The sequence below is a fragment of the Magnolia sinica genome, chromosome 9 (genome assembly GCF_029962835.1).
Source record: "Magnolia sinica isolate HGM2019 chromosome 9, MsV1, whole genome shotgun sequence".
Lineage (NCBI taxonomy): Eukaryota > Viridiplantae > Streptophyta > Magnoliopsida > Magnoliales > Magnoliaceae > Magnolia > Magnolia sinica.
The window spans coordinates 14699069-14771157 of NC_080581.1; the positions used below are offsets into that span (position 1 = coordinate 14699069).

A 72089-nucleotide genomic window follows, 5' to 3' on the forward strand; every position below is an offset into this window, starting at 1 on the left:
TTGATTTCGGATCGAGTCAAATTATTGGGTAACTCGGTCTCAACTAGTTTGAGTTCAGATTGGGCGAAGTCTACTCAGTTCATATCGACTCACCCACTCGGTTCGGGTTGAGTCAGACGAGTCAAGTCAGCCAAGCCGAGTTGTCCCGTGCCTAGCTCTAGGTTTAGATGCCCCGTGGTTTTCATGGTGCGCATCGCATTTATCTGACAATGCTTATGAGCTAACCAGCCTTTCTTTATTATTTTCTATATTGAAGAAACTGATTACCACCACTCCGACCAAAAGGTTTTTCGTTGCACATTTGTAAATGGTAGGTTGTAATGGCTGGCAACAATAGAATCCGGAGTCTCACCCAATCAGCTCTCCTGTTATAATAGGATTCTTATTTCGTACTAGGGTTTGTAAAAAGTTTGGTTTAGATGTCCCGTGATTTCACGGTGGCCCATGAAGAGGACAATTGATCCAAGGAACGGTTCAGGTGGATAGATGGATTGTCTGTCTACGTGTGAAAAAGCACTGGGGGTACTCTTTTCATTGTTACTTAAAAGAGGAACGCTAACATGGAGGCCAGTGCAGATCTATATTCATGTTCCCTCTTCATGGCACCTGTGGCAAGCATGTTTTGGTGATTAGGACTGCTGTTTTAGCCGGCCATCATTTGTATAGGCCATATACCTAAATGCAAGGACATAGGAGTGCCATTGGATCAGTGGCCCACCAAAGGAAGCTTAGAGCAGTGGTCTATGTTTAACCAAGAGAAGCGTTGGATGTTAGGGTTGTTCACTCACTATTGTTTCTGGCCTATGCGCATCCACAGGTGGCCCACCTGATCAACAATCAAGATTAAAGTATACCATGAAGGAACTGCATGTAGGGTATGATAGGGCAGAGGTAGAAGAACCTGAATGGTATGGCCATCTCTCCTCAGCACACATGGATGGATGGTTTATCATTTGTTTCCGGCCACCGACTCCTACAGTGGTTTTAAAATGATTCACCTGATCATCCTAGTCTTCCATCAGCGCCCTTCAATAGTGAAGGCATTATGCATCAACGGTATCCAATGGCTTAGATGAAGGAACTTCGATTTACCCTTAGGATGCCCGGTGGAGTGGCCCATCTTACCATCATAACTCCCATCAAAATTCACCTTCCAACATCCGACAGGTAGATCATGTGACATGTACTTTAGATTTCATGATCCAAGCATCATCAGTTCAAGAGCTATGGAGGAATCGAACTTCCTATGAGGATGATTATTGGGTTAGATATACTCAGGCTGTGTATGATGCTGGATACGCAGGCATACATTAACTCAAGTAGAACCAACTAGATTGTGCAGTTCACTGTGTACAAGTTACAATCCCAACCTCTGAGTTGTGGACACTAGCTTGTGGAAATAGGACCATTGGATATTTTTCATTTCTAACGTTTCAATAAATGTCCACCAATCCAATATTCAAAATTGAATAAGCTTAATATTTGGTTCATGACACATCTACACTGGGTACCACAATTTGGAAGGTCTAATTTGAATACTTGTATGACAAGTCTGAATAATTTCTAGGTGCCCGTGTATCATCCATCAAACTATCAGAGTAACAAAGTTTTCCTTGGATCATATTCATATGGTTTCTTGAATAACTGCCTCAGTTTTCATTATCTGGTTGAATATAGTAGGAAGAGCAGATTCAATTGCATGATACAATCAGCAACAGTAGTAGATTTATGCTAGTCATGTAACCCAATTGTATGGTGCAATCTTCATAAATATGGAAAGAAGACAATGAGACAGGAGCTTTGAAATCCTATATTGTGCACACTAGTATTAGCCTCATCTAAAAACATGCTAAAATAATATACAAAAGCAGATAAAAGAAACTGCTTACAATAGTAGAAGTTAAAATAAAAAAGAAAAAAAGGAGAAAGAAAAAGGATACACGTAAAGATACAGTGAAATTCATCAAACCTTTCTATTAGAGAGTTCTTAGACAGAAACTGCTGTATGGTTTTCTTTGAACAAAGGCCCTTGAATGACATTTGGGCTCTTGGCTCCAGCATTCACCTCCGAAGGCTTTGAGTTCAATCCAATGCTCAGAAGGGTTTCAGCCGATTCCAATGCCTTCTCTCCTCCTAGTTCTAGCACCTTTTCACCTGCAAGTTTGCCATCTGCATCTGACGCACACGCACACCGGGTTGAGATTTTTAGGTCTGCTGAACCATCAGGGGACTGTCCATCAGCAGTCACGGCAGCAGCAGCAGCAGCTATAAGAAGGGCGGTGCCTGGTGGATCAGAGCTATTCCTAGATGTTGGCTGGCCATGGTTGTGTTTGCCCTCATATGTTATCACAAGGGATTTTGCGTCGCCGGAAGCCTTCTCAACATGTTTCCGAACAGGACATCCCGTGAAGGTGCATTTGTAGTAGCTCCTGCAAATTACAATGTAGAAGGATCAGGGTGGACGAGGAGAATATCCACAAACGATGAGCCAACCTCCAGAAGAGTTAAAACGTGAACTTTTAGGGTACATCTAGGGGTATGTACCCGAAATTTGTCTTTAAAATATATATATATATAATAATAATTATTATTATTATTAAGAAATGGATGATTGTGGGCCTGTTTGACTACACACCAAATTCACGAATTTGGCAATTAAGGTGCTTAGGTTGGTGTTAATTGATAAATTAACTAATTGCCCAATTAGCAAAAGCAGCATAAATCATGAATTTGGCAATAAATTTTTTTAAAAAAAAACCATAAAATACACCAATTGATGAAGTTGAGAAATTATAGGTTTCCAAAGGTTAAGGTTGAGAATGGTTCCCCACCCTCAACAAAACGTCCATTTTGTAACCATTGGTCTGATGACCACGATCATTTGATCATAGTGATGTTTGAGATAAATAAGCAACCAAAGCAGATCCCACATGATGTAAGACCGATCCATGACCCTTAATAGTATCATCAATATGGACCATCACATTCCCAAGCAATTCAGATGGCTATCATCATCGGATCAATGTATTTTGACAGTGATAGGCAATCAAAGGTGGACCCACATGACAGATAATAATTAGACCTTACATGGACCATTTGTTTCCTAGCCATGGACCAAAAGATGGTTAGGATCATTCTATCAAAAGTGATTGTTGACAACAATGAAAATTGGCAAGACATTCAATAACAGTAACAGTGGCTGTAACAGTCACAGTCGTTACTATTACATACAGGCCGTAACACCCATTAGGACCATTTTCTTTCATTCATTCATTCGTCTTCTTTTTTTTTTTTGAAAAAAGAAAAGAAAAAGTTGTATCAGCTCCGTAATGGCCGTTACAGGCCATTTTTTTCTGTAACAGCCATTGTGGCCCCATAACGTGTAACAATGGCCACCGTTACTCTTTTTTGATACCTTGAAAAGTGGGCCGCCCAACATGATGGAGGATCCGGATCACAAATAGGAGATTTACTAGTATAATAAGTATGGACCATCCATTTATTATCAATTGATTGAATGGTCAAAGATCATTATATCAAATATGATTTTTCAAAAAGATAGGAATCAAGGGTAGGGCCGGTAGGCCCTATGTCATGGATGGTCCAAATCAACAATTGAACATCCTCTATTATAATCAATATAGATCATCCATCTTCCTAGCCATTGAACATGATAAGTATAACCCAAAACAACTGATTGGTAAATGGATGAAGTTACAGTTTCAAGAAGATATCAATTAATGAACTTTCAATATCATAAACTCGCCAATTTCGTGCATCCAAACATGCCCTAATTGTTCTAGTCTTCGGGGTGAAGTGGAAAGCAGGAATCTCATTATCCGAGATTTCAGTTTCCTAGTCCTGCCCCATATAGATATCAGATACATTACAGATCAGACCTGAAACACATCCAATATCAGTTAACAGTGGAATAGTATTTGCTCCTACAGATTGGCCTAATTCAATCAGAGCAGCGTGTGCGACTATGCAAAAGATTTGGTATGGGCCAGACGCAGTGGTCCCACACATAACATGTAACAGGTTGAAAAGAGAACCCACGATTATGCTTTCATAGTTTTGTGGATGTGCCTCAGGTGTACATGCCACACATGACTATCAAGATGTAATGCTAGTGATCTAAAATTGGTACCATAGGATAGTCTATTCAGTTACCTTCCAAAGGGACTAGTATTACGCAATTCAGAGAATGACTGAACAAATTCTTGCAGAATCACCAAAAGGGTACAAGGATGGCGAAAATCAGGGCTTTTTTTAATGATCCACTGGGGTTTGCCGAGAGGCCAAATTGGGCTACGACCTATTATGAGGAAATGTTTCAATGTCAGTTTTGGCTTGGGACTGTAGAAGCTCAATCTGGAAGTTCGAAGACCAGCTTGAGCTAGTTTCTAATTTCATGTTCATTTGTGGACCTTGTGAACGGTTGGAATAGTGGGTCCTTTAAGGCTAGATGGAAGATCTTGTGAAGAAAGCTTTCACAATCATGTGCGAAATATCGGAAGGAACAAGAGAATTTTCAAAGACAGCATTGAGCTTGGCACAAGTTCTGGCCAAAATCAACACCATTTTACCATCAAAGGGACAATGGATCAAGAACTGGTCCACTGGCCCTTAAACACAAAATACACCCACTTACAATTATATGTTGCCTACTCCTTGATGGTCCACAATCAGTATCTCCTGGGCAACCCATGCAAAACCAACCACCCTTCAGGAACTGTTGAACCCCCCAACTGATGGATTCAGTCTACACAGCCTTATCCCTTCTTTCCCATTGGAATGCCAAATCTCTATAATATCCATGAGGGTACCGAGACTGCCAATCTCATTGTCACACACGTGCATGCACACACACAGGTGTACGTTGGGCCCAAAGTGCTTTTAGATGTTTTAGGAATGATTTTACATGGTTTCAGATGATGTAGCCCACCTGAGTTTTAGACACGACTGATTTTTGAGACATCCCATAACCTAGAGGGGAACCAAATACATATTTATACTTTAAGAAAACTTCAACAATGACATGGAATCAAAATCCGAGTAATTATAGGTCGCATGAGGTGAGCAAGCACTTTCGATGACTGATGGGATATGAACCATTGGCACTTCCTATGACTGCCTAACAATCTAGTGGCATTTCTATTGGCTGGGATTTCAGCCATTGCTCTTCTAGTGTATACACACTTTCGGTGGCTAAGATTTTCATTGCCCTTCGGATCCCAAAAAGTGCATGGGGGAATAGGTCCGGTCAAAAAAAACCCGGCAACTTCATTTCATCACAATGAGCACTTAACATGGCTACTTGTAGATCACCAGGTACAAAACAGATAAAAAGCTACAATGCCCCTTGAATCTAAAGGTAAACTTATTATGGTGCACTCACAGAGTGCCAAGACAAAAAATGTAACAAATGGCTTTCTGGCTCCGAAAGAGCTTTTCAAGAGAAGAATTGAGTTCCATCCAGCTAGGAAGGCTTTTTCTCATTGCAATGGTAATGCAGTGATTTTCATTTGGAAACATTGAACCCGACGAGTTCGAATTCTCAGCGGCCCGTATCTGATCTGTTGAGGGAATGCTCAAACTTGAAAGGATAGTGCGGAAGAAGCTCCTCAATGGATGGATCTGATACAATGGTTTGAAATGGTGATGGTGGCAATGGTGACAAGATGCTGATGAAGATGCAGGAAACGGAGAAGACCCTGGTGGTGCTGATTGGAGGGTGCAGATCACGCCAGAGAAGATGGCTTCCAGTAAGAGATTGCATAATGGTTGCAGATGGAGATCCTGATGTCGATGGGCTTTTGAAGGAGCATATGCCGATGGTTGTGTAGATCTAGCTGGCCAACAATGGCGAATCTAAGCAATCGGTGTAGTGGTATGGTAGAGGATGCAAAGGGTGGAGGTTGTGGATTGCATATGAGTTCGATCGACAAGATTCAGGGGACAGGTGGAGGGCTAGACATGAGATGAAGAAGGGTGTGATAATGGGCTAACTGCAGACTCCTCAATGAAATGTAACAAAGGTGGGTGTTGACCGACTCTGATGATGACGTCGGATTTGAGGAATTAGCTGCTGGACGGTAAAGGGATTTTGCAAATAGATTCTTGATAGAGAGGGTTTTGGATTAGTGATGGGATGGGTTTGGGCTGAAGAAAATTTTCGATCAGGCAAAGAGGGTTTCGTTGTATATTGTCGGTGGTGATCGGTTGTGGCAGAAGATAGACGCTTTTGATGAGTGGGACTGATGATTTGAAGATCTGATTAGACGGTGCAGTTCAAGCAAGAACAGCGGGCCCGGTGATCGGAAATGAGAAGGACATCGGATCAATGGCCCAGATCAGAGACTAAACTCTGATACCATGTTATTTTGGGGGCTACATTGAAGTAAATGTTATGTATATTCCAATAACGAGAATGACAAGAATATATAGAAGAGGTGGCTATAGAGTTTCATAAAGATCTTAAGGGATATACACGTATCCATCCATATAGCTATCTATAGTATGTATAGTTGTACATACGTATTCTATACTCTAAAAAAAATTGGATTGAGTCTTACGATTTACAACTTGATTTGACTCCATGAGAGATTTATGATATGATTATGATTTCCAAAAGGATTTGTTGTGTTATAATAAGATTTGTGTTGCACAAAAGGGTAATAAGAGGTTTGGATCTGACATAGGTTGATACCCCAATCTTTTGAAAGAAACAAAGGGGAAAAAAAAAAAAAAAAACCTACAAAGTCATGGGCATAACTTTGCAAGAATTAACCGTGCAGAATAAAGAAATCCCCCAAAGGTCAAGACTTCATTTTGTAAATACAAATGAATGCATGTAGCACACATCAATGGGAATGCATGCTTACCAAATGCAAGTCTTGTATCAATACATTGTTTGGTACATGGTCATGGGTCAAAATTCCAGAATGAAACTACATTTGTGGACACTGATATTCTATTTTATTATCTTACATGGATATCAAAGAATGAAGTCTAAGGAGAGGAAACGGCATGCAAATATAAAAAATGAGTGTAAAGGTAAACATAAAGAAAATAACAATACACACACATGCATGAACATATATGATGCTGCTTTAAATGGCATTTATCATATATTAAACTCTTTAATAAATCAACCACTCTATTTAAGCATAGTGCCTAAAATAATTATCCAAAATTAAGTAATCATTGATCATTTGGAATCCATTGATTCTGATCATTTCAATGAATGCAGATCCTATGTATGCTCTAAAACCAAAAATAAAAAATAAAAAAATCTCAAACTAATTCGAAGAAAAACTGAAGTCCATGATCAGTATGTAAGCTTCTTCGGTTAAACTACTAAGTATTACAATCACACTTGGCTCTGGTCATGTTAGAAACTCGGATGGGAAACAGTAAAGAACTGGGACACAGCTACCACTGGCAATAGAAAACACCATCATTGGCTCCTCAAAGCAAGTTAACTGTATGAAGAAAGTAACCAATAATCCTGCTATCACATTTTACTTGTGATTCTTAAAATGACAGAAAGAGTTCAATTGGCTATTCTCAGATAGATTTGTTCATGTAAACCACCTAGTAGAAGGAAGCAGTTCTTCTGACATAAATTCTGATGTGCGACTATATGGCAGCTGCTTCACTGAATATCACTAAAGAAAGGAAGAGATAAGTGGTCCATTTAAAGTTGTTATGATTTTTCTGGGTTCATTAAGCTGAAGTGTGTTGGGTTTTGTTTCTTGCAGTGGGAAAGATGAATTGGTTGGACTTTTTGTTTAGAAAGACAGTTCGGTTATGTTATCATAATTAGTGTTGTCACTGTAAATACACTATCCTGCGGGGGCAAGTCTGAAATGCATTTAACAGAGGCTGAAAATGAATCCTGCAGTAGAAAGAGAAAGTCTTGAAATTTCTTTTCCTTGAAAATAAAAAAGTCTTTACAATTTCTTCATGGTGTCAGGCTATCATAGCTATAAACCCAATACCATGCTCCCATCACTCTCTCTTTTTTTTGAAAAGAAATCATCATCGCTATAGCTCTGTCCCAGTTATTTGGGATGTCTTGGGCTTGAAGACAAATCCAAAAGCTAAATCAAGGGTTTGAATCTGAGCTATTCGTGGTTGAAAAAAGATTGGAATAGCTGTACAAATGAATTCAGGAAAGGTGTAAGCTCTTGATTTATCCATACTGTTCACGAATATCAAGTTTTTAGTGGTTTAGTGTATGGTTTGAGATGCAATCTAAAAGAGGAAAAGGAATGAGAAAAACATCAGAGGCTATTATCTCCATGATAATGGCCTTGATCAAGGGTGATTTCATGTTTCACTTGGATCCATTGATTTTCCTTTTATAGATGTGTCCATCTGACTTTGAAATATCACCAACTAGAGCAGGTTTCCCATTAGATGCCAACCTTGTATCAAGTGAAGTAGTAGATTATCTAAGAATACTAACTTTTAACACAGTTCTCACTATCAATCATCTTAGAAACTGGAAGTTGATAATCACTAACAGACGCATAATAAAATTGAGCAATGCAGAATCCATGAACCTCATGTTAAGAAATTGCAGGTACATGACAGAGAAGTAGAAAAGGTTTCTGGCATTACTGGAGACAAAATGAGTATTGCCTTGCAGCATTGTTCCAAGCTTGGGACAGGGGATGTGAGGGTAAGAGAAATATGGTCATGTGGAGGTAAGCTTTATTTGCGGGAACAGTCTACAAGGAATGCAACAACTGGATTTTCAACAACAGATCAGAGCTACCAATAGTAATTTCAATGGGAGCACAGGATAATCCGATCGAATGGGCGTTGGCATCCAAATGTTTCGTAGGATGCACTAATGAGGATCTTGTTACCTACTAGGTTGCTGCCTAGGGCAATTTTGGGGCTGGATGACTTCTTATCATCCTTGCCTTCTTTGTTGGCTTTGGCTTTTTTCTGACTGAATAAAATTCATCATTACCATTCAAATAATAACAATAATAATAAAGGTTAACTTGGCGAAATGTGAAATGCTTGGAGTCCATGTGGAGAAAGACGAAATGGAGCTTCTAGAGGGGTCTTTTGGGTGCAGAGTGGGGTTTTTTCCATCGTCTTATCTGGGCCTTCCCCTTTGTATTGGCAAGCCGGCAAAGCACCTTTGGGACAATGTGGTAGAAAGGTTTGAGAGGAAAATGTCGGGTTGGAAGGAGCGGTACCTGTCTCTTGCTGGGAGACCTAGCCTCATCAAATCAGTTTTATACAATTTTCCTCTTTACTTCATGTTGCTTTTCAGATGCCCAAAAGAGGTTCTAGGGCATTTGGAGAAACTCATAAAGGACTTTTTGTGAGGTGACACTAATGATAAGAAAAAATTCCACCTACTTGAGTGGGACGAGATTTGTAAGCCGTATGATGAAGGTGGTGCTAACATCAGAAACTTGGAAACTATGAATCTCGCCCTCTTGTGGAAATGGTGGTGGCAGTTTGGGGAGGATGACAGAGCTCCTCTTTATAAAAGGTGTCAACAGCTTGGAAAGGCATGTATAGTGTGAGGGCAGCTTTCAAAGAAGGCGTGGTTTTCTCTTTAGGCAATGGGGCAAGATTCGTTTAAGAGAAGATGTGTCAAGAGGTGATGTGCCTCTCCATATCAGATTTCCGATGATTGCCCACCTTGCTCTGGATCGCAGCGTCGTGATCAAGAAGTTCTTCAAGCGATGTTGTGGGCCGGTGGTGTGGACCCCTCATCGCCGGTATCTTTGGGACGAAAAGGTTGAGAGGTACACTTCTCTTAGGATTTCCTACATCTATGTTGCCCCTTGGAAGACAGGATTGATAGCTTGGTGTGGTGTAAAGATAAGTCAGGTCGATTCTCAGTTAAATCCTTTTTCCTTAACCTGGCTCTCGAGTGGTGGGGAGTCGTCAGAGAATTCGGGTCATGCCTGGCATTATGGTGCTCCCCCCAAAGATTGGGGCTTTTGGTTGGCTTGTTCGTAGGAGTAGAGTCTTGAAGATTAACAACCTCCACAAGCATTCAATGGTTATTCCTAACATATGCTCTTTGTGCAAGTCCAAAGCTGAGTTGGTTAACCATCTATTCATCCACTGTCCTTTTGTTAGTTATGTGTGGGCTTCTATCTTGGTTAGATTCAATATGAAGTGGTCTATGCCTCTTGAGGTAGGAGGTAGGAGATCTTTTCTCAGCTTGGCATGAGGTGACCTTGGGAGGAAAGCTCGAATCTTTTGGAAACTCTGCCTCCTTGCTGGTTTATGGTCGATTTGGGGGAGAAAGGAATGGTAGGTGCTTCAAAAATGAAAGCAAAGCATTGCTTTGGGGGCTACAAGTGTGTGGCTTTCCGCCAGTGAATGGGTTGGCTGTAATTTTCTTTCGTTCCATGTGCCTTCTTGGCTTTTGGCTTGTTTTTCTTTGGCACTACCTCAGTGCCCTTTAATGAAAATTTTCTTGTTACCTTTAAAATAATAATAATAATAAATAAATAAATAAAACTTTCGAGATCAGTACAAATATGTGTGAAATAGAGATAGAGCTGAAAATTCATAAAGCACCTATATCCTACCTGGGATTAGGGTTTCCTTTCACTATTTTCTGCCCATACTTACGCCACCTATAGCCATCGTCCATGCTCCCCGGCTCACTTGCTGCCTGAACAACAACTTTAGGTTCCTTCACTGTTTTGGATGAAGGTGTTGAACATGCTGATAAAGCATTATCCTTAATCCTGCTCCAAAGAAAAAAATAAAAATAAAAATTGATACATCATATGCTATTAAGAAAAAAAAAAAACAAAAAATGCATGCTCTCCAACAACTTGCCTTCGTTTTGGATCTGGTTCATCACCATGATCCTCATCCACCTTAATGCTAGCATCCCCTTCACAATCAGGTGTACAATGTGATGGTTGTTCAGGTGTTGCATAGCCAGAACTCTGTTCTTTCCTAGGAGTTGACGGGTTTGAGCCACTGAGATTTTCACCTAGAAGATCCCCTATTTCACTTCCTCCAGAGGGCCCACCAGAACCAGATTGACCTCCGCTCTCTTTTGGCCATTTAACCTTTTGAGGTGGATCATGGTTGTGCTGACCTTTGTAAATAATCTCGGTTACATGTCCATTAGAACAACGCTCAACTTTCTTCTTCACGGGACAATTGGCATGTGTGCACCTGTAATAGCTTCGAGAACTATCGTTACCCTTGACCTGCTTCTGCCCATACTTCCTCCAGTTGAACCCATCACCTGAGCGTGTATTCAGGTAAGTAGGAGCAGATTGTGGCTTCTGGTCTGTGAGAGTGTGCTGCTCCATTTCTGGCATCGAGACGTTTTCTTCTTTTACTGGCAGGAGTCTTTGTTGTTGTGGTAATCCTGATGAAGGAGATGGATAACCAACCTGAACTAGTTGCATGTGTGCCTGAGCTTGAGCAGCCTGAGCTGTGACGCTTGCCAGGGCTTCTTGATGGGACATCCCAAATTGTCCCTGAAATTAGAATATGTGAATTGCTAGCACTGCTGCATTGAGAAGGCTGCCTAGCCATTACAACATTCTCCTATGTGGCATAACAGTAGCCTTCTACGACAATTCAAGCAATTAAACATTTCATATCATCGATAAAAGTAAACAAAAAAAAAAGGAGATAAAACTGGCAATTTCTTTGACCTTTTACTACAAACACATCATTATCATAGCCTCGTCCCAGCTATTTGAGGTGGGGTTCCTGTTTCGCCAATCAGTGAAGGAATTCTCATGGTTTAGCCGGCAGAGGTTTGATTCTCAGCTCCCACCAGATATCGACCCTCTAACCAGGCTCCATAACAGCTAGAACTTCATTATCAAGCAGAGTTCACTTAGTCAATATTGTTGTCCATATGATGAGTTTTCAAGCTCAAGATTTATGAGGTTCGTAGCATAAAGACAAATGTCTCCAATAAATTGGGAATATATTCTCCTAGTATTTTCAATAAATAATATTTACCCAATAATTTTCCAATATTTTCAAAATGTCTCAAAATTCATGAAAATATCCTTATATTTTCCCAACAATTTGCACAATAATATCTTGATATTTAAAATTTATAGTGTCCTACACTTTATTTTCTACCATCAACTAAGTTTGTTTTTTTTTTTTTCAATTTTAATTTTATTTCCTTGAGATTTTCCCAACTATATATACTGAAGAAACCTCCAAAATGACATTCTCCTGAGAAATTTGTAAGAACCAGATTTGTCACTTTGGTAAGTAGGCTGTATGAGCCTCCGTAAATAGTTTTTATATCCATTTGAATCCCAATTTTGGAACCAAACTGCTTTTGATCTAGCTCCTTAAGAAATGCCTCATATTCTATTAGACCTCTATGCTTAGAATTTTGTGAGATCAAATTAAAACCAAACAAGAGATTTCACATCGGAATGGCATGGAGGCCAAAAGAGAACAATATGAGATAGTAAATTAAATGCAATGGGCATCAGGTGTGAACTTCTCACATGTTCATGTTAATAAGATGCCATCTTGGATTTAGGAAAAAACTTGAGACTCATGAGAAAAGGTAGGATGTGATCATTGCTTTATGGCTAAAAACACGGGCATGCATGTGCATGCAGAAGCTTGATATTTCCATTTATCTTTAGGGCAATAATTTATTCAGTGGATTTTGAAGGAGCACAAAAGATACTACAACACCAGCGAGAGAGATTAAACGAGAACCTCATTAATGAAAGTGTCAAACGCCAATGAGATGAAATGACTAGATTATCATCGTCATAATCATCTAAGCCTTAACCCAACTAATTGGGGCAGCTACATGAACCCTTTTCCACCCATCCACTCTAACAAGGGCCATAACTTCAATTAGACCATAGGTCAAGTCTTTTCTTACTACCTCCACCCACATCCTTTTGGGTCTCCCCCTTGCCCTTTTTAGAGCCTTCAACTTGTACTAACTCACTCCTAATAAGCAGTTGTTGGTCTCCATTGCACATGACAAAACCATCCAAGTCTACTTTCCCTCATTTTATTACCTATCGGTGCTACTCCTAAATTCTCTCTAGTGAATTCATTTCTAATTTTAGCCTTCCATGTCTTGCTACTCATCCATCTGAACATCCAGAGTTACACTCATCGAACATGTTGTTCTTTAACTGCCCAATATTCCGTCTCATAAAGCATGGCTTGTTTTATAGCCATCCTATAAAATTTCCCTTTCAATTTCAGAGGTACATGACAATCACATAAAACTCCAGATGCACAACTCCGTTTCTTCCACCCTGCTTGAATTCTATGGACAACATCATTCTCAAACTCTCCACTTTCATAAATTATCATGACCCAAGATGAAATAATCGGAGTTGTAAGAAAAGGATTGCCCTTATGCATGAAAGGCTCAAGATTGACCATCAGCTCTGAAAGCTCCATGATCCTAGTTCCTAAGGGGATCATGACAAAGTCTCCTGGTGAACATTTACCTCTGGGCTAAACTTAAATCATAAGACCAGCTTGTCGAGTTGAGCTCAGCCAAAATGGTGAGATGACATGGTTACTTCCCAAGTTGGTTGTTTCTAATTAGCCTTGTAAATTAACTTGCTGAGTTTCAACCTTGGGCTACTTGGCTTGTTGACTGTCTGAACCAAGTAACTGAAACTTCGTACTAAGTTACAGGCAGACAATTCTCATGAACTGCTTTGAACTAGAGGAAACAATCTTTTCTCCTCAAACAGACAGTTGTATACTGGCAGAATCTGTCACATACAGTGTTTTTATGAGCAATCACACAACCGATTATAAGATCGCATATGTGAAATGGGACCATGGCATCGCATGGCATATGCAAAAATGTGGCCGCTGGACACTGTAATCACAAAGTGCCCTGTGCAATGATTTATGGATGGCTTATGCGATTATGCCATCACATAATAGTATGCATAATGCCCAACAGTCATATTTGTGATCGGTGGGACCTTTTTTTTTGTTGCAATTTTACACTTTTTTGCTTGTAAATAGGCACTCCTGTCTCCCCCATTTTCCCTACTCTAATGCTCTCTCTCACTCTCACCCTAATCTCTAAGTTTCAACAATCAAGGATTCACAAATTCAAGATTCAAATCAACAATCTCTCTCTCTCTCTCTCTCTCTCTCTCTCTCTCTCTCTCTCTCCTCTCTCTCTCTCCTCTCTCTCTCTCTCTCTCTCTCTCTCTCTCTCTCTCTCTCTCTCTCTCTCTCTCTCTCTCTCTCTCTCTCTCTCTCTCTCTCTCTCTCTCTCTCTCTCTCTCTCTCTCTCTCTCTCTCTCTCTCTCTCTCTCTCTCTCTCTCTCTCTCTCTCTCTCTCTCTCTCTCTCTCTCTCTCTCTCTCTCTCTCTCTCTCTCTCTCTCTCTCTCTCTCTCTCTCTCTCTCTCTCTCTCTCTCCTTATTCTAACTCTTTTGTCTTCATATTTCATGAGCTCATTCTCTATTTCTCTCATAACTTAATAATCTCCTTCAAGTTTGATTGTTTTTGTTTCAACAGTATAAAGTTTCAAATTTCAAGTCTTCAACAGGTCACACTCTTTAAAGTTTGAAGGAATCAACACCATTAAATTGAAAAGCTTCAAAATAATGACTGAAGCAATAAGTCAATCTGGACACACAAAAAAACATAGATTTAAGCCTCATTTGCATCATGAGGTGACGGAAACATGCCTCAAAATAGAGGTTGATTTTACTAAAAGGTTTATTGCTTAATGTAAAGAGGCGTGAAAAAACTACAGATATAATTTAAATTGAAAAACTTCACAATAAGGATTGAAGCAGTAAGTCAATTTGGACTTAGATTTAAGCCCCCTTTTGTATCATGAGGTGACGGAAACATGCCTCAAAATATAGGTTGATTTTACCAGAAGCTTTATTGCTTAGTATAAAGAGGTGTGAAAAATCTACGGATGTAATTTAATGGTCGAAGGATTGACCGATAAATCCAGTCGGACATTGATATTGCCTGTGAATTGTCCAACTAGGACAAGTCGATGGATGCATCAACCCATTCCCTCATGGTTGAATATTTGTTTAAATTATTAGATCATGTAGTTGAATTAAATAGGAGAAGAATATGTTCTCCAAATTATCATGGATAATGCAGCCTCCGATGTAGTAGTCGGTCGCCTTCTTACGGAAAAGAGATGTCATTTATTTTAGACACCATGTGCCACACATTGTATAAATTTAAGGTTAAAAAATGTTAGTTCTATATTAAAATAATTGCTAGGGCTAAAAGAATAGTTGTATTTATGTATAAACATGCCCTTCTACTCCATCACATGAGAAAACACATCGGTTGTAATTTGCTTCGTCCAACCATCACCCGATTCGCAACAACCTTTTTGCTGCAAAGGTTGTACGCAAAAAAAAAAAAAAAAAACTTAGCTTAGAAGCTTTATAGTGTCAGTCAAAAGGAATAATGGGCATTGGTCAAAGATGATCAAGGAAAAATTAATCTAACAAATTATCATTTCCCAATCGTTTTGGACCCAAGTACTAAAGGCATTAAATCATTAAAACCCTTAATAGGTGTGTTGCAATTGGCAGATGGTGATGAGAAACCCGTAATGGGATACATTTACGATGCGATGGAGAGGACTAGATAAAAAATTATGGAACACCTTAATTATAAAAAGAACATGATTATAAGCCTGTATTAGATATAGTAGATAGAAGACGTGGCAACCGAATGTCATATTCTTTATATTTGGCCACCTATATCCTTAATCCTGTTGTATTCTTTGCTTTCATCAACCAGAGTGAGGCATGAGTGATGCATATGGAAGGATTTCTTGATATTTTGGAGAGAATGATTCCAAATAAGGATGAACAAGATATGATATCCAAACTTTTGGACGCGGGGATTTTCTTAAGGGACATAGTCATCCAGCACAGAACTATGAAAGTACCAAGTATAAATGTCTTAGAGAGTTACTTGTGCTCATAACTTGGAATTATTTTTTTTTTTACAAGCTAGTCTCTAACTATTAAAACATAAATGTATCTAATAGCACTAGTCGCTAACTCACTTTAAACTAAAATTTAAAATGTCATAAAGATTCACCAAAAAAAAAAAAGGAATCTTCTTGAATAAAAAAAAAGGAATCTTCTTGAATAAAAGAAGCTAAATGACATGATCTTAGTCCAACACAACCAAAAGTTGCAGGAATGATTCCAAATTAGGCAAAAATGCCTAATTTTTATCATGCCATCTGCTTAGATGACTTGTAGGTAGACAGTGAGTGGCTTGTAGAGACAACGGACTTAACATAGGCTCAAGTAAACGATGTCACATTGGGATTGGCACCTAGAGAAAGTTCTTCAAGTCAAAGGTGGAGAAGAGGGGAGAGCACAAGGCCTAGTAGCAGTCAAGGCCCAAAAGTAGACGAGCTTGAGGAGATGCAAGAATAAGGTGATCAAGATCAACAATTGGATGTGGATGAACAACTAGTGCGAACTGCGAATCAATGACGAAGAAGCAGAAGATGAAGTATACATTGAAGGAGATGACGTCGATGATGACAATGATGGTGGTGATGATTTGCCATAATGGATTAGAGAATAGTGTTTATTCTACACCAAGCCATCAATAAAATTTCTTCTTTTTTTTTTTTTGGTCATAATTTGAGTGTATGTATTATATCATTTGCGTACTTTTTTTTTAATAGAGGTAACGGCAACTTTTATTGAAAAACATGCCAGAAGAGAAGAAAAGAATACAAAGCTAACATGAAAGACCCCCCAAAACAGCTTAGGCCGCTACCACATAGGTTGCCCATCCTGAGGCAAGCATTTGATTCTACAAATGGCTTCCTCAACCAACAAAGATTCATTAAGAAAGCAGCAAGCATTTCTTGCACCCCAAAAAACCAACATGATGGCCATAATATGAAGCCTCCATTTGACTTCTTCAGATTTCCCATTTCCTCCCCATGCCACACCCATAGGAGGTTCTCCATAGATTTCGGCATAGCCCATATAGTACTGAGAATAACCAAAAAGTAGTCCTAGATCTTCCTCACAAACGGACAATTAATAAAGAGATGATCAATCAATTCCACGCCTTTTGTGCACATTAAACAGATGTTTGACATAGTATGGGATCTTCTTTGAAGGATGTCAATGGCAGTGTTTTCATTGTCGACGAAATATCGATAATATTGCCGATATTATCGGTGTCGCTAGACCGGCGATACTGAAACACCAAAAATTCATTACTCTTCCTAATGTCGATGAAATATCGGCGATAATTTTGATTTTATCGGGAAAAAATAGTTACCAGCGACAACTCTCCCTACTATTTCAAAAAAATAATAATAATAAATAAATAAATATAGAAAAAAAAAATCTCTTACCTTTTTTTTTTTCTCAAAATCTGCTTGCGGGAGTGGCTTTCGGATGGATTTGGTGGGCCAATCGCAGTTGATAACGCCGGATTTTCAGAGGTATGAAATCTCCTCCTCTTTTTTTTCTTTGAAAAGGATAGATTTGAAAGGAACCCAATTTCGGCAAGGTTGAAGGGGATTTGAAAAAAGAGAAATTTCAGGAGAGATATTCGGGATTTTATTATTATTATTATTATTATTATTATTATTATTATTTTAAATGGAAAAAACGATTGAAATCATCATTTGAGATTTTACAAGGAAGATAAGCGAAAGGGCAGCGGATTGACTGGTGTACCACATACTAGCGTGGTTGGTGTGGGTACGTGTCATGCGAAGACGAGCGCTAATGCTCCTCGAGCTCCGAGTTGTGTGAACGATTCAAATGAGATTAAAGTTAAATGGGCCCCAAAATGATGTATTTATTACATCCATACCGTTCATCCATTTTTCGAGATCATTTTAGAGCATGAGCCAAAAAATAAATCATATCCAAAGCTCAAATAGACCACACTAGAAATAATAGTGGGGTAATGATTTTCACCGTTAAAACATTCGTAGGGCCCACCGTAACATTTATTTTCAATCCAATATGTTCATAAGGTCAAAAATACTTGGATTAAGAGGAAAAACAAATATCATATTGATCCAAAACTTTTGTGAACCCCAAAAGGGTTTCAATGGTATACGTTCAATCCCCCACTGCTTTTTGTGTGTGGTCCACTTCATCTTTAGATCTGTCTTATTTTTCGGCTCAAGCCTTACTACGAGCTCGTAAAATGAATGGACGGTTTGGATATAACACATAACTCATGATGGGACCCACGGAACTTGCTAACGTCAATACACCAACTATCTGGTTCACTAGCCAATCCGTTTCCAGACGAAAGCTCTTTGTGAGAGAGTGAACTCAGTGCGATTTTGGCTTTAAAAACGATGGTGCGGCCCTCACGATGGGGGCCACCTTGATGTATTTATTTTTTATCCATACCGACCATAGGTTTTTCCGGATCATTATAGGATACTAGCCCAAAAATGAAGCAGATCGAAATCTTAGCTGGACCATATTTTAAGAAAGAGTAGTAGTTGAACCTCCACCATTAAAAATTTCTTTGGGCCCACAGTAATGTTTTTATAATGTTTATTTGTCATCCAACCTGTTGATAAGGGCACGTAAACATTTATGAAGGGAAAAGAACAAAAATCAGGTTAGTCCAAAACTTTTGTAACCCATGAGAAGGTTTCAATGGTCAATATCACTGTTTCTTATGTAATGGTCCACCTAAGATTTGAATCTGATTCATTTTTGAGATTATACCGTAAATTGATTTTTAAAAAATAGATGGACGGAATGGATATATACAATAAATATATCAAGATGAGCCCCACCATAAGTGTCGTACTGTCTTGTGTCAGGCTATGGTTGCACATAATCTACTCTGCTACCCTTACACCACCGCAAGTCAATACGCTGGGGCTATTATTATTATTATTATTTTCAATTCATCCCAGCATGAATGAGCTATTAACACTTGTTTATAATAATACAACCATTAGATTTATTCATTTCAATCGTCCAATAAATGTCCACCAATCTCATACTGAAATAATAAGGTATGATAAAGTTTGGGCCTACTCAAATAACTACACTAAGTGCTATAAATTGGACGGTTTAATTTGATTAATTGTATGCCACGTGCGCAATTTCTCAGTGCATGTGTATTGTCCGTGTCACACAATCACAAACACTTTGCCAGTATTTAACTATTGATAGAACGATGTGTGCCCCTAATCATGGGGCCTACCTTGATGCCATGTATTCTTTTTGCAATTTTTTCATTCCTAAATATATAAATATGTGTATTTAGGTATGTCCTAAAGTCTCACTGAAAAATTCCACCATTTTCTCCATGTTTCCCCCCTTTTCCCTGCATTTCCGGTTATCAGCGATAACAATATTTTATCTTTATCTCTGGCCAGCGAAACTTGTAGTGATACCAACAACTCGAACACTAGTCAATTGTGAGGATCCTCCTATCCACCAACCAAACGAACACCGCAACATGGGGACGGGCACCATAGAACTAATGGTGGAAAGGATGAGGAGGGTTGCGAAAATGGTTGGACACGGTAATCAAATCATATAGCGTTCTCACCGAAAACTTGCCCAAGCGATGAGCACTCCAAACAAGTCTGAATCTTGACTTGAAGGCATAAGAATTTTTAAGCAGTCGAGCAAACCCACCAGATCATCAGTTTTTGCATCCATCAAATTCCTGTAACAAGGAGGATTCCAAACAATGGAGCCGCCGCGCAAATGAGAAGTATCCATAACAGAAACAAACTGGTCAATTGCAATGCGAGCCAATCTAGGGAAAATATTTTGTAATGCTCTATCCCCACATCAAATATCCACCCAAAATCTAATATGACAACCATTCCCAAGGGAGAAAGCAATTCTTTTTTTTGCACAAAATGCTCAGTCACCACAATTGCTTTCCAAATGGATGAAGCTACATATAAAGAAGATCTTCGAAGAAACACTCACCATGCTGCGTACCATACTCACTTGCAATGAACTCCCTCCACAACCTCCCATGTTCGACTTAGTGACATTAATCTTCAAGCAAAAGACTACCTCAAAGCAAACAATAATTTTTTTAAGATTGTCCACTAAGGTTAGTTCAGCATCACAGAAGAGAGTATCATTTGCATATTGAAGATGAGTAAAAGAGGCACTATTGTTAGGAACCTTGAACCCATTAATATGGTCATTATCCTTTCCCTTGTTGAGCATCTTACTAAAAGTTTCCCCAACAACTACGAATAAAGAATCTCCTTGCCTTAAGACCCACGGATGCCTTGAAGTAGCCTTTAGGAGACCCACTAATCAAAATAGAGAAGAAAGCGATGTGCACACAAGCTCGCATCCACCCTCTCCATTTTTTGCCGCATCCCATTCTGTTCAACATATAATCTAAGAACCACCAATCAACATGGTCATACGCCTTTTCAATATCCAATTTGCACACAATATCAAGCTTCCCCTCCCTGTATCTTGAATCAATGCACTCATGGGCAATAAGAGTGCCATCTAAAATCTTTCTCCCCGCAACAAAGCTCCCTAATTCTTGGAAATAACCTTGCCAAGCACATTTCTAAATCTCGAGGGCAAAACTTTGGCCAAAATCTTGTAGGGCCCCCTTATCAAGTTGATACATGTGAAGTCTTTAAGCTATTATGCTCCTTCCGCTTTGGAAATAAGGGCAACAAAGGTCACCCCTATCTCAACAGATAGACGACTACGCTCATAGAATTCCGATATAATGTCCATGACATCATTTCTTAATAAAGGCCAAAATTTCTAAAAGAAAAGCATAAGAAATCCATCGGGACCCAGTGCCTTGTCCCCGGACATCAAATCTAATGCAACATTTGCTTCTTCTGTGATTTCTACTTCAAGCAACGAGGTGTCTTCATTTGAAAAAGTTTGAAAATGGAGATTGTCCAAGCACGGCCTTTTCCACTAATCCCCTGAGAACAGGTTCTTGTCAAATTGAACTATGGCATCACAGATTCTGTTCTTATCCGTCATCCGTTCCCCATTTACAACCAAGTAGGAGATTCTATTAGCACGATCACAAGCCATGATATGGAAGGACCAAGTATTTGTCTGCTTTGAGCCAAACTGCTCTAGAACTCTGATGCCACCTGATTTCCTCCTCTTTTGCCCGCTTTGCGTAATTAAAGTAAGAGTTACCATTTTTTCTCTTTCTGTCATGGATAAGCCACCACCTACCTCAATAACATCTAAGTCATGAATTTCTTCTAGGATTCGGTGGAACTCCGCCTCTCGGTTTCTAAGAACCTCCTTCCAAATATTAATCTTGTTCTTTAGAAGTTTGAGTTTCCAGGCGATCTTGAAACCCACATATCCATCCATTGAAAATTAATTCAACCAATCAGTTATCAAATGCTCGACACCTTCAATTTCAAGCCAAGCAGCCTCAAACTTGAAAGGTCTCAACCCCTAGTTGTTCGCAACCACATCAAGAATTATAGGACAATGATCAAACACGATCCTAGGCATGCCACACTGAGAGACCAACGGAAACTTTTTAATCCAATCCGACGAACCAAAAAATAAGTCCAACCTTGATAAATTTGTTTTTTACTAACCACTAGACCAAGTATATTTTGCGCCTTGCAAAGGGTGATCCACCAGGTCATTTTGGGACACTTGATTTGCAAAATTTGTCATGCTAACACAGGATCAATCCATCTATGTCTAACATCGCCCCACTAGGCCCAAAAACTTTCACGCAAACTGTAAGGGCAAGGGCCGTAGACTATTGTGAAAACCCACTGGAATCTAGAAGAAATCTCTCGAAACTAAACAAAAATGGAAAAATTACCAGGACATGAGTCTATCTTCTTCCAGTGAACAGCATTCCATGCAACAATAATACCCCCAACAGATCCAACAACGTCAACTGAAACCCATTCCTTGTTCCTAACCCCCCAAATAGAGTCTAACAAGCCCCTATCCTTAGTTAACTTGTTAATTTTTATAATAGTCTAATAGTCATTTATATGTAAATGTAATCATGTAAGGTAACAAACTATAATGAAATAACAAATTAAAAATTAAAAAGATCCAAACACTTGTACTAATTTTACATATTTTCCATAATTTTTTTATATTTTCCTATTTAAAATTTTTTTGTGATATTTTTTTGAATTTTTACAAAAGAAAAAAAAGAAAAGAAAATTTGAGTTGGTGGTTGTGCGACCACATATGCGATTATGCAGTCGCATAATCAGTCAGCCCCCCAGGTGCACAAAATCGCTTATGCGATTTGACAACATTGATCACATACCAACTACATCTAGAGATGCCACACAAAAGGTAGATAAAGGGGTCCTCTCCATTAACATATCCTATTAAGCTTGCCAACATTCCAATGCAATGTGATGTCTCTCAAAACATCTAATGCTTGCAAAATCCATCAATCTGGGGAAATTGATCTGATTCCAAATTAATCGAGGGGGCCTCTTCTCCTTCCATATGAGATAGGTTGATCAAGCACACTAAGGAAAACAGTGGAGAAGAGGTTGCAAGTAGGTATAGTCCCCCAACACAAAAACGAACATGTTTTTCCATGTACTATTTCCTTTTCTTTTCCTTTCGAAATTTGATGACCATAGTAGACACGGAGAACACAAACAATCCATCGCAAGAGACCCCCTTGTCATTCAGCAACCAAGGCAGCTAAGAAAAAGAGAACAAATGACCCCAACATCCCAAAGAAAGGATAGCTATAAATCCTCCCAATCCCCCAAAAGGCAGCCTCTAAATTCCTTGCTTTAGAATGCCTACTCTGGAATCATGTGAGAAACCCCTCTTTTCATTGAAGCAACAGAAGCAATCTTGTCCTCAAAGATTCTTTTGTTCCTCTCTTTCCGCAAACCCATAAGATCCCCAAAGTATATCATCTTCCCTAAAATCTTCTACCAACCTTTGAAGGTCCACCATGCCATTCCAAAAGCGTATTACTGACGGAATCATTGGAAGCCCAGGAGACCCCCAGTTGAGATAAGAGGGACAGCAAATCTCCCTTCCCATCAAACAGTGAAACAACAACTAGCCGCTGGCTTCTCCTTCCCTTCTGCACATAACACACATGTTGGGACTTGGGAAGGCATATATTCCGTTTCTTCAGGACATCCATCAGAAAGATCTATCTTATTTACTCTAAGTACACATGCAAAGCTTTTAACTCTTACAGGAACAGCAGCCTTCCACACTTCTACACCCAGAGGACGCTCCCCCTCTCCTGCCATTAGCACCAAGAAAAAAGGATTTTACCAAATACTCACCAATAGGTGACCATCTCCATGCTTTTCTATCCTCAATCGAATTGTAAATATGCACATCACATAACCTACTTAAAAGGTTGGCATATAGAAATGACTCCTCATTAGAAAGATTCCTTCTTAAATCTAGTGCTCCAAGACACTTCTCCCCCCACCAACACATTGAAATTGCTGAACTTTCTTCTTTTTCTATCACAAGTTCAAATAAGGCCCAATAAGATGATTCAAATGCTTCATCATACATCCAAAACTGCACTCCTTTCTTAAATTATAAACTCAATGTCCTTCCCAAATTCTTTACCAATTCTTGTTGAAGTGTTCCCATTTTCACCCAAGGTCTCACTTGATGAATAGCGTTCCACACCATCAACCCTCTAGACCTATGACATAAGCCCAGGAACCACCCTCCTTTTGATGAGACATATTTCCCAATTACCATGATCCTCCAAAATGCTTCAAGTTCTCCAAATGTTGATACCATTTGCTTAGGAATCCCCAAATTTCATTCCCTAATGTTGCCAATTCCAAGGCCCTCTTGCGAAGGATTTTGAAATCCTTCCAATAGATAAGAGATGAAATTAATGACCCCATCATCTCCCTTCCTATATAAATTTCCTTTGAAGCCGCCCAATCTTCAAAGCCACTGCTGCAAAAATCTTAATAAAGGAAGGTAATAGACCAGGAGATTTGAGAAAGCGGACTTGATAAGAATAGTACTATCCCTCAAGGTTAGATACCACCCTTTCCATCTCACTAACATCTCCATTCTTTCTATAATCATGTCCCAAAACGAAGCAATTCGGCTTGCCCCCAAGGGAAGACCCAAATAAGTGCAAGGAAGCTCCCCAAGCTAGAGCCTCATTCTTATTACCAAATAGTTCAGCATATCTTCATTTAAAACTACCCTCACCATGACACTGCTAGGACTGACATGGCAGATTGAACCTGTGTTGAAACATTGAGTATGAAATTTCAAGTTTGAAACCTGACCCTCTAACACATCACACATCAGGAAAGTGTCATCCACAAACTAAAAATGCAAAATCTCCATTCTCGGACTGCTGATTCTGCATCCCTTAATCATGCAGGAGGTAGGTAACCTTAGGATCAAGCTCCAACCTTCATGCGAATAGAAGAGGTGATAACAGGTCTTCCTGACAAAGCTCCAATGAACCGGGAAAGAACCCGGCCAATAAACCATATGCCAAAAGCTGGAACGAAGACGTGGAAATGCACTCCTTAATTCACATCTTGCAAAAAGAGTATACAAGGAAACACCATGGTCAACTGACTTCTGCCTGTCTACCTTTCTTGTAATCCCCACTTTCCTTCTAGATGCCCTTGAATTATTAAGCTTATTCGCATCCAAAATTCCACCCAGAATCTGCCTATCCCCGATGAAAGCTTCCTGAAACATGGAAATCATTGATGGCCTCACAGATTCTGACCAAAAAACCTTGGCTAGGATCTTATAAATACCTCCCATCAAGCTTATAGGCTTAAAATATCCAATCCCCATCGCCTCAATGGCCTTCAGAATAAGAGTGAAGAAAGTTGTGTTAAGGCCTGTGAATCTACGATGAAACACCTCAAAGAGTAACAAGATGTCCACTTTAATAATGTGCCAGCATGCATGATAAAATGCCATAAAGAAGAAGAAGAAGAAGAAAATTCATCCATGCCTAACACTTTGTCCTTATCCAGATAAAAATCCACTTTCCTCACTTCTTCATCAAAGGATCTTTCTAGCCGATCCACCATACCTGATGGAAGGACATTGACAGATAACCCATCCAACTGCGACCTACAAAAGTCTTCTTTGGAATCTTGGAATAGAATTCAAAAATCACATCCTGATTTGATTTATGTCAATAAGCGAGTTATTAATGTATACTTTATGGATGCAATTTGATCTCCTCCTTTTGTTTGCCATTCTGTGAAAGAAACTGTTAAATTTGTCACCTTCCTTCAGCCAGGTTGCTCTAGATTTCTGCCTCCACAAAGCTTCCTCCCCCCTAATGATCATTGTGTAGTCTAATTTAGGGCCCATTTGGATTGCCAATTACATCAGTAATGTACTATAAAAGTGCAATGATTGCAAATTACAATACCTGTCTCCTGAAAACAGGTAATTTGACCCACAATTCCCTTGTAAGGTGGTAAAATTGTAATGATGGTGCTTTTACATCAATGTCAAATTATAGAGAAAAATACATTGATGTGCATGTTTAGAGGGGAGATCTCCACTACAATGCAATGTAAAATTGTAATGCTTATGAATTACAATACCTGTCTCCTAATACATCTACATTTGATCACCGAATTATGTGCTTAAACAATCATGCTAAAACCATAATGATGGCGCTTTTATAGTACATTACTGACATAATTTGCAATCCAAATAGGCCCCTAAGCTTTTCCTTTTGACGACCCATGTGCTTATTGGACCAATTCTCCCCTTCTTCTTGTCAATGGCTTCTTTGACTTGGCATTTCTTCTTTCTTGAACTCATTTTGACCAAATCTGAGAGGGTGCAGTCCTTCAGCTTTGTCTTGAGATATTGCAACTTCTTCAAATATCTGAAACTGACCAAACCCTTCCTCAACCTCACATTCCTCCATCACTTCGAGATTAGTTGGATATGGTGCTCCTCAAGCCACTAATGTTCAAACCTCAACGAAACTATTGTGGGAACTAACGCCCAAAAAATGACTCCTAAACCACAAGATGAGGAACTTGTCAAGCTTGCACACAAGTAGCCTCTCTCAAGAATCACAACACGTTTGTGATCTAGATAACTAGGCCCACAACACAATCTTCACTAAGCAATAAATCCTCCCTACCCTACAATATCATTTTCTTGTCTTCAGCCGTACCGATTTGACGTCTTTATCATAATTAACTAAGAAGTTTAAATTGGCTATGATGCGGGACAACTAACCACTTGCTTTAAAAGCTCGAACCGATAGAGCGTAGCGAATCAATCCCCTTAACTCATAGCCCAAGCCCCACATCCCATGTGTTAGGTCCTCGGCCAAACCCCCCTCATGGGCTCCACATCACATGGGTTCTGCATCACACGAGCTACCCGCCTCACACGGGCCGCCCACCCAAAGTGTACCCCCGCATCCCACGGGCCACCCCACTCAAGCCCGGTGTGAAAATGCCCATGCATTAGGCTAGCTCCCTCTTACCTTTCCTTTCTATCCTTAGAAATTCAGCAAACACGATCCTCTGATTCTATGAGCAGATATCCAAGTCCCGACAATCCCCACCATAAGACACTCCAAGCCTATTCCTAAACTCTGCAATAGGATGATCATCACTGCTCTCATTCATTGCAAATGCATAATTTAGTTTAATTTGGAGTTTTTTTTTTTTTGGCCCACCATAACCACCTCCTTAGAACAACCCCATCCCCCTGCTTCTAAACTCATTCCATATTCGCTTTCCTAGACCGGTATTGCCCAAAAACAAGACTTTTTTTGTGGGAGGAAGTTATAGATGACAATGATGTTGACCTAGAATTGGATATAGATTTATGGCGGGTGTCAGACAGGCTTCTCAAGACTTCAACTAGTTCACCATCAAAATATCACCGCAGATCATTACAGTTGCACCACCCTCCAATTCATTATCATCATGCCACATGAGCTTTCTAATAATATTGTTGTTATCTCTAATATATATATTGTGAAAAGGTACTATGAGGTCAACCTGTGTTGGCCCCAGCGTGATGTGTATTGGTCATCCACCCCATCAGTAGATGCACCCTTCCGTGGTGGACCACAAGCCTAAAAATCAGGCCATTTCATGATTTAGATGGGCCACATTACAGACAACGGTTGAGAGTGCCTACCCGCCCATTGAAACGTTCATGATCATTTATAAGGCCCACTGAGATATGATTCACAAATTTAGCCCATCCATTGTGTGTGTCCCACTTGGATGAGGGGTCACACCAAGTTTCAGCTGTATCCAAAACTCAGGTGGGCCTCACTAGGTGCTTTTAGATGTTTTAGGCATGATTTCGCACAATTTCAAATGGTATTGCCCACTTGAGTTCCGAATCGAGCTGATTTTTGGAATATCCCATAACCTAGAGGGGATCCACTAAATGCACGATGTGGATGTCTGATGCACATCACAGTGGGGTCCACATAGCTCGATCTCATGGAAAGATCCCATGAGGTCGACCTCATAGTACCATTTCACACACACACACACACACACACACACACATATGAGAGAGAGAGAGAGAAATGATCTCCCGCGCACCGGTGCACAAGGATTATTTGTGCACCCTCCTTATCTCACGTGTAGCATCATATTTCCTTTTTAGTACCAGCGAATTTCTCTCCCCGCATGAGAAACCAAAGTTTTGATACATGGAACTTCTGTAGGTCGCACCATAATGTATGTGTCAGATCCCCACCGTCCATCCATTTTGCCTGATCATTTTAGAGAATGGTCCCAAAAACTTGGCAAATCTAAAGCTCAAGCAGACCACAATATAGTAAACAATGGGAATTGAACACCTACCATCGAAAACTTCTTTAGGCCCACCGTGATTTTGTTTTGCCATCTAACATGTTGATAAGGTCACACAGACCTGGATGAAGGGAAAACACAAATATCATATTGATCCAAGCCTTTTATGGCCCCAAGATATTTTTAATGATGGGCATTCAATCATTACTGTTCCTGTGGTGTGGTCCACTCGAGCTTTAGAATTGCTCTTTTTTTTTTGGACTCATGACTCAAAATGATCTTCAAAAAATGATGGACGGCGTAGATCTAACATATGCATTATGTTGCACCTAGAGAAGTGCGACACATGAAGACTATCATGTTTTATGTTCTCTCTATAATGGACTACGTAATGCACAACAGAGCGAGCAACTGAATGTATCAGCATGTGATCTTCCTGCGCCCATCATGACCTATGTGTTTGATCCATACAACCCATCCATTTTCTGAGCTTATTTTAGGGCATGAGCCCAAAAATGAGTCAGATCCAAATCTTAGGTGGATCACACCACAGGTAACACTAGTGATTGAATACCCACCATTAAAACCTTCCTAGGGCCCATTGTAATGTTTATTTGCCATCCAACTTGTTGATTAGGCCACACATACATGGGTGAAGGGAAAGCAAATAACAACTTGATCCAAAACTTCTGTGGCCGTAAAATTTTTTTCCCCAAAAAACGGATGGACAATGTAGATACAATGCATACATTATAGTGGGCCCCAAAGAGTTTACTTTTTACAGAATCCAGCGTCCTTTCTTGGCTACATAATCGGGGACACGGTTTGGCAAGCGGATTAGGGGTGACCTAAGTAACTAAGGTAGGTGTTACCCTTACCATAGGGCCCACCTTGACGATTTGTTGTATATCCACTCCGTCCATCCATTTTTGGAGACCATTTTAGGATGTGTTCCCAAAAATTAAGCAGATCCAAATCTCAGGTGGACCACACCACAGGAAACAATGGTGATTAAATGCCTACCATTAAAAACTCCCAGCACCCACTGTAAGCAGATTCGTAATGTTTATTTGCCATCCAACCAGTTGATAAGGTCTTGGATGTATGTTTTTTTGCCATCCAAACTGTCATAAAGTCATGTAACCCTAAATAAAGGGAAAACACAAACACAAATATCAGCTTGATTGAGAACGTATGTGGTCCAAAGAAATTTTCAACGATAGTGTTTAATCCCCATTGTTTCCTGGGGTTGTGGTCCACTTGAGCTTTGGATCTACCTTGTTTTTGGGCTCATGCCCTGGAATGATCTGGAAAAATGGATGGACTATGTGGATCTAACAAATACATCATGGTGGGCCCAAAGTAGTTCCATACATCAACATTGTTCTTTGTATGCAGTATGTGCCGCATGCAATCTGATTCGGGAGAGGAGAAGAAAACCAGACACTTTTCACGTGGTGTGGAACTACCGCAGGCGGCACCATGATGTATGCATTAGATCCACACCATGTAATGCTTTTTTATATATCATTCTAAGGCAAGATCCCAAAAGTGAGGTAGATCCAAAGCTCAAGAGGACCACACCACATGAAATAGTGGTGATTGAACCCCACCATTAAGAACTTCTTGGGGCCATAGAAGGCTTGGATCAAGCTGATATTTTTGTTTTACCTTCATACAGGTATGTGTGATCTTACGAACAGGTTAGATGGCAAAACTATGTCATGGTGGGCCCAAAGAAGTTTTCAATGGTAGGCGTTCAGTTCCCACCGTTTACTATAGTGTGGTCTACTTAAGCTTTGGATCTACCTAGTTTTTGGGATCATCCTCTAAAATGATCTGGTAAAATAGATGGACTGTGTGGATCTAACACATTATGGAGGGACGTACAGAAGTTCTAAGCATCAAAACTTTGGTTTCTCGTGCGAAGAGAAATTCGGTGGTACGAAAGAGGAGATACAGTGCCACACGTGAGACAAGAGGGTGCGCAAATAGTCATTGTACACCAGTGCGCAAGAGATCCTCTCTCTCTCTCTCTCTCTCTCTCTCTCTCTCTCTATATATATATATATATATATATATATATAGCCAAATGCTCAGCTGCACACCAGTTCCTACGGAACTCGCGTAAACTTTTTGAGAACTCATCATACGTTATGTGAGCCCCAAATCTGAATGGTCCATGTGATGCAACACCCCATGAAACTCTCAGTGCTCAACTTCTGTAACGGCTGTTACTGGCGTAAAGAAAATGGGAAAAAAAGAAAAAAAAAGGAAAAAAAAAACATACCTTTTTTTTCTCCTCCTCCTCCTCCTTCCTCTTCTTCTTCTTCTTGGGACTGCTGCGGCTGCGGCCCTGCTGCGGGCCTTCTTCTTCTTCTTCTTCTTCTTCTTCTCTCTCTCTCTCTCTCTCTCTCTCTCTCTCTCTCTCTCTCTCTCTCTCCTTTCCATCCTTTTTCTTTTCGGTTTCGCTCTCTCCCTTCTTTTTCATTTCATATCGGAAAACACCAGCTATATAGCTGTTGTAGATACGTGTCATGCTAAGACGAGCGCTGACACTCCTCGAGCTCCAAGTTGTACGAACGGTTCAAAGGAGATCAAAGTTACATGGGCTCCACAGTGATGTATTTATTATATCTACACCGTTCATCTATTTTTAGAGATCATTTTAGAGCATTACCCAAAAAATGAATCATATCCTAAGATCGTTTGGACCACACCAAAAATAGCAGCGGAGATAATGATTTTCACCATTAAACAATTCGTAGGCCCCACCATAACGTTGATTTTCCATCCAATTTGTTCATAAGGTCAAAAAGACCTGAATGAAGAGGAAAAACAAATTTCATATTGATCCAAAACTTCTGTGATCCCAAAACGGGTTTCAATGGTAGACGTTCAATCCCCCACTGCCTTTTGCAGTGTGGTCCACTTGATAATTAGATCTGTATTATTTTTCGTGTCAAGCCTTAAGACGAGCTCGTCAAATGAATGGACGGTTTAGATATAACACATACCTCATGATCAGACCCACAGGACTTGCTGGCGTCAGATGAATGGACTGCGTACGAGTTACGCAGCACGTCGCACGAGTTGATAAAAGGTACATGTGCCACATGGGCCCCACCATGATGTATGTATTTTATCCATGCCGTCCATCCATTTTGCCACATCATTTTAGGTCATGATCTAAAAAATTAGTAATATCCAAATCTCAGGGGGACCACATCATAGGAAACAGTGGTTATAGAATGCTCACCATTAAAAATTTCTTAGGGTCCACTGTAATGTTTATTTTCCATCTAACCTGTTAATAGGGTCACACTGACATGGATGAAGGGAAAACACACATGTCAACTTGATCTAAAACTTTTGTAGCCCCAATAAATTTTTAATGGTGGTCGTTTAATTATTGTTGTTTCTTATGGTGCAGTCCACTTGAGCTTTGGATCTACCTCATTTTTGGGCTCATGCCCTAAAATTATTTGGCAAAATGGATGGACGGTGTGGATATAACACATTCATCACGAGTGGGGTCCAAAAAACTTTGACACTCGTGTGTTGCACTTCACGATCCTAGTCCTACCTAATTCGGGTCCTTAAAAAAAATGTACACGAGACATGTATTAACTTAAAATTTACCAATTAAATTATGAACTGTAATTGCTAACTCAAAATGCCAAAATCAAATTGTTTGAATAGTTTTAATTGTTAATTTGTGGATGCTTATTTTTTAAAATAGGGCCTTTTGATTTTTTTTCATGATTCACTATCCAATAAATGTCCACCAATTCACAAGTGGGATAATGCCAATAAATTGCATGAATTTGAGGTTGTTTTGGGGCATGGATTGGTCCTCCAAGTCAGCCCCAAATTGGCAACGCCATCTACCTAAATTTAATTTCATTTTTTAAAAGAACTATTGGAAGAAATGATATCAAATTGTTAAGTATATAAATTAGATATTTAGAAAATTAAATATATGAATTTTGTAGTCAAATTCAAGTTATCTGGTTCATAAATTCATCAGACAGTCCGATACAACTTCTCACCAAAGAGTGGACTGTTACACCACCATAAACATGTTCCAATTTATAAATGAATGCATATTTGGAATGCTTAGAATATTTCGGATTTAATCCATATTTTTTCATATTTTTTTGGCCAAAAATAAATAAATTTACACCGTTACGCCCCCGTATCGCCGTTACACCCCCGTATCGGTATCGGTATCGGAGGGCCAATACCGATACGGGATACCTTGGTTCGCATGGAACTCGTGCGAACTATTTAAGAACTCATCATACTTGATGTGAGTCCAAAATCTGAACCGTCCATGTGATGCAGCACCCCATTAAACCCCCAGGGCCCAACTTTTACTTTGATCCAAAACTTTGGTGGGTCATGGAAAAAGAAAATAGTTTCCTCCCTTGATTTGTATCTCTTTGCTATGGCCCACCAAAGTTTTAGATCATGGTGAAAATTAGTCCATTGTGGTTTCATGGGATGTCGCATCACATGGACCGTTCGGATTAGATGCCCATGACACGTGTGCAAAGGCGAGCACGTGCGCAGGTGAGCATGCATGCCTGCCTCTCTCTCTCTCTCTCTCTCTCTCTCTCTCTCTATATATATATATATATATATATATATATAAATGCTCAGACACAACTAGTTGTACGTCCAACGAGTTGTCTAATTTAATGACTAATTAATGTTAATAAATGGTGTCGAGTGAAAAGTTAATTCAAAGACAAGTTGTCAGCTTGGGCGGGCGCCACTATGGCATTAATGTGAAATCCTCCCAACCATCAAGTGAGTCACTCCATGTCAGACCCACAACTCGAAAATCAGTCCCATCTGTGGTTCAGGTAACTAGTAGACCACACGATTGGAAATAGTGGACATAGAAAGCTCACCTTCCGAATTGTTTCTCTTGGTGTGGCCCACTTAAATCACATATAGCCCTTATTTTTGGGCCTCGGGCCTACCTTTTAGTGTGGCATCTAATGGTTGGAGTGGATTTCACGTGCTTATCACGGTGGGCCCAGTAAAAATCAAGGGTGGACATCTCTCTCTCAACTGTTTCCATTATTATGGCCCACTTGAATCACGGGTCACCTTGATTTTTTGGTTTTGGGCCCAGTATAGGATTACACATCTAATGGCCCGAGTGGATCTCACATACACATCACAATGGGCCCCATACAAAATCGAGGTTGAAAGTCCATCTCAGGCCCATCCGTTATTTTTGGGATTGGGAATGTGTCGGGTGGAAGACAACACTAAGTTCAATAACTTGTTGATGTGACAGTTTTGTGGGCCCCACCATGATATTTGTGTTATATCCACATTATCCATCCATTTTGCTAGATCAATTTTGGGCATGAGCCCAAAAATGAGGCAAATCCAAAGCTTAAGCGAACCATAAGGCAAAAAATAGTGGAGATTAAATGCCTACCATTGAAAACTTCTTGGAGGCCATAGAAGTTTTAGATCAAGCTAATATTTGTGTTTTCCCTTCATCCAAGTTTGTACGACCTTGTGAACAAGTTGGATGGCAAATAAACATCATGGTGAGCCCTAGGAAGGTTTCAACAGTAGGTATATTGTCCCCACTACTTTTTGTGGTGTGGTCTACTTGAGCTTTGAATTTGGCTTATTTTTTGGCTCATGCCTTTACATGATCTGGCAAAGGTAAACGGGTGGGGCTAATATCGGGCTCCTGTGTTGCTAACTCCCGTCCCACCATATCTCACTTGCAATACGCAGACAACAAATTACTATTTTGCGATGTGGATACAGACAAGATTGATAATCTTCAGAAAATCTTGGGATGCTTTAAAGAGGTATCGGGATTGAAAATAAACACGAGCAAGAGAGAGATGTTGGGGATTGGCATATCTAAAGAACATTTATCGTCCTTCGCCATAATATTCGGATGTGGTACCGGGTCCTTCCCATCATCCTATTTGAGCCTTCCATTATTTTTGGGGAAGCTATCGAAGCATCTTTGGAGCATGGTCATTGAGAGATTTGAATGGAAATTGTCCAAGTGGAAAGGGAAACACCTATCTCTAGCAAGACGTATCACTCTAATAAAAGTGGCTCTCTCTAATCTTCCGATGTATTTTATGTCCCTTTATAGGTGCTTGAAATAAGTTCTAGGTAAACTGGAAAAGTTGCAAAGGGATTTTACGTGGTGAGGAGCTAATGCAAATTTCAAATTCCACCTATTAAAATGGGAAGAGGCTTGCCTTCTCATGTACGAGGGGGCGCAGGTTTGAGAGATCTTAACTTGATGAATTTGGCCCTTCTTGGCAAATGGCAATGGAGATTTAGTGTTCAGGAAGGCAAGCTTTGGAGAGAAGTGGTCGCTCGGAAGTATGACGTAGAAGAGGGGGTGTGGGAGATTAAGAAGTCTTCATTCTACCATGCCACAGGAATATGGAAGGTCATCACTTCGCGCCCTCCATCAGTCATAGCTTTATCATCTTTTAATCTTGGCAATGGCTCCCGAATCCGTTTTTGAGAAGATAAGTGGTGCGGAGACAGACCCTTAGCAGAGGTTTTTCCCTTCTTTGGCTCACCTCTCGCTGGAAAAGAATATTACGGTCGACATGTGTTTTTCCTTCCAAGGGGGAAGAGGGGCATGGAGTCCTCCATGTCGAAGGGGCTTGTCGGATTCGGAAGCGGCATATTTTGCTAGTCTGCCAGGGTGTCTTTAGTATTTTATCCCTCTTCAAAATTCAGTTGATTCATTGGTTTGGCCAGAATCCCCTTCCGGCTCCTTTTCAATTAAATCCCTTTACAACAAAATCTGCCCATCAAGGAATCCTCCAGACCAAGAGACACCTCACTCGTTTTGTTTCTACGGGGCTCCCCCGAAAGTCTCCACCTTTATATGGTTGGTGGGAATAAAGCATATTTTAACAATTGATAAACTTCAAAAGAGAGGGATGACCATTCCGAATATTTTCCTTCTTTGTATATCGGATGCAGAATCAGTCGAGCACTTATCTATCCATTGCCCCTTTGCTAATCATCTCTGGTCTCAGATTCTGCGATCATTTAATGTGGAGTGATCAATGCCCCAGTCAGTTCCGCAACTAATATAGGCATGGCATGGCCCTCAATTGAAGAACTTCATAACCTTATGGCATTTGTTTCTGCTAGCATCTCTTTGGAACATGTAGGGGGAGCGGAACGCTTGATGTTTTGATAGCCAAGCTAAATCTCGAGAAGAAGTTTTCTAGAAGATCAACAGGGATGTGCCAGAATGGGCTCACAATCTCCCCCATTTGGACTTTAGTGTATCTCGTCCTATTTTGGGTTTATAATTCTCTGTTGTGTTGTATTTTTGTTGGCTTGGCAGTTGCCTAGCCTATGTTTTAATAAGATAATACATAACTCTTTAAAAAAATGATCTAGCAAAATGGATCGACGGTGTGGATATACATCAAGGTGGGCCCCATGGTCAGGAAAACACCCGATAAGTTTTACTCGAGTAACACCTAATCTGCTCTACATTCTCGAGAAGGGATCACTTTTCATAGAATGAACAGGTGCAAGACAGACGCCTACCTGTTATTTTTTATGGGACCCTCTGTGATGTGTACGTGAGATCCACTTGGACCATTCGATGTGTAATCCCATGCTAGGCCCAGATCCAAAAAATCAAGCGACCTGTAATCCAAGCGGGCCATACCAATGGAAACATTTGGGAACGAGATTGCCGCCCTTGATTTTTACAGGACCCACCGTGATAAGCATGTGAAATCCAATCCAACCATTAGATGCCACACCAAAAGCTAGGCCCGAGGTCCAAAAATCAGGCCCATATGTGTTTCAAGTGGATCACACAGAGAAACGATTTGGAGGGTGAGCTTTCTACGTACACTATTTCCAATCATGTGGTCCATCTAAACCACGAATGGGCTGATTTTCGGGCCCTGGGTCTAACATGGGGTAACTCACCTGATGGTTGGGTGGATTTCACATTAATGCTATGGTGGACCAACCCAAGCCGGCAACTCATTTTCCTCTTTGAAATAACTTCACTCGGCACAATTTATTAACTTTAATTAGACATTAAATCAGACAACCAGTTGGACGTACAACTAGTTGTGTGTGAGCACCTCTCTCTCTCTCTCTCTCTCTCTCTCATATATCTGTGTGTGTGTCTATGTGTTTCAAATCAATCTCTTAGTTGGGTAGGGTGATAAAGATCCATTTAAGGTCTACAAGAAGTTTGATATTTATAAAATTATTTCTCCATCTGCATTCAAATATTCATGTGAGTGTTATTCTTGTCTACTTTTTCGTGGGTCGGTGTCAATATCTCATTGATTCCATGATCGAGTTGCACCATTTTTTATATCAGAGCAGGTCATCTTTTGGGATTTTCAACTCTACATCATCTTCTAATGGCTTCAAAATGGGTGACATGGGAAGAGTTTGTACAAGTAACCCAATCGATCATCGCGCTCATAGAGCGAGTAGATCAACTTACGCATACAGTAAGCAATCTCATTAATCAAGCAGGAGAGCTCCGGCGTCGAGGAATTAGGAGACTTGAATTTTGAACACATGTACACATATGGGGAGGACCCCACCAAAGTCCTAACCAGCAACGGGTGGCCCCAATTTGTGAAGACACAAATACTTGAATCACATTAGAGAGGCCGGAATTAAGGTAGAAATTCCAAAATTCCATGGCTAGTCGCATGTTGATGACTTTATTGATTGGCTAAGCAAGGTGGAAAAGGTATTTGACTACAAAGAAACCACGGATAATCGGAAGATGAAGTTACTAGCTGTGAAGTTTTCCGGTCACGTATTTGCGTATTGGGATGATCTATCGAACGAAACTGTTAAGTTAAGAAGAAAATAGATTCTTGGGAAAAGATGAAAAACAAGTTCGTACCCACAATTTATGCCCATGACCTCTATCAAAGATGTCATAATCTATGTCAAGGGAATAAGTTGGTAAATGAATTTACCAACAAGTCCCATACTTTCACATCAAGAGCAGGGTTTCATGAGTATAAAGACCAAAAGATTTTAAGATATCCCAATGGCCTTAACTTGGATATTAGAAATGAATTAGTATTTGAGGATGTGTTTAAAATGTCCAATGTATATACACTTGCATTGAAAGTTGATGAGATAGTTAATTGGAGGCTTGGGCAACGATTTGTTGTCCCACGAAAACTGTTATCGACAATGAGGCAACATGCTAACTTCCCATGTAAGGCAACCATGGTTATAAGTAGAGGGACGATGGGCCCAATGTCCAACAATGAAGCCAAGCCCCAACCCGAGGGGAGGTAGTTCTAGGACAAGGGGCTAGTGCGCCCAAGATGAGACAACAAAACTCCTTTCACATGCTTTTACTGTGGGCAATCGAGACATTGTTTTTTTTCACTATCTTGGACATTAGTCCACAATTATCCAATGAAATATGCCATCAACGCCTTGGGTGGTTGATGAGGGGTGATGATTGTTGCAATACCATTGTCGTTGCAATACTTTACACCACTTGTACTTCTAGTGGGAATATATGCGCAATTTTAGAAGACCCGGGGGGGGGGGGGGGCATGATAACATTGTCACACAAAAAATGGTGGATAAACTAAAACTCAACGAACATAAGCATCCGCGACCATATGAAATTTATTGGTTTGAGAAAGGGAGAGAAGTTCCTATTAACTCTAGGTGCTTAGTTACCTTCTTTTTAGGATCCAAAAACAAGGATAAGGTTTGGTGTGACGTGGTCCCCATGGATGCATGCCACATTTTATTAGGGAAACTGTGGTTGTAGGACCAAGATATGATGCATTTGACTCGAGCCAACACCTATTCCTTTGTCAAGAATGGTGTTAATATCACATTGCAACCAATGAAACATCTTTAAACACCAACATCGGATAAAGATGGTAAAAAATCACTCAGTGTGCAAAGTTTAAAAAAATCACTCTGTGTGAAAATTTTGAAGAGGAAAATAAGGAGGTCGGCATCATTTATATCTTGATTGCTAGAGAAGACATGAAGCAATCAGATGTTCCGCCTCCTATACAAGAGCTCCTTCATGAAGATAAAGATTTGGTGCCCGAAGAACTCCCAATTAGACTTCTTCCTATGAGGAAGATTCAACACCACATTAATTTAGTGTCAGGTTTGAGTCTACCGAATTTTGCGCACTACTAAATGAGTCCAGCTAAACATGCCGAGCTCTACCAATAGGTTACTAAGTTGTTGCAAAAGGGTTTAATTCGAGAAGGAGAAGGCATGTCACCATGTGTTGTTTCTACATTATTAACCCCTAAGAAAGATGGATCTTTGAGGATGTGTGTGGACAGTTGTTCGATCAACCGGATTACTATCAAGTATCGTGTTCTTATTTTGGATATGCTGCATGGAGCAAAGGTCTTTTCAAAGACTGGCTTGAGGAGTGGATATCAACATATATGTATTCAATATGAGGACAAGTGGAAGACCGTATTTAAGACTCACAGAGGGTTGTACGAGTGGGCTTGTCATGCCATTCTACATTTCAAATGCAACGACCACTTTTGTGAAGCTGACGACAGAGGTACTCCGCCTTTTTGTGGAAAAGTTTTTAGTTATATATTTTAATGATATTCTTGTTTTTAGTCCTAATTTATCTGTTCATCTTGATCATTTACGGCAAATATTTGATGTACTACGGAAGGATCACTATAATTTGAAAAAGTGCTCTTTGTTGATAGTATTGTGTTTTTGGGGTAAATTGTCTATAGTAGGGATTAAGGTTGATGTAGACAAAATCAAGGCCATCGCAGAATGGCCCACTCCATGAATCATTTCAAGGCTTCCTTCTTTCCACGGCTTGGCGAATTTTATAGAGATTTATTCAAAATTTCAACACCATCATCGCACTTGTCATTGATTGCGCACAGGGAGGCAAGTTTGAATAGACTAAAGTGGCAGATCAAAGCTTTGGCACCATAAAAAAGAAAATTACAGAAGCTCTAGTTCTTACACTTGATAAAGTCTTTGAAGTGGAAAGCAACGCTTCGAATGTTGGCATTGGTGATGCGTTGAGTTAGGAAGGAAAGATTTCTTTAACGAGAACCTTAATGATGCACGAAAGAACTAATCCATGTATGATCTCGAGTTCTATGCAATGGCCTTGGTGATACGACATTAGAGACATTTCTTGATTCATTGGGAATTCACTTTATACTTAGACCATGAGGCGTTGAAATATCTCAACTCCTATAAGAAATTGAGTGCTGCTCGTCATGTGAAGTTAGTGGTTTTCCTACAAGAATATACTTTTCTTTTGTGTCACAAAGCTAGAAGTCAAAAGAAAGCGGCAAATACTTTGAGTAGGAGGGTGGTTTTACTAGGAGCTCTTGCCGAGGAGGTCGTCGGATTCGATGCATTAAAAGAATAATACAAAAAGGACCTCATTTTTTACAAAATACTCGATAGGTGCGTGGATGACTGAGATCTGGAGTGTGAATTCATCTCACATGATGGATATCTATTCAAGAGTTATCGACAATGCATTCATGAGGGGTCGTTGTGATAGAAGATCCTATTTGAGCAAAACAAAGGAGGACTGGGTGCACACTTTGGACAGGCTAAAACATTAGTCGTGGTGGAGGAAAAATACTATTGGCCCCGTATGCACCATGACATTGAACGGTTCGTAGCACGATGTCGCCTATGCCAAGTCTTCAAAGGCCATGTGGGGAATATCAACCTTTATAAGCTGCTTCCCGTTCCAGTCGCACCATTGGGGTACATTTCTATGGACTTCATTCTGGGTCTTCTTAAGACTCCAAAAGGGAATAGATTCGATTTTCGTTGTGGTGGACCTTTTTGTGAAGATGACTCACTTCATTCCATGCAAGATGAAGATGGACGTTATGCATTATTGCCAACATATTTTTCACAAAAATTGTGCGACTTCATGAGGTACCAAAAATAATAACTTCAGACTGTGATTTGAAGTTTGTAGGCCACTTTTGGCGCACTTTATGAAAGCAATTGGGGATTAAGCTTCAATTCTTAAGCACATATCATCCTCAAACAGATCGTCAAACCGAGGTAATCAACAAGAGCCTTGATAGCCTCTTGAGGAGTATTGTAGGCAACAACATGTTTCAGTGGAACTTGGCTATATCTCAAGCCAAGTTTGCAACTCAATAAATTGTACTATCGGAAAATCTCCATTTGAGATCGTAAAGATGAAGCCTTGGAAAATCTCCAACTTATATACCTCGTTGACTTTCAATGTAGAGGATTTATTCGAGTACCATGACGAGTCATATGACGTACAAGATGAAGCCATTATCAATATGGATAAACAACTCTCAAAGAAAAAGAATGAAGAAGTTGAACAAGTGTTACGAATGAAGACGGATAACACTCAACAGAACCAATATATGCAATCATTGGTGAAATAGAAAAATAAGCCCTATTCTGAATGCACATTGATCATGGGTGACAAATTGAAAAGATTAAATCCGAACCTCCGCTACTTGTATGAAGTGTCCAACTTGTCAAAGTCGAATTCTTTCCAACCTAGGGGGGAACAATGCAGACCTTAGGCCCACTATAGAGCCCAACCCACCTAGGCCCATGGCCCATTGTAGGGCCCAACATGTGCTTACTTTTGGACTATTTATTTATAGATTTTATGGCCTAAATCACGGATTACAATTTACTATTTTTTGAAGATATGAGGGTTGATTTAAAGATGTGACTAAAAATATAAGAGTGATGTGATTAAAGATATGAGGTTGAATTAGAGATGCAATTAGGATTATTTTCTATATTTGCTTTTACTATTTTAGGTAGATTAGACAGATTTATGGTCTAAAGTCAGGGGGGGTAGTCATTCCAAAAAATTTCGAAGTGTGAGATCTTTTCTTAAACATTGTAAGAAGAAATTTGATGTTAATAAAGTTAGTTCTCACTCTCTACTCAATTATTCTTGTGAATGTAATTCTTGCCTACTTTATAATTCGGTGTTGATATCTCATTAATTCAATAACCAGGTTACACTAGACCAATCACTCATCTTTTGAATTACCATCCATTTTTTAGGCCACTGATCACATGACTAACATAGTTTGGATGGTCAAGGACCATGCATCGACAAGAGACAAAAAAGATCATAGCAACTAGATAACCTTGACCACCCCATTGTTGTGAGTTTTTTACCGATTGGTTGTGGAGTGGACTATTACTCATCTTTTTAGTTAGCTACATTTTTCAAGCCACCAACTGGATAGCTAACATAGTACAATGGAGATGTTTTGAGAGTTCACTTCATGTAAATCCGAGAAGCATGCCATATTAGGAATAGAAGCAGCAACACCAACAACAGTAGTAGTAACCCAATCACCCTAAACAAAAGAAGTTCCACGAATAGTAACCCAATCACCCTAGCAACTAACCCAATCACCCTAGACAAAAGAAGTCCCATGAATAGTAACCCAATCACCCTAGCAACTAACCCAATCACCCTAAAGAAGTTCCACGAGTGTATAGAAGAAGTAGTAGCAGCAACAGCGGCGGCAGCAGTAACATCAACAGCAGCAGCAGCAATAGGTCATTTATTCACTACTTGATTAGAACTCCAACTTCATGATGGAAACCCAAAAAAGGATCTTATAATCATGTCTTGTTTTTTTTTATATCATTTACTTTATAGTCATCATGTCTCCATGTATTTAAAACATACGAAATAACATATTGGATCAACACAAAGTTGCCTAGATCGTGGGTCACTTTGGTACGTGGTATGGGTACGGGTACATGGTACACTACTTCCTCAAATATGCCATACGCTAGGGGTAGGATTTTGTGTGTAATTCCCGTACATGCACCAAGTGTCTACAATATAGTTTTATATATGGACTCATACTGCAATTTTTATATGATATGAAATGGCAAATATTTTCATTATATACCCCACATGCTTAGTGTTATATTATAAATAATAAATAAAATTATAAAACTCTAAGTTGTAAATATAAATTTGCATTACAACTTAATCAATAGGAGGAATATAGAGGCGTAATTTTGGGTCACTAGAAATAGCAATCCAGATCGCAACTGACTCATAATCCAAATCGTGGGATCTAGAACAGAAAATGTGGAGGGTATTGTGTTTTAGGTAATGTTGGATTTCTAGCTAAACTAACAACAGTCACTATATACTCACCCTATCCACTTTTGGTCATACAATCGCCACCAAAAGCTGAAGAGCAAGGGTGCACTAATCAATCAGGGAGACTGCAGATATCAATGGTGAGGATTCAGTGATATAGACTAATATCGAAGCTAGCTATCAAGCATTCAATCTCAGCTTGTACGTACGCATAAACGAGATTCAGACTATTCATCAACTGGGCACTATGAATGCCAACCATTTGCCAAAATCACACTACTCAAATGATCCATGCCAGTTGAATTTTGACCATTGGTTTGAATTCTTCTTTACAAATACTCAATTGCAAATCTTCAAAATGCGTGTAATTGGTGGCTAGGATCACCCAACCCGTGTGATCAATTGTAATCTTCAAATTTCATCCATGGTAGGCCTAAACAGATGAATGGTCCTGATCTCTCACGCGTGTCCCACATGTATGGATATTGAGTTCTCCATAACTAACCTAGATATTTCATTTATCGGCAGATACTCTCTTGAATAATACATAAAATTCAAATAGAAAAAAGCAGAAATTACAAAGCAAAAAAATCACATGATAAAAGAAAGAATCCGGACGGAAATGACAACCAGGCCACCGACCTGAAACCCCGGCGAGGAGATGAAGCCGGGCCCGGCGACCATCGGGAAGCGAGCCGGGTCGACAGCGATCGTAAGTACAAGGGTCTGCTTCATGTCCATCCCGACGACCGGCGAGTGCACGGCCTGCGCAGGCGCCGGAGAGGCCATTGCGCCGGCGAGGAGCTGCGAGAAAGACGAGCGATCGGGGGGAGAAATGGCCGGTGGAGGCGTCAGCTTCGCTCCTCCTTTCGCTCCTTTCCTCTCTCCATCTTCTCCTCCTTTTCTAGCTTTCTTCGGCTCGTCTTTCACCATGGATGGCCTCCGTCCGGCCGGTCCGGCCTCCGAACCGGGTTCTAGGGGGGAGAAAACCGGGTTTTTTAGGTCGTCTTCTTGCCTGTGAGCAGACTGAGAGGACAGAGGGTTTTGGAAGAGAGGTTTTCTTCTTTGACTGATGTTGACCAGCTTGTTTTAGCGGCAACTGACGGCGTTATGTTTTCCGTTATCTGAGGGGTAGTTTTTGGGTAGTGACTTGTGACGGTTGCTTCACGGCGAGGAAGGATGGGATCGTGTGCTTTGACTCGTGTACAGTGCTGCAGGAAAGGAGATGCTGAGGAGAGCGGCACTGGGACCTAGTCAAAAATATCGCCGATAGTTTTTTAAATGTCGCGTTATTCTCACGATTTTGATAAGACGATATTATCGCGATATTTTAAAATCTTGAGTTTTCAAGTTTTGTACTAAATCTAACCCTTCCAACAAGTGTACCCCATTTCTAATGATCATTTGAATGAAAATCGAAGGTGATTTATTCATTGGTGGGCCACATAAATAAAATCGATTACACCACCCAAATACTCTTTCATGTGTACCCACCTGATATTGGATCCTCATGATTTTTAGTTTATCTGATCATCATGATCAAGTGTACCTATTGAACGGATTGGATATCACATACGAAACATGTAGGCCCATAATAAATTATTCTAATAGATTTTAGAAGGAAATAAAAGAGAGTATGAGCATTGATTCGGTCGTTTCATCCTCTGAAAAGCATCTATGGTACTTACAAAACATTCGAACACCTTTTTTATTATTTTAAAGAGGTATTCTGGATTTAAAGAAAACTTTACAGCAAAATTCCTCACAGAGAGCAATTATCTTCGAAGGGTGAAAATACCAAAATGTCTTCATTTTGTTTTTATTTTTCTTTTCTTTCTTCTACTTTAAAAGATAATAAGATCTACAATAATGGAGGGCAAGTGATATGTGCATAATATTCAATCTATATAACATGTAAAACTTACAACAATGTTCACATTAATAGAAAAGTTAGCTGGTCAAATCATGAAACGGGTTACACATATATTTACACATATATTTGTATGGTTTGGCTTGTCTTATTATTGGATATGCTGGATTTGTTGTCCTTCTAGTAATCATGGTGTAGTGGATTTGTAGGATAGATGGGGTGCAAGACATACCTCATAAGCCCCACAATTCTAAATCACCAATTTTCAAAGAAAAAACTAAAACCAAAGCATTTTGGGTTTTTTCTCCGGGAAAAGCATTGCTCAATAATTTTGTTTGCAGATATGTTGTTTGATAAAATTTAAATTTTTAAGAAGTTTGCCATGGTAAGTTGTGTTTTAAGGAAAAGTTATGCAAATGCCTTCAGTTTTTTTTCTTCTTCTTCTTTAAAAATTGGAGAATGGAGATTTGTGAAACTTATGTTGTTTACATTCAACCTGTCCAATAAGTGCACCTTAGCATGATTATCAAATGAGCCACAAGCATATCCAATTATAAAGTGGGCTAAACTAGGAAAGTTGCATGTGTAACGTATGTGTCATTAGGTTATTAATCTATTGTACACCTAGCCCACTGATGATCACCCAAAACGATTAGATTATTAACTGTATCACTAAAATTACATCAACAAAATTATTTGAACATAGCCATGTAAATTAATAATTGAAAATTGTTACTTATTGAAATTGCGTGGAATAGAATATCACGATTATGCGCGGAAGCTTGGCGGATCTATAAAATAAAGTCTATCTCTTAGAGGGAGATTATGACCAAATAAAATTTTATCAATTAACACGCAATTGCTTACTTAAACTAATATGTCAAGTTAAACGAAGTAAGACAATTAACTATAAGGCTTTCAAGTCAATAGAAGGTTCAATCACATAGAATACAATAGATGCAATATGCTAGGCAACAAATCTATAAATGATAGTGTACATGTGTATGTGGTATGTGTTAACTATTAATTTTCAGCATTCATCTAATCATGCATACATATAATTTATTAATCAATCACATAAGCATAATTATAAAATTGTACAAATGACAATTTCAAATACAAGTATGTAAAATACAAGTATGTATAATGGTTCGGTTTTCACGCTCCACTCATGCCTATTAAACAGCTAGTTAATGGCTATAAAATGACTAGTTAACGGCTTTATCGATACAAGCACATATAAATGGATATAAAACGGCTAGTTAACGGTTTTGTCAATGGGATGGAAATGTCATTCGATGTAATCCTTTTAATAGGAATGAGCAGTCCAATGATCCCATCGAAAAAGTCCATAATTATATCTGATGGTTGCCGAACTCATTCTTCGATTGGATCGAGTGGTCATACAATTTCATCGATAGCCTGTCAATGAGATAAAGGACAATTTAAAAACTACTATTTTGGGTGTACGACTTCACAGCAATTTGAACGTTCTAAAATGTTACTAAATGATGATAGAATGGTCGAATCACGCTTAACTATTTTATTTTATTTTCTAAAATTCATTGGAACATTTCATTGTGGGCCCATATGATTTGTGTAACATCCAACTTGTTCAATGGGTATGCCTTATCATGAGGATTGAATAAACTAGAAATCATGTGGATCAAACATCAAGTGGGCCATATGCCTTATTATTAAAGATTTTTGGGTGGGTCATTTTCATGGCTGTGGTCCATTGATGATTGGATCACCTTGATTTTTCATTTATTTGATTATCACATTAAAGTACACATATTGGAAACTTGGATGTCATACAAACAAAATGTGGACCCCACAATCTTTAATTCTATCACTATTTAGAAAAAAATGGATGAGAATGATTTAATCCACTTAATGCTTGAAAAATAATTATCGTAAGTTTAAAATGTTCAAGCACATATGTTGAAAGGATCATTTGGTTGACAAATATCATTGATATTTTGAAAATATCATGCTATTTCATGATAAATAAATTTTTTGATATTGTTGTGCTAATATTGCGATATTTTAAAATCTCATCGATTTTCCATTTCACGATTTTACCATGAAATTATTGCCATATTATTCTAACTTTATTTAAATACTTAAATAATATATTTTATATGTAAATGAAATTATTTATAAATTAATAATAAATAAGCTTAAAATAATTTATTTTTATAAAGATATTCCTAATAATGTACGAAAAATCAAAATTTTAGCAATCTTACAAGAAAATTTTAAACCAAGAAATTACCGAGAATGTTAGTTTGTCCTGAAACTACCATTAAGTAGTTGATTGCCACTTGTAGTCCCGCATCACACATATATTATCCCTCTAGAAAGCTTTAAATGCCATTATTGTTATAGGATTGTTCCTTAAAGCACTGCCCATGGAGTTGTTATTCAAACTATTGTTAAAAGCCATTGAACAGAGGAAAAGGCCTCACCTTGATACCAACTAATGCAAGGAAGAGTGTGAAGCAGTGAGAAGAAGATAACCATCTTCCTCAGTTGAGAAGAAGATAATCATCTTCCTCAGATGATTAAAATCTTGAATCCATGAGAAGAGTTTTTGAGTCCATAAAAAAATAAGAGAGAAAAATTGAATTTTTATTGAATAATGTTCTAAAACTTTTCAATTACATCACTTGTATATATCACTCAAAATCCTAATTTGAAAGTTAACCAAAATAGTAAAACTCTTCTAAAGCCTAATTTTTCAAAAATATGAAGTTCATATAAACCTAATTAGAGGATTTCTAGCATTATTACAAATAATTTATAAAAAGATGGATAAACCTAAAACTCTAAAAATAAGGAGATATAACAAAAATTTAAATTATTAAAAATTGTAAAATTTCTTAAAATCACAAATTTGAATTGGAAGTGTGCATTTTTCTATGAAATGGAGGTACGCGACCTGACTATGCAGGTTAGATGACCCCAAAACCATCGTTATATAAAGATTAATAAATTGTGTCTTTTGTGCCGATACCTAGATCAAAAGCTACGGTTGATTTATGGTCTATGCTTCGAACAATAATTTTTCCATATATGGAATAAATTTCTTTAAAGTGGACATGCCTTGGACCAAGTTATGTCATGCCCTACACAAATTTGGGTTTAGTTGTGATGGACTACTTCCATTTTTGTTTGGGCTTCTTTCAATCTTGTCGTACTAAGAGTGCATTTATGGCACGTTCGGATGTGGTGGTCAACAACTCACCTCAATCCGATCCATTTCTAGCAATGATTTAACCATGGCCACTAGCAACCCCACGAGCCATGGGGATGGTCATGTGGCTATAGTTGACTGATGGATGAGAAATTGTAACGCCCCGACTTTTCGAACCTCGAAAACTCAGGTGTTAACTAAGGGAACAGTAATCAGAGTGCGAAGAATCTAGAAGCAATCATGGTGAACCATTTCATAGCAATTCATATCCAAATCCTAGTCCACTCAGCTGGGGACTATTAGTACAAACCATAAGATTCAAGTGTTCAAACAACTAGGAAGGAAACAATTACAACTATTGATTAAGCCCGTAAAACTCTGCCGGGTCCTGGCGAAGCTCATCTTCATAGAAGTCTTCTCCCAATCCTGTGGGACCTGCATCTAAATCAGCCCCATAAGCACCCTCATCTACGCTTGCATCATCTGTACAATTATATATTCAAAGGATGAGTGGCCAGCTTAGTAGGAACTTCCCTAAAAAATACACACTACTGCATTACCCAAGCATTGTTCCAAATAATAAAACATACAAAATAGTTCACAATGCAATCTTGTTTAAGTGAGTAGATGCATGAATGCACATTAACTGGGGATGCACATCCAGTTGGCCAAATGAATGGACCTTTAAACAGTCAGTCCATTCATGCAAGAGAATGAGTCTTTCAAACAGTTAGATCATTCAATGCATAGTAGTGGGCCTTTCAAACAGTTAGCTCACTTAGACATGAATGAGCCTTTCAAATAGTCGGCTTATTCATGCCTAAAGATAAGCCTTTCAAACAGTCGGCTCATTCAACTTGCAAGGGAACGGGTCTTTCAAACGGTCGACCCGTCCAAGTAAGATAGTGGGCCTTTCAAACAGTCGGTTTACTTAAGCAGTAAATGGGTCTTTCAAACAGTCGACTCATTCATGCTAGGGGATGAGCCTTTCAAACAGTCGACTCTTCCCTTATAAGAAAATGGACATTTCAAACATTTAGTCCATTCAAAAAAATAGGAATGCCATGTATGCATGATTAATTCCAGCCATATTATCCAAATTTGCAAGCAGATAATTTAAGTAGACATTCAAATAAGTGTCATAGTTCAAGGTTTATAAGCACATATTATATAATTATCCTTTCAGCAAAATTCGGCATACCACATATATAAGTTTCCACAAAATAGACATTAAACATGTAATTAATCTTAATAATTATTGCAAATAGTTATGATGGCAAAGTCATTAATTATTAGGTAAATTTAGAGTTGAATTAACACATGAGTTAACATGGAAGAGGAAAGCTCAAGGGGTAGAATCCTCACCTTGGGAGTTGTTGCTCTCAACGGTGTTATTTAGTGTATGTGCTACTTAAGGTTGAGCCCTATCTGCTCTTCCTATGTTTAGAGTGAGGTGATTAATTTGAATTGACTTTGAAGGGAATTGCTTGTCTAGCCAAAGACACAATCATGTCTCAGGCAACTGATATAAACTTGGAAAATCCTTAAGAGGTGGGGTACTTTGAGGAGGCAACTTACTGTATCTAATGTTGTCGTAAAGAGATGATGGATCTGCCTCCACTTGGCTAGAGATCTAGCTTACAACCTCTCTTAAATGTTGTTGCTCATATGAACCTAGTTAGATTAGTCCTATTTGTCATTAAGATTTCTATTGGAACAAAGGGCCTTATAAGGAGGTCTACCTGAAATTTTACTCAGGTTAAGGGCTGAGGAGTCGGGTCCTTGCTGCTGGAGGGGTTGCTGAAACTTGAGTTAGGCCGGGTTGGTGCAACCGAGTCAAGTTGGCTGAGTCAACTCGGCTGGAATCGAACCAAGCCCCTGGCCTTCTTCCTTCTTTCCAGTGGTGGTTGCTGGACTCAAGCTCTGGTTAGAAGAGCTACGTTGTGCCGTGTAAATGGCCGAATATGCCGTTGAATTAGCCGAAACCCACGTCAGTCCATGCGACTCGAGATGAGTCGACTCGGTCAACACAAACCCACCTCTGTTTGGCCATGAATGGAGTTGTCCTGGGGGTCTTTCCAGCGTGAGGCGAGGAGTAGTTGCTCGAACCCAGCAGTGCTCGGATGGAGCTGAGTCCAACCGAACGAGTCAAGTGCAATGCCCTTAAAATCAGGGGTCGAGCAGGAGCCCAACTCCTGAGTTCTAACACATCACTTATGCAACATAGAAAACGATGATTAAATGTTGTCTGTATTAGTGCTTTAAACATGAGTGAGATTATACTAAACAACGTATCATACTTCAGAGACAGTTAAATAATGCAAGCGGAAGACTGTGTAATTATATAAAATGTATAAACTGTTGTAAGTCTCCAAAGTGTGAACATGTTACCAGGTTAAATATATACATGTATACTCCCAAAATGGACAAAATGAATATATATGGGTGCTCCGAAATGTAAAATGACAAGTGTAATGACATCTAAACAGCATCCTTGCAACCCCATCGATCAGAACACGGTCTACATAGACCTACCTGATAGCTGCATATAAGAGAACTCCTCCTCTTCATCATAAAAGTTCGGCTCCACCTTGAAAGTATCGCCATCATCTGTATCTACAACAGGGTCTGGTTGGTGTTTAAAATACCGTCCCAGAACGTGAGAGTGAGTGATCAACTCAGTAGAGCCATAAAGCAAAGGTTAACATGTTATCAATTCAGTCAAGCAATAATGATAAAGCAGTACAACACTTATGTCTTAATGCTCTTGTTAATGTAAAGATGATATGCGATAATGATGTATGCCCTTGCCTGCACTCCCTCTGCGACATCATCTCACGATCGCAGCACACAACACTCCCGCTGTGCTGAACTCCAACACCAAAAGCACATGCAATGCGGTGCATGTGTGTGATTAACCAAGTTCTTAATTAAACATATTTATACAGCGGGATTGAGAAGTTAAGACACCTCCATTTATAGCATATACACAAACATTGATCTATCTAGGGTCGTCAATCCTAGTAGTCACATACAATAGACAGTTTCTAGGTCGCTACGGAGTGGCTCGTCACCTCACCGCAGGCCTGGTTTATACTCGAGGTCACTACGGAAAGGCTCGTCACCTTAACGTAATCCTAGTGTATACTCGTGGTCACTACGGGCTCGTCACCTGATTATAAGCCGACAGCTCGAATATAGTGTCCCATACACCACCATATTCGGCTCATGAGTTTGGGTTGCTCACTGGTCACTACGGGGAGGCTCGTCACCCCAGCGTAGGCCGATAGCTCAACCACGGTGTCCCATACACTATCATGTCCAGCTCATGAGTCTTATCGGATCGAGGTACCAAGGTTAAACAGGATCTTCACTGGTAAGTTGGTACCTTAAATTCAAGCAGTAGCGTCCATACATGGTGAACATATAATGGGTCAATCGAGTTACTTGATAAGCTCGACTGGTATGAGCGTATGTCAAGTTAATTAACATGGAGTGCATACGCACTCCTTGTGGCCTAACCACTGTCGTTAATCTCTGTACGACTCGGATTTATCGAACGTATCCGTCGTGGCTAAAACAATGCGGCCACCGATCGTAAACCATTACCGATTACCTGAACTACATCGTAGCCCCAATCATTCTCAACACAATAAGCATTCACATGTGATAATCAAAGACAACATGTGACAACTAATATTACACATAAATCTTACTTGAGCATTTCAACACAACACATACTACACATGTTACCACACCTAAGCATTTCATCCATATATAACATAGTAGTAAGACAGGTACATAGAGGAAATCATAACCATAGATAAGGGAGTTGAGAGTCCCATCTCACCACCCTCATTACATACATTTACACAAGTATTTTCTCATTCAAGCATTTTATCAAATACTTAGACTACACATATCATACATGTAAATAAATTTGTAAAACACATTATGGCAAATCCCTTCACATAGGGGTTGCCACATGCACAACAATCATGTATTTGCAATCAATAATCATGGCAAGTACAAATCCAAATTCTATACTCATTTAAACATTTCAACAAACACATGGAATGCATTATAAATCAACATAGTCTATATATAAGCATATGTACGGAAAACCTCGTATCTAAGCATATGTGATAGCAATCAAGCTAGTCATAAATCGTTACTGACATTGAAAGCCTTGAAAACCATAACCTAAACATTTATAGTCCGCACCTTTCGCCGGTAAACTCATAACGAACTTAGTTTAAACACTAAGTCTTTGTTTACGGCGCAACAACAACCTATAGCATGAAACAGGTTAGCTATTCCACCATCTGCTCTTTTTGAATCCCTGAAATAGATTAGGGTTAGGATTTCTTACCCAAGTACGGAGTCAGAATCGCTGGAATAGTGATTCGGTAACGGTGGTTAAGCACGTGGAATGGCAGGGAAGAATTCCAGGAATAATCTCCCACTCTCTCTTTCCTTCTCTTTCTTCTCTCTTCTCTCTATAAGGTTTGCAAATTCGTATGTGAAGGGAGGGAGAGGGTTTAAGGCCCTTATATAGGCCTATAACTGATGGGAATGGCCTCAGGGCCATGATATACTTAGGTTATAGTCAAAGACTGGCCGCTTCGGTCCAACGGAGCTGTTCTAGAGGCCCCTTTTCTATATGCGATCGGATTTAAGCTCCCTGCCATTGGATCTAGGTCAAGTTAAGATCTTGGTCTAATCGGATCAGTGGATCGGCCGAGGGGGACCAGTTTCAGTTCAACGGTCACCGGTACTCGATCAGGGTCACAAGTGCACTGACATGCGTTGAAAATTTTTCCTGATCCAAGGGTGTAATTGAGTCAAAATCTGACGGTCTGAATCCTTAGATTCGGCCTGTAAGTGAACGACTCAATTCACTTAAGTTTCAGTTCATTTCCTAAAGATATTCGCGTTTCTCACACACTTCGCTTCGGGCTCATGTTATGCGTTTCTGGATACCTTTAAGACTTGATTTCCGAGATGGTTGCCAAGTCCAGCAAGGCGGTCATAACCGTATAGATTTGGAGGGAAATCGGACTTTCGACGCGTGGTCCAGGTTCGATACAGAGTTTCGATGCGCTCCCAAGAGCAACTGGGTTTTGAGATGAATCATAAGTTTTTAGGCAATGTAGCGTTAGCGATCCTGCAAATTTTGAGTCATACAGATCATATTTAAAGTGATTAGTGCTAATTTCACAGATAATCTAGTTTAGCACCTAATTAATCCACATCTAATTTCTAAAGGATTTGGTCCTTAGTGATTTCTGCCTGAGGTAGTACTCGAGTCTTTGTACGGATTTTTTCGAGATATTATATCATGACTCGTCCAGATATGTCTGGACTCATCTACGATTGACGTTGCTGGAGAGGAGAACGTGCACACAGTCGCGCCAAACCTCCTTCTTCCTCTCCCATTCTCTCTCCCGTTCCTTTCTCTCTTTCCTACAATGTTGCCTCCGGCCTGCAATGACCCAACACGTTCCATTTTAAACGGTTGTCTTGGTGCAGTGCAACATCGAGCCCGGTAACTGTCTGTCCGCACTCCACTAATATCCTTTCTCTTTCCTCTCACTCTCTCAGTGTGTTTCTCTCTCTGTTTCTCCCTCCCTCCCTCTCTCTCAATGGTGTCTACGGGCTGCACTGATCCGACTCGATCCGACACGAATGGTTCGACTCGGTGCAGTGCGACACCTGGCTTACACCCACACCCGACCTCTCTCTCTCTCTCTCTGTGAGTTGCTTGGTGATAATCCCGAGAAGGTAGGGACCTATTTATAGGGCTAGGGCCACACCTATCCTCAAATGGATGGTCCGGATGTTGTTGTTTTGGCTATCTTTCTCTCTCTTTCTGTCCAGCATGGAAATGATCCACCAGTGTGGTAGTTTTTTTGCCCTCGTGGCCCACCGAATGGGCATCATAGATCTAGAAATGGAGCCCATTGCTTCATGGTGGATTTCCCGTTCAAACGGAGAAGATAGCTGCCTGTCAATGGCAGATTTCTATGGACGATGTATCTGGCCGATTCAATCCATTAAGAGGGACCGGATGGATTCCATGATCATTGTGGGGCCCACAAATCGTGCCCCTGATCGCTCGTCCAAACTTCTCATGAGATTCTCTCGCTGTGGCTCCTTTCTCGTGCAGACTTACAATATTTTTGAGAAGTCGTTGCTACCCTAATGCAGACGGTCGGGATGACTTCCAGAGCTCAAGCTAAAGGCTCGGATCGAGCCAAACATGGTTTCCCGAAAGGGTAAACAGCCAACCACCTTTTGTTGCTGGCGGAGTGTCTCCCTTTTCTCAGAGCTAGAAGAAGGGATGTATTTGTGCTAAAAGGAGGGCTAGGATTCGCGGGAGAGAACGGACACGGATTGCCAACGTGGCAATCATGTATTCCCTGTTTTCGGGAGTCCTACTGCTCGAGCTTGCTCGGTTCTCCTTATACACACATGCCTGCATGGGGCTGAACGGACGACGAGGTTTTGGTCATCCGTGGCCTCTCAACCTGATTAACGGTTCGGAACAGTGATCGGGTTACCCAAGTGGGCCACTAGACCATTCGATTGCTTCTTTGTTTGAATTCGTCACAATGGGAAGACAAAAGGAAAGAATTCCTTTCTTTTCCTGGACCTTATCGGGTCAAGGTGCTTTGACCCGAGCCATAGGTCTGGTGCACTGCTGGCGTGGTCCCTGCAGTGCACACTCAATGCGCTGTGGGGGCCACTCGGATGATTTGCACAAATCCATTCCATTCATCAGATCATCTCATGTGTGAATAGTCATGATGATAGAAATGGGGCCAATCTAAAGCCTGGTTGGGCCGTCCTCACTTTTGTAATCCAATCCTTTAGTCTACGTCGTTTGTTCTGATTGGTGAGCCACTCGGGCCATCTTATTATCATTTTGCATAGGTGGGCCACACAGCCTTAGCTCTAAAACTGATCTTAGCATGGCCTGCTTGTCTATCAGGGTGCCGTCTAATGGTCAAGTTTATAAGAGTCCTTAGAGGTTCAACGTGAATCCTTGTTTGATGCAATTTCTCAACCTAGGGTTCAATGATGGATGGCCCGGCCTACGGTTGAGAATTCATTTAATAGTCAAGTGTACTTTAAGCTGTGTGAATATTTAGTTGGACTAGATTTGTGTTTATGTTAAGCGGAATTTCATAGTAATGCTCGAGTGCATGAAAACGCGGGGTGTTACGGAAATCTCCAAATTTTTAATTTATACTGATGTTAAATGAATCGTGCCTTCCACTCCTCACCCTTCGATCATTGGGATCATTGCAGCTTGCTCGTGCCTTAGTAATAGACTTATAAGAATTTCGACATGAGGTCATGGGTTCGAATACCTATTGTGGTGAAATCCCGTGTGAGTGCATATGGGCCGGTGTGTGCGGGGTGTGAGTGCGTGTGTTAAAAAAAAAAAAAATTTGTGAGGAGAGAGGGAACCGAGACCTCCTCTTTATACACTCGAATAGTGGTGGAGTTCTAAGAATTCCTCCATTGTTGCTGTTATCTCCATGCCCTTGTCTCCCTTTTCAAGAAAGAAGCCCTGCCACAACTTTTTTAACCACGAGCACATATGGTAAGCCCCTTACTAAACTGTATATTACTATGCTGTGGGGCCCACTTAGAAGCTCAACTCATTAATCCAAACCATCCATGTCCTTCATCTAGACATGTCTACCGTGTATGGTCCATCCTAGGGCTAGATTCCATCAATAAACTATAAAAAAAGTAGTGGATAACATTGTCTTATGGGTTTTATTTTAAAAGGTCTGACCCACTTGTCCTACCAACTTAAATGATTCACCATCGTGCCATGCATCCTGTGGAGGGATGACTCCACTAGGATGTAGGTTGCATCCAGTGGGGATCTAGACATAATGAAAAAGCAATATGCGCGCACTTAACATGTATGGGATAAGCAATGAAAAAAAATAAAATTATCCATTGTGCATTGAATTTTAATTTTTTAAATTGTCGGTCTCACACATGTTGGGCATATAGGTTGTTAGATGTTTTATCCGGCGCACTGTTGGACGTAATTCACATTCATTTTCATATTTTAGTTCTCTTAGCTCTATCCTATCATCTCTGGCGAGGAAGTACAGAACAAGCTAATGTTGCCCAAATGAAAATGCAACCTGAAGCTAATTATCATGGTAACATAAAGAAAATGTGCAATGATTGAAATTTTTTATCTCCATTTGACTAAAAAAAATTATATTTGATTTATGATAATAAAATCGTAACCATAACATTGTTACATTAATGTCAAATTATTATAAAAATACACTAACATTATTATTTAGATTCAATTTTTTTTTTAAAAATGTCTTGAAAAAGTATAATGATTATAAATATTTTTTCAGTTACATTTGATTAACAATTCCAATACTTGATTTAGCAGTGATAAAATTATAATAATAACACATTTCTTTATAATTAGAGGGGATCAAATTGTAACGATGGCACATAAGACAAGCTCGCAGATATTTGTTTGTTAAAAAAATGTCCATTTGACTCTTTTTTTTTGAACAATCCATAGATGTCCACCGATGTAATAGTCAGATAATCAATACATAGTACATCTATACTGCAACCCATGATTTGGACGGTTAATTTGAATTACTTTAGTGCTACACATGCGTATCATCAGCTGCACTGAGTCAGAGCTTCAAAATTTTTCTTTTGCATTTTCACTTAGTTTTCTTTCTTTCTTTCATTCTACGGGGACAGGTAACTTGTACTTTCCGTATAAAGTTAGTGGGAACTGTACAAGCATATGAGAAATGATCCAGCACCATATGGGAATGTGGACGGTCCAATTACTGATCTGGGACATCCATCAAGTGTCCCCACCATGGCCAATGGAAAACAGTCAAAATGGCCCGACAGCCAGCTCGTACGGCCTAATAATGACAGGATGAGACAAGCTAGGCAACTATTTACGTTCAATAAGAAAGCATGCTGTTAGTATGCCTAGATTACGTGAATGGTGCAATTTGTGACACGTAGGTGATCCTCATCCACTAAATAGATTGTCCAAATGTCTAGCGTTTGGCATCTTTCTTTTGGCCTTTGCAGAATGATAATGTCAACAATCTTAGCCTACTGTGTGCATGGTTTTGACACGGTAACTGGAACGGGATGAGTTGGGCAAGTAGTCTAGACTATTGATGGGTCGCTTCTAAGGTTCTACTCTGAACTGAGTGGAGTCAAGGTGAGCCAAGCTTGGCTCAACTCATGTGTGCTCTTCTCAAGCTCGAGTTTACTATCAAGCCTACCATTCAAGTTCTCAGTCCCAACTCAGCTTAACCCGATCATAAACCTTTCAATTTACAAATTATAGTTTTAAAAATCAATATTTTAATTTTGAAAATTGTAATTTCTTATTTTCAAATAATTACATTTTTTTAAAAAAAGATTTAGAAGTACTTTGTTGTTGAGAGAGAGAAAAAGAGAAAGTAATGTTGGGGGCCTTGTATAAAACCTTAGAATCTAGCCTCCCAAAATAAACCAGAATCATGGGATAATAAAGTAATGAAATAAATCAAAGCATAAACCACACCACACAAGAGATTTTTTACGTGGAAAACCCTCAAAGAGGTAAAAACCATGAGACCTCGTCCAGATTAACAATCTATTATGAAGTAGAAAGTTACAACCTTCTTCACTCACGTAGAAGTGAATAAACAATGAGAGAATAAGAGAAAAACGGAGAGATCTCACCGATCACGAGGACGTAAAAGTGCAGAGATGTTGATTGCACAGTAAATCACCTCCACGAGCATAATCTTCCTTCCACAAGCTTCCTCTCTCTCTCTCTTTCTCTAACTCTCACACACCTTTGATAGCCTTAAACCCTTGCAAAGCTTTAGAAAATCATCTTGCATTACTTCTTTCATACCCTAGAAAAGCCCTAGGAATCCCTATTTATAGTTTAGGAAACTCCATTTCGCACCATGGTGAAAATCGCCTCAAATTTTCGCAGTCCGCACAAGATCCGGACTCAAATCTGCGTAAGCTCAACTGGTCGTGAAGAATCCTCGACCAGTCGAGCGGCACCTTCAACCGGTCGAGCACATCCCACGACTGGTCAAGTGCCTCGAAAATCCAAAACCTCAACTCGCTGGAAAACGAGTTGAGCCAGTCCACGACTGGTTGTGCACCAACCCTTGACCGGTCGAGTGAGGCTTACGACCGATCTAGCCTGGGAAAAAAAACCCATCAAATCTCTCGTCTTTTGACCCAGGAGGGATTCACCTTCTTTAAGTTAGTTTAGTTTCTACAAACCTCAAACTTGCCATTGAGCAAAGCCTTGGTCATCATGTTTGACCCATTATTATTTATGTGGACCTTCTCAAGTTGTAACATCTTCTGTTCCAAAGTATCCCTGATCCAGTGATACCAAATCTCTATGTGCTCGACTCGGAGTGCTGACTTAGATTTTTGATCAAGTGTATAACACTTTGACTATCGCAATAGACCACGTGCTACTCCTGCTTCAGGCTAAGTTCCTGTAAGAATCTCTCCATCCAAAGCATCTCTTTACATGCCTCTGTGACTGCAATATACTCGGCCTCTGTCGTCAACAGTGCTACGACCTTCTGTAGCTTGCTCTGCCAAGAAACCGCTCCCCCTGCAAACGTGAACATGAACCCCGATATAGACTTCCTGGCGTCTATGTCGCCTGGCATATCTGCATCTGTGTAACCCCCTAACACAGGTTTTCTGTCACCATAACATATGTTCAACCTGAATGAGCCTCTTCGATATTGCAGTATCCATTTCACCGCTGCCCAATGCTCTTTGGCAGGATTGACAAGATAACAACTGACAACACCAACCGTATATGCTATATCTGGGCGTGTACACACCATAACATACATCAAACTTCCTACAACTGACGCGTAGGGTATCTTTTGCATCTCTTTCACTTCTGCCTTCGTCTTGGGACACTGTCTGCCGCTCAATATGAAGTGACCATCCAGTGGAGTAGTAACCGGCTTCGCTGCATTCATATTGAACCGCTTTAGGACTTTCTCAATATACCACTCTTGTGATAGCCAAAGCTTCCTACTGCTTCTGTCACGGGTTATCTCCATTCATAGGATCTGTTTAGCCAGGCCCAAGTCTTTCATCGCAAACAACTTGCCCAACTCCTATTTCATCATGTCAATCTTCTTGAGGTCTTTTCCCATGATGAACATGTCATCAACGTATAACAACAGAACTAAGAAATCATTATCGCAGAACTTGTGCATGAACACACAGTGGTTCGACTCCATTCTGTCATACCCATGCTATAACATGAACAAGTCGAACTTCTTGTACTATTGCTGTGGAGCTTGTTTTAGCCCATACAAGATCTTTCTTAGCTTACACACCATATGCTCCTTACCCTTAACTTTAAACCCTTCTAGTTGATGCATGTAGATCTCTTCTTCTAGGTCACCATAGAGAAAGACAGTTTTAACATCTAACTGCTCTATCTCCAGATCTATGCTAGCCGCCAACCCAAGCAACACCCGTATAGATGTCATCTTCACCACTGGTGAGAATATCTCCTCGAAGTCTATACCTTTTCTCTGACCGAACACTTTCACCACAAGTCTGGTCTTGAACCTCGTCTGTGAATTCTTCTGCTCAACCTTCTTTCTGAACACCCACTTGTTGCTCAAAGCTTTTTTACTTTTAGGTAATTCCACCATATTATAGGTGTGATTCTTATGCAAGGATTTTATCTCCTCTTGCATAGCTTTTAACCACTCCCCCTTATGCTCGTCGGCTAGGGCCTCAGAATAATCTTCTTGCTCTCCCCCATAAATTAGCATAATGTATTCATGCGGCGAGTATATCTTGGATGGCTGTCTGTTCCTAGATGACCTCCTCACCTATGGCTCAACAGGTGGATGGGCTGCTCCCCTGGTCCATCTTCTGAAGGAACTCCCTCGTCCTCTGCACCTTGCTATACTCCCCCTTCATCAGACACCACGGGAGAAATAATCGGATCTATGTCCTCTAACTCACCTGAACTAGGCTGGTTCTTCTCTGGCTTACCAATGTCTTCTATACACTGATCTTCAAAGAAAACCACAGCTCTGCTCCTGACGAGCTTCTTCTCGGTCGGATCCCACAATCTGTAATCGAATTTTTCATCACCATACCCCAAGACACACGCACTGTCTGATCTTCATATCGAGCTTGGACCTCTCGTCCTTTAGTACATGAACGGATGTCATGCATCCAACCACCCTGAGATGATTGTATGATGGATCCTGTCCAGTTCATACCTTTTCAGGCATTTCTCCATTCAACGGGGCTGATGGAGACCTGTTTATCAGATACACTGCTGTGTGCATTGCTTCTTCTCAGAACGTCTTGGGCAATTTCACATGGGATAACATGCATCTGATTCTCTTAACAATTGTGCGATTCATTCACTCAGCTACACCATTATACTGGAGGTCTTGGGAACCGTCTGTTTATGCCGTATACCCAGGGACTTACAATACTTGTGAAAGTCACCGATGTATTTATCACCATTGTGAGTGCGGATGCACTTCAATGATCTACTTATCTCTCTCTCGACCATAGTATGAAATAATTTAAATACACCAAAGACATCGTTCTTAGATTTCAAAGCATAAACCCAAACCCTCTTAGATACATCATTTATAAAAGTAACAAAATACAATGCCCCACCCAAGGTTTTTGTCCTCATAGGACCACAAACATCAGAATAAACCAAATCTAATGCATGCACTTTATTAACATGAGAAACAGGTTTAACAAATGAAACTCTATGTTGTTTTCCTAATAAACAATCAATATAGGTTTTGAGAGGTATACTGTCACGTTTGGAAGGAGCCACTTCCTCGCTAGTAGTTAAAGCTCTTTTTCACTCATATGCCCTACACGCCTATGCTACATGTTAATAGCTGAATCTTCCACTGCGTTCAACCCACCCTTGCACACACTGACATTTGCCTTGTAAAGGGTGCAACACTTCTTTCCTCTAGCTGCGATCAACGAACCTTTGATGAGCTTCCAGCGTCCACCAGCAAATCGGCTTTCATAGCCATCATCATCCAACCTTCCCATCGATATCAAGTTGAGGAGAAGGTCTGGGATATGCCTCACATCCATGAGAACCAATTTGCAGCCCACATCGGTCTTCACACATATCACTGACCCCTAAGATCTTAGATATGCCAGAATTTCCCATCTTCACGGTCCCATAGTCACCTGATTTGTAGCTTGTGAAGAAATCCTTGCGTGGAGTCACATGAAACGAGGCTCTTGAGTCTATCATCCAGTCAGTGTCCTGACTCGTAGCCATGAGACATACATCGTGATCTACTGAAATAATAACTACAACTTCGCTATATGAAGTGACCGTAGTGGAATCTGATTCATCTTCCTTCTCATTTCATTTTCCTTTCTTCTCGTTCTTATTCTTACGACATCCATGCTTATAGTGATCATTCTTGTCACAATTTCAATATTCAACATCCTTCCTGGTACTTGACTAGTCTCTTGATTTATCTCGAGCCTTTCTGCCCTTCCTGTTCTTTTTTCTCCCCCGTTCCTGTGTCACAAGAGCCTCTTGCTAAGTAGACCCTTGATACTTTCTCCTTATCTCTTCATTGAAGAGACAGTTAGTTACCCGTTCCATGGATATCTTTCCTTCTGGCGCGGAGTTACTTAGAGACACTACCAATGTCTCTCAACTGTTAGGTAATGAACTAAGCAATAGCAAAGCCTGCAATTCATCATCCAGGACCATCTTCATAGCGGAGAGATAGTTCACTATATTGCTGATCTCATTCATGTGCTCGGCCATAGACCACCATCTTGGAACTTGAGATTCACAAGTCGCCTTATCAGAAAAATCTTATTCCTGGTTGTCTTCCTCTCATACAGCCTTTGTAATTTTAGTCCTAGGCTAACGACTGAGGTCTCCGTAGACACATGGTGGAACATAAAATCATTCAACCATTATATAATAAACCCCACCGTCTTCTAATTCATCTTCTTCTAATCATCATTAGACATATCCTTGGATTTTGCTGATATGCTTAAAATTGGAGAATATAAGTCCTTACAATAAAGCAAGTCCTCCATCTTAACCTTTTATATGGTCCAGTTATAACCATTGAGGCTAATTATCCTTGATGAGCCACCTTCCATAATTCAAAAAACCGATCCTACTCTGTTCAATGAACTTGGCTTTGATACTACTTTGTTGGGGCACTTACACAAAACCTTAGGATCTAGCCTCCCGAAATAAACCAGAATTATGAGACAATAAAGCAATGAAATAAATCAAAGCATAAACTACACCACACAAAAGAATTTTTACGTGGAAAACCCTCAAAGAGGTAAAAACTAGGGGACCTCATCCAGACCAACAATCTACTATGAAATAGAACGTTATAGCCTTCTTCACTCATGCAGGAGTGGATAAACAATGACAGAATAAGAGAAAAATGGAGAGATCTCACCGATCACGAAGACGTAGAAGCGCTGAGTATTGATTGTACAGTAGATCACCTCCACGAGCATAACCTCCCTTCCACAAGCTTCCTCTCACTCTCTCACACACACCTTTGATAGCCTTAAACCCTTTAGCAAATCCTTACAAAGCTTTAGGAAACTCTTTTGCATTACCTCTTTCATACGCTAAAAAAGTCCTAGGGACCCCTATTTATAGTTTATGAAACTCTCTTTCGCACCATGGCGAAAGCCGCCTCAAATTTCTGCAGTCTGCACAAGATTCAGACTCAAATCTACATAAGCTCGATTGGTTGTGTAGAATCCTTGACCAGTCGAGCGGCACTTTCGACCGATCGAGCACATCCCACGACTGGTCGAGTACCTCGGAAATCCAAAACCTTAACTCGTTGGAAAATAAGTCGAGTCAGTCCATGACTGGTCGTGTACCAGCCCTCGACCGGTCAAGTGAGGCTCACGACCAGTCGAGCCTGGGGGAAAAAAAAAACCCCATCAAGTATGTCTGGTGGGTACGGTCGTGCAACTGAGACACTAAATCGAGTTTGGTCGAGTGACCAAGTAGGAAGGAGAAGGAGAGAGAGATTGGGAGAGAGGTTGGGCGGACATGGCGGGTTAAGTTTATAAAGTGAAATGTAAAGAAATGAATAGATAGAGTAAGGTATTTAAATTTTTTTTACTAATATATATATATATATGGGAAAAGGTTCTATGCGGTTGAGCTCATGGAAACTTCCCATGAGGTCGATCTGTGTGGGCCCCACCATGATGTATGTCGAACATCTACCCCATCAGTCAGATGCACCATTCCATGGTGGGCTTAGGGCTTAAAAATCAAGTCAATCTGTGACTTGTGTGGGCCACACCATATACAAAAGTTGAGAGGGGTTACCCTCCATTAAAACATTCAAAATCATTTGTTCGAACCACTGAGAACTAGTTCACAAATCCAGCCCATTCATTATGTGTGTCCCACTTGGATGAGGGGTCAGACCAAGTTTCAGACGCATCCAAATTTCAGGTGGGCCCCACCAAGTGCTTTTATATGTTTTAGCCATGTCTTCACATGATTTTAGATGGTATGGCCCACCTGAGTTCCTTATATGGCTGATTTTTGGGATATCCCATAATTTAAAGGTGACCCATCATATGCACGGTGTTGATGTTCGACATACATCATGGTGGGGCCCACACAACTCGACCTCATAGGAAGTGACTCCAAAATCTGAACGGTCCACGTGAAGCAGAACCTCATGAAACCCCCCGAGCCTAATTTTTACTTTGATCCAAAACTTTGGTGGGGCCATGAAAAATGAAAACAGTTTCCTCACTTGATTTGCATTTCTCTTTTCTATGGCTCACCAAAATTTTAGATCAGGGTGAAAATTTATTTCTTAGGGTTTCACAGGATTCCTCATCACATGGACCGTTCGGATTATACGCCCATGACACATGTGCAAAGGTGCGCATGTGCGCAGGTCAGCATGACTTTGTATATATCCTGGGTCCTCATGATGTTGGATCGGATAGGCCGACAGCGCACGCTCTATTTCTTTCCGATCTGGATCTAAAATGTACTCGAGAGCTCCCTCGCCTATATAGCCGAGCTAGAGCTTGAGCTCTTAAACTAACGAAGCTTGGAATCAAACTTTGAGCTTCGAGCTGAATTGAGACAAGTTTCACTCTACTCGACTTTGGCTCGTTTTCAAACTAGCTAGGTAATACGAAGCTTGGCTTGCCTTGAGTCGCCGTTTAAGCTGAGCCAAACCAATCTAGATTAAACCAAGCTGAGCGAAGCTTCTTGAGATAGCTTGGCTAGTTTACAGCTCTAGTTGCTTCACATCTTAGATGGAGCATGCCTCAAATAGTTTCCAACTTTGAACAATTTGTGGATGTATATTATTTCAATTGAATGTGTACTGTAGTTCTTAACCATCGACCTCAGCATCCAGAGGCCACTGATCCAGAAATTATTTTGCATATGGTCCATCCACAACTATCCGGAACATATCAACGGTCTGGATTGCACAACTATGAGCTAGGTTTGGGACGGGCTGGACTAGGTCCGGCCTGGTTCAACACATAAGGCCCAAGGGCCAAGGATGCCCAAGCCTGGCATGGGCTTACTATGGTAGGCCCTCCCGAAAAAAAATGTTTGAGCCTGGGACACAACACGTCCCGGCCTGGAGATTGATAAAATCCCCATCTCCCACTAAATGTTCCTAATCTATCTGTTGATCAAGTGGGCCACACATACACAAAGAAGTAGATACTTAGTTGAATGAAACCAACACTCTAGATTAAAGATTAGGCTAGAACGAAGCTAACATCGTAGATTTAAGATGCATGGCAGTCTAATCAAGGATTAAAATGGCATATTTGTAGGATATACATATGAAGAAGAATGTTCGCGTGCTCACCTTCTTATGTGAGCACCTGTGTGCACCTTTCCGCAGGCAATCCATGTGATGCAGCACCCTTGAAACCTTACCATCCCAATTTTCAGCCTGATACAAAACTCTGGTGGGCTATAGCAAAAGGAAACAGTTTCCTCCCATGATTTGCATTTCTCTTTGTTATAGCCCACTGGATTAGGCTGAAAATTGGCCCGCAAAGTTTCAAAGGGTGCCGCATTAATTATGCGCCCATGACACATATGTAAAGGTGCACATGGGTGCTCACATAAGAAAGTGCGCAGGTGAGCATTCCTCTACATATGAAGTCGGGTAGGTTCGAGTTCTAATAATTCGAACCTAAGCCCAGCCAGAAAATTTATTGACCCATGCTTGCCAGGGCCAAGCCCAGACCACATGCCAAGCTAATAGGTCCAGGTCCACTCCAATGCTGGCCGGGATCGCCACCCTTGTATGTGGCCCCACTTGCCAGCCGCGTGATTGCATGGTGTCCGCATTGTAGCTGACTGTTTTGTATAACTTCTCCGCTGGTTGTGTCGCACGGGTTGACTCGCTCGAATCATCTGGGTCCATAGCTGACCTGTCCAAGTTGGGCCTTAGGCCTAGTTAATCCATGTGGTGTGGAACGAATCGGCCTCAACTCAGCCGTGTCAACTCATTCCAGGGTACGTGCTTTGTCATGCAACTCTATCATTCCTGTCCAAACTGTCGCTTGCGTAGGACATCGCCACCGTTAGAAAATTTGCCAATGGATGAATGGATTTTGAGCCGTAGGTGTTTAGATCAACGGCCGAGGACAATTTAGAGCAAGATCTTGTAATAAAGGTTTAAAATTACATCCAAAATTGATATTTAGTCATTCAGTGGCGACTCCGCCTTAATCGCCTTGACTCGTCGGGTCAACTCAGACGAGTCAGGGCAATTCAGACTGAGTCGCTCCTGTATGACTCGTTGTGTCTATGAAAGGGAGAAAAAGGAAGGATGTTTGTGCCTCTGGGGTCCGAGATATTGTTTTGCTACCCAAACCATGCATAAGGTGAATATGATGGGGCACACCATTTGGATGGGTTTGATTCCATATGCACATCTCGGTGGGCCCCACACAGCCTGGAGCTTTTAGGTGTTTTTCCATTGTTCTCTTTGGTGTGGCCCATTGATGATTTGATCGGTCTGATTTGGGAGAATCGGTACATAACGATTGGATCTTCTTATTGGACGGGTTGGATGTCCAAATTGTACATTGAATGTGCCCACGGTTATGTGTGTATGACATCCAAACCGTGCATGTTGTGTGCCCTGCCCAACTTTCAAGCCAAGCCAAAAACTCAGGTGGACCACACCATAGGATACAATGTAAAATTGCACATAAAATCCACCGAATTCAAGTGTTGGGACCCACCTGATGATTGTGCTGGTCTAATTTTTGTGGGTCCCATTTTACGGTGGGGTGCACCAATTCGACAGATGGGACTCCATAAATACATCACGTTGGCCCCACATGCAAGTGGAGTTTTGGATGGTTGTCCATTGTTCTCTATGGTGTGGCCATGTTTGGGGTACCCTAACCTAATGATTGGATCTTCCTATTTGATGGGTTGGATGGAGTAGATATTTCACTGTGGGCCCCAAACATCCCCTTTCTAACCTGTAGATATCGGCTCGAAAATGGCCCAAATTGACCAATACATACCGGATTCTTGATTGACACGACATATTTGAGCCAATTTTTAAACTCGTGGACCGTCCAATATTAGGAATGTTGGTGATGGACCCAGAGGACAATTTAATGTGTTTTTTTATTGCTAGGAAATTTAAGGGTTCCTCCTTATTGTTTGTGAGAAATTCGCCCTGTCAATCTATTTTTTCAGTTCATTTTAGGTAGGTGTGCCAAAATGAGGTAGATTAGAAGCTCAAAATGGACCCACCATGCCCAAAGATATTTTAACTTACTGTTTTTGGTTCTATGGCCTGTTTGAGCTTCAGATTTGCCTTGCTTTTTGTCTTGTTCATTAAAATGAGATGGAAAACAGATGGACAGAGTAGATTTATCATAAACACATGCGGTCTATGAATGTTTCAATAGTGGGCGTTCAATCTCTACTCTTTCTCATTCATTTGGCCCACTCAAGCTTTGCATAGGTCTTATTTTCCATCCCATGCCCTAAAAATCAATGGCAAATCCTATGAACAGGGTGGATTTGTCATTTTTGGGCCATGCCCACAAATTATGCGATTCACCGATTGGACTTGCATTCCTGTGACATCTACCGTTCAATGGCAGAAAAAAAAAAAGGCTGATGGAGATTGAAGCTGACCAGGGGTTCTCGTTGCTATCATCCAGCTTATGGATTTATAGAATTTTTTTTTATCTCCAGGCATGTAGTGTTTGATAAATAAAGGCCACCATTATCAGCTTCTTAAAATGCGGTTCTAACCTTGCAGGCAACCTTGATGTACTTATTGTATATCTATGCTGCTCATTCATTTTACTAGCTCATTTAGGCATATAAACTAAAAAATAAAGCTGATTGAAATCTCAAGTGGACCACACCACAGGAAACAGTGGTAATTGACCGTTAAAAACTTCTTGTGAGCCACGAAAGTTATGGATAAGTTCATATTTATATTTTTCCCTTCATTTAGGTATTTGTGACCTTATCAAAATGTTGGATGGCAAATAAACACTGCAGTTGGCATTACAATAGGCCGATCTTCATGCAAGAAGTTCATGTGGATCTCACCTATCTTCACGCCTCCTCATGCAATCACATTCATACAACCAGAGGCGAAAAGAGAGGGCATTACTGTCATTTGATAAGGTTAAAACCATGAGGGGTCAAATGACAAATAGTAACATCTGCGGCCAACTGGGGGTAAAAATGACATTTATGTAGTTAAAAGATTAAATATAAAATGGGTAGGTGGGTTTTAAGAAATAGTTTAAAGGTGAGAGGCTTTTGGTCCATAGACAAAAAGGTAGGCGGCCACATGGAAAAATCTCTTGATTTTATAAACTCTTCAAACCGCTGTTAATGGTGAAAAATCGCCATCGAGGGTTTCTTCTCAAACACGCAGGATGCAGGATGGATGATGGATTGTAGAAATTTCGCTCATGTAAGATTATTTATTTTATTTCATTCTAAATCAACTATGATGGTGCCATGTCTAACATGTATCATGTCCCATCATGAGGTTTCACCATCTTGAAAGTCAGGTTGGCCTACTCATTATGTGGACCACACATGTATATCCAATTAGTCATTGATTCCGATAATGTCCCCAGCCGACTAATTGGCTTGATTTTTGTTTCGGGTCATCTTCACGGCGGATCCTATATTTGCATGGTACAAATGTCCTACACAAGTGGCTTGTTAGTGGAAAAGATAGGGCTACATGATTAGTTAGCAAACAACTGGTTGAAGTTGACTATTACTCATTGAAGCAAGAGTACACCAAGGAAGTAATTATTTGTACTTACCTTAACTCATAAATGCATTAATAATTTTTAATCTTGTCATTTTTGTATTACCAAAAGTGAAAAAGGTGAGTATTTTATCAATCAAGATGAGTGTTGATATTGATTTTTTAAAATCATTTAAACCTTTATACTACTATTCATATATGATCTGACTATATATTAGATCTAGTGACGCATATTGTACCACGTGACAATGGGATCTTGATAAAGAATAAACGTGTTGGTTGTCACAACAGTCAAATTTAATTAGAATTCGAAAAGTCATAAATAATTCAAAAAATGTAAGTTCAGTTGTATTACATGCATCACAAAGAATTAACTCTTATAATCAAAACTGCTTAAAGAGCTATGAAGCAATGTAAAACAACTCTAAGTTAGCTAAGTTTTATAGTGCACAACATATGTTCAAGTAGGAAAAAAAATGATAACTATCATCGATACATGGCATCAAAGATGGTTAATAAAATAGACTGCCGAACTGCTTAGTTTCTAGTCATCAATAACTGCTCAGGGTCTCTCCATCTCAATGCTTGGGGTTAAATGTGTTTGACTCAAATTGATCCACATTAGGCTTTGACATGTCCTACACGAATTAACAACCCAATTTTGAGCCAAACAATTTTCACTTATCCATTTTTTAACTTGTCAGGGAACAAATATTGAAAGATAAGTGTTTTCCACGTAGAACTTGCTTTTGTAATTAAAATTAGAATTTTAAGCTTGAAATTGAAGTGAAAGAACTTCTTATCTGCTTAAGCTTGGAATTAATTCCATGATTTGATAGGAGATGAAAAGTTAATAAATATCTAAATAGAGGATTGTTGTTGTATTTAAAAATAATACACATCCGACAAAATTGGATACCTTTAGCATTCCTCTTTCATGTATGCATGGCCAACATCTATCATCATGATTTTGGATCATGCACATAGACGTGGGGTATGTGTAGAAAAACTTGGATCTTACACAAAATTTTGAAATTGATACATATTGACCAAAGGAACATTTGATGATTGACTTTGATTTATTTATTTTTATCATTACACAGAGTACAACTAAAAAATAACTGCCATTTAAAAAAACGGTGAAAACTAACATAAGAGTCTAATCTACGTGGTGTGTATAAATTAAGGGTGTTAATTAGGTACTGCCCCACCTTTACCCATCTCCTTAGCCTTGAATCGGTGGGATTTGATTAGACATTAAGTAACTGCCAAATAACTTTAAAATATGCTTTGTGTGAGTTGTATCTACGAGAGCAACCACCCATCCAATCAAATAAAATCTAGCCAAGCCAGGGTGTTTGATTTGAGGGCAAGCTGTTGTCAAAGATGAGCCTAGTTGATTGAACAACTTTCAAACATATTTTGTATGGGCCTTATCTTTGATAGGAATCTGTCATCAAATTAAATTTAGTTATGTTAAGGTACATAATCTACGTCCACCCTTGCTATGACCGAACTCCACCTGTAGATATAATGAGATTTGATTAGATGATATGTTGTGGTTAGATTTGGAGCCCACATAAAGCATATTTAAAAGTTGTTTTGTTAACAGCATAAAGAGACACATGGACCGTACTTATTCAACCAGTATACATGAGCTCTTCTAAGCAACGAAAGGAACATACATAGTGATCGAAATAGACATTAGAGACTTCGACATCTATCAAATAGACTGCACATCGTTTATGTCCATTCATTACTTATTCATTTGATAAATGTGAGGCATGTCACTATGCTAAAGAGGCCAAGATACATACGTTAAAAACTTTCATGATAAGCTTTTTAACTTAATTCATCCAAATGTTTGGGCTCCTGCACCGGTAGACTCTTTATTTAACCTCAAGTATTTCGTAAGATTCATTGATGACTTTTCAAGATCATTATGTATTTATATATTAAAATATAAAGGTTAAGTCTTTAATGCATTTAGGGAATTTCATAAGATGGTTGCCACTCAGGATGATGCCAATGTTAAAATTCTACCTTTTGACAATGAAGGATAATACATAAATACGATGTTTAGTGAATACCTTAGAAATAATGGGATCATTCATCTGACGACATATCTAGACACTCCACTACAAAATAGAGTGGTTGAACATAAAAATCGTCACCTACTTGAAGTTGAAAGGTTTTTTATGTTTCAAATGAATGTCTTAAATTTTCTATGGCCAAATGAGGTATTATCAGTTAGTTATGTCATTAACAGATTGCCAAGTATGGTTATAAATAAAAAAAAGCACATTTTAAGTTTTAATTAAAAGACTTCTCAACATCTCACACTTGCATGTATTTAGATGCGTATGTTAATCTCACATACCAGAATAAGTATGAACAAATTTGACAAAAGGGTTGTGAAGTGTATCTTTGTTGGTTATTCACTACACAAAAAATGATTCAAATGCCTCGATCCAATCAAAAGAAAATTTCATGTTATCAGAAATGTTCGTTGAAGATATTTCATATTACTCAAAATCACAAAATCAAAGGACATCAAATTACCATAAGATAAAATTTGGTCACCAAATTCTTCTATAGTTATGCAGCTCATCATGCAGCAAAACCAAGTAAAAGATGAAAATTAAATAAAGAATTACTCGATGGAGTCAGCTTCTCCCATCCAATTAGAGAACCAAATATCTAATACATCCGAATCTACAAGTATGGACCCTGTGACTTCAAGTTCCTCTCATCAATTTCCATCTTTTACAACATGTACTTCTATGCCAGGTATACCTCCCTCTCATACTTATATTGTTTTACGAAAAGAAAAAAAAGCCATTTGTCCTCTTAATCGTTTATCTGATTTTTCTTATTACGTTGCTTATTCAATCCAATCATCTCTCCCTTAAAAAAAATACTCTAAACACGTAGCTTTCTTAAGCTTCATCTCTACCCATGTTGAACTTGACAGTTTTACAGAGGCACAATCACAAGATAAATAGAAGAAGGTTATGGATGAAGAATTCGTAGCATTTAATAAAAAAAATATTTGGAAAATAGTGCACTTGTTCAAAGAACAAAACTAATTGGTTGCAAATGGGCATACAAAATCAAATACAATAGTGATGGTACGATAGAAATGTGTAAGGCTAAATTTGTTGTAAAGAGATTTATCCAGACTTATGGCATTGATTATCAAGAAACTTTTGCACATGTGGCCAATATAAGCTTTATACGCATATGTTAGTCATTACAACCAATCGAGAGTGGCCTTTATACCAATTAGATGTAAAAAAATTCCTTTTATATGGAGATCTCTAGAGCTGGGCATCGGTTCGGATCGGATCGGATTGGGTCTAACTTGTTCCGATCCGAAATCTTAGTGGCTTGACCCGAACTCGATCCGATCCGAGACTGAGTCCGGGTCACCGGACTCGGATCGATCCGATGCGTGGTTGGCCTGACCCAAACCGAGTCCAACTTGGTCAGGGAAACCGAGTCGGATTAGGTTGGGTAGGATTCAGATGACATGAATTTAATCCAACTCTTTCATGTGGTGTGGTCCACCTTCAGCCTTTAATATACCTTCTTTTTGTGCTCAAGGCCTAAAATGATATGTCAAAATGGATGGACGGCTTAGATAAAACATATACATCAAGGTGGGCCCCGCATGGCTCCGAGAGAACTTTTTGTCCACGTATCCATGTTTTTATCAAACTGTTGACATGCAGTGACTTGCTTTTCATGCAAAGACAGCTTGCACAGGGTGACTTTTGTATTAAAGTTACCGAGTTCTGTGGGTCTGATCATGGGGTATGTGTTATATCAAAACCGTCCATCCATTTGGCGAGCTCGTCTTAAGGCTTGAGACGAAAAATAAGACAGATCTAACTATCAAGTGGACCACATGAATTGTTTAACGGTGAAAATCATTCTTTGCTACTATTTGTGGTGTGGTCCAGATGATCTTTGAATATTATTCATTTTTTGGATAATGCTCTATAATGATCTCTAAAAATATATGAACGGTGTAGATATAATAAATACATCACTATGGGACCCATATAACTTTGATCTCCTTTGAACTGTTCGTATAACTCGGAGCTCGAGGAGTGCCAGACGCAAGTACAGATTGGCTACTCCCTCTGCCACCAACCAATGGATGGTGGTTAGTGCTCTGTAGGCCCCATGTAACATCCTGGATTTTCACTGTTTTGGATTTTCAAAAATCCATCAATTTTTATTTTTATTTTTATTTATTTAATTAACCTAAATATTACTTAATAACCATTAGCACTCAATGTCAGTATATACAGGGGTGGTACCAGTAAAGAGCAACACCAATCCGATTAATCAACCGTAGGAAGCCAATGAATCCGCCCGATCACTTGAACATCAGGTGTAGTGTAACGTCCCGCCCAACCAGAACAGTGTCCTGGGGCGTCCACGTAGGATTTGCCTCAGGACCGTTCGTTTAAGCCACTCGAAGTGAGGTATCACAAATAAATTAGACCAAGATTAGCCCAACTGAATAGGTCAGATGGGTCCTGATAGAACCTGGTGCGGGCCCCCAAGCCAGATGGCCGTTTACACCTAGCGACAGTCCGTGCGGGCTATACTGCGACACGGGAAGGTCAGAAAATTATAAAAATTCAAGGGAGCATAGATCTCACTGGGCTTGGG

General features: G+C 39.8%; 1 protein-coding gene across 1 annotated transcript; it reads right to left on the reverse strand.

Moving 5' to 3' along the window:
• Nucleotides 1-1787: 1787 nt before the first annotated feature.
• Nucleotides 1788-43017, reverse strand: LOC131256964 (probable WRKY transcription factor 3). The gene is made up of 4 exons (XM_058258086.1): nucleotides 42593-43017; nucleotides 10840-11498; nucleotides 10584-10745; nucleotides 1788-2429 (listed from the first exon to the last, which is right to left on the reverse strand). The coding sequence occupies exons 1-4, from the start codon at nucleotides 42881-42883 to the stop codon at nucleotides 1988-1990; spliced, it is 1554 nt and encodes a 517-aa protein (XP_058114069.1). The 5' UTR covers nucleotides 42884-43017; the 3' UTR covers nucleotides 1788-1987.
• Between the last annotated feature and the right edge of the window lie 29072 nt (nucleotides 43018-72089).

What these genes read in the sequence shown, in the direction of transcription:
- LOC131256964 (XM_058258086.1), bottom strand. Translation starts at nt 42,883, where the DNA reads ATGGTGAAAGACGAGCCGAAGAAAGCTAGAAAAGGAGGAGAAGATGGA. An exon ending in TCTCCTCGCCGGGGTTTCAG is followed by an intron (nt 11,499 to 42,592) that starts GTCGGTGGCCTG and finishes TTCTAATTTCAG; the next exon opens with GGACAATTTGGGATGTCCCA. An exon ending in AAAGGAAACCCTAATCCCAG is followed by an intron (nt 2,430 to 10,583) that starts GTAGGATATAGG and finishes TGTAATTTGCAG; the next exon opens with GAGCTACTACAAATGCACCT.